The sequence below is a fragment of the Coptis chinensis genome, chromosome 7, assembly GCF_015680905.1.
Source record: "Coptis chinensis isolate HL-2020 chromosome 7, ASM1568090v1, whole genome shotgun sequence".
NCBI classification, from domain to species: domain Eukaryota; kingdom Viridiplantae; phylum Streptophyta; class Magnoliopsida; order Ranunculales; family Ranunculaceae; genus Coptis; species Coptis chinensis.
Window position 1 is genome coordinate 17,128,456 of NC_141462.1, and position 72,089 is coordinate 17,200,544.

The window sequence follows — 72,089 nt, forward strand, 5'->3', positions numbered from 1 at the left end:
TGCTTTGTAAATTGTTTTAGGTGGTAATAGCTGAATGAATACTGCATAATAAATTCAATGCAGGTACCAAGAAAGGAAGCAAGTTAAAGAAGTGTGGTTATATATTGTGATGTTGTTATGAAGTGATGTTGTTATGTAGTGTGGTTTAGACTTTGTTGGTCTAGATTGTGTTGCAATTACGTTTTTAGTTTGTTTCTACAGTTTGTTCTTTCAGTACTGCTGTTATTTTTAATGTCTGTAAATGTTTTGAATCAATGAATCAATGTTGTTTCAGCCTAATCAGCACATATGTACTGTCGTGAAACTGTCGAGAAGTATTATTAAAGTAAATATTTATCATATGCTGGAGATTGTGTATGATAAATTTTCTCACTCTTGATTGTGTTTGTCCTATTAAAATCTTAATAGGAATTGATATGATAGGCTAATACCCATTTTGTTATTGGTTAAAAGTTAAAATTGGCCAGTCAACAGGCAAACCTTTGAGAAATCTGTGAGAAAAGCTAGAAAGTCGATCTAGTATCAATAAGCTGAACTTTTCTTAAATGTTTTGCATGTTCATTCATCTTGACATAGTATATCTTTGATCAAAATGTTTTGAATGAATGCACATGTGCCATGTTACAACTTACAACCAAAGAAGCTTAACAGAGATTCAAAGTTCCCCGTGAATGGGGCTTTGATCCCTTTACATACTTTCTTGATCTTGTTTTTTGTTAAAAATTTACACTTGATCCTATTGTACACTGGTAATTCTTGCAGCTGTGAAACTCATGAAAACTGCAATAATTAAATTCTGGTCCAGGTAAAAACATTACGAGAGAATGGTAATGTGATCAAACAATCTTTGTATATTCTTCCCAATGTCATCCATTTGTGGAAAGCCTGACTTTTGAGTAGATAATTCAACTTTTGTATATTAAATAAACAACACAGATGATGAATCTTAATAATATATCCCTGATTGCTTTTTCCTTTAATAGCGATGCGCTTATGGGGCTTGTTAAAGGAGTACTCCATCATTTGCCTGTTATTTACTAGTCAAGCTACACAAAGTAATCAGTCAAGCTAAGCCACCATTTACCACCAAAAAAATCGGTATACCAAACCACCATTTCATTTCATTGAACTGAAATCAGTCAAGCTAAGCCACCATTACATTACATAATCCTGAACTCTTACATTGAACAACCGAAAACACCATTACAACAACCAAATAACCCATCTTGGAATTTCTAAGTAAACATCCAAGTCAAAAAAACAACAAAAACTACAACTACACACCATTTTTCCGTCTTAACTTTCGTCAACTCCAACTGCAATTGGCCATTAACCCTCTTCAATTCACGACTTTTTCCCTTCAAAGCTTCAACTTTTGCCTCCAAAACTTCCTCTCTGTTGTTTCGTTGCTCTGGAACCCATTCAAAATAACCACATGCTTTCGCCGAGTTGGTATCGTAATGCTTACACCCATAAAACAATTTACCTGGGTTTTTTTGAGTTTTGGAACTTCTTATATATACTGGATCACCACAAAAACAATATTTTTGGGAAGAGACAGATGATGACGACATTTAATTTTGTTGTCAATATCTTTGGTGGAGGAGTGAAGGAGTTATGAATTGAGGAGAAGTGATTTTGAGACTCTCTTCGATGCTGAGAGTCCTATTCAATTTGAGGTGTTTTGATGACTCGCCTTGATTCAGCTCATGTTCAACTACATAATGTGGAAATGAGAATGGGCCAATGTGTTAGTTTGTAAACTTAAAAAGGCCTACATTGAGGCCAATGATATACAAAAAGAAAATACACCTGTCATTTTTTTTTGAATGGGTTTCAAAAAAAAAAAAAAAAAAAACTGGCCGTCGATTTGATTTGTTGAGATGATGACACGTGTCAAAAATTTGGATTTAGTTTTCTCCAAGTCAAGGGTCATTATAGTAATTGCACTAGGTAAGGGGCATTTATGTATTTTCAAATGCACTCAACAGAAAGAACACGGTCAACCAAAGTTGACTTGGATGTGCCGTGATCTTGGGGGGGTAAGCCTCTAGATGAAAGATGAAAGCTAATTGACATAAATATTGGGGGGGTAAAGCTAGAAAACTGAAAAAACAATTATTACAAGTGTATCATTGGTCTCAAAAAATTGAATTCGAAAACCCCAAGCTTAAACGACCCGGCTAGGTCGTTCATTGTGCAAACCCAACGATATGACCACATCGTTTGGACTAAGTCCCAAACGACTTAACCTTAGTCCAAACGATGTGCCCACACCGGTCAAGAGGCCAAAAAACAGACTTTATATTTTTTCAAAGTTCAAATCCCAAACGGTGTGGTCATATCGTTGGGGACTTAGTCCAAACGATGTGCCCACACCGGTCAAGAGGCCAAAAAACAGAATTTTATATTTTTTCTAAGTTCAAATCCCAAACGGTGTGGCCATATAGTTGGGGACTTAGTCCAAATGGTGTGGCCATATCGTTGGAGATTTAGTTCAAACGGTGTGGTTTGGGATTTGAACTTTGAAAAAATATAAAGTTCTGTTTCTTGGCCTCTTGAACGCTGTCGGCATATCGTTGGGGACTTAGTCCAAACGGTGTGGCCATATCATTGGGTTTGCACAATGAACGACCTAACCGGGTCATTTAAGCTTGGGGTTTTCGAATTCAACTTTTTGAGACCAATGACACACTTGTAATACTAGCTTTCGAACCCGTCCTATGAACGGGTGTTGTTATATTAAATTATTCTAAAAAATATTAGCAACTATTCATAGCTATGAGATATGAAAATTATATTAATCACTTGTTTAAATTTTTTGCACCACTCTCTATCAAACGAAAGCACCAAATCTTGGTAAAACCCGTCGATTTATTTTGGTTGTTATGTTTAATAATAGAAGTTTGATTGAAATTTTGTGAGAATGCTCAATGTGGCGAAGATGATATTGAAGCTACTTAAATAGCAAAACATTCTTAATCATAATAAAATAATTATAATAAGTACTACTTAAAATGCAAAACTATACTTGTCGAGATATTATATTCTCCCTATATATAATACAATTATATTTCGAGGTTAGTTCAATGCATTTGTATCAAGTTTCTAATTTTACGTTAATTATTATTTGAGGCTAAGCTAGTTCAATGTATGTAGTTGGATCTAGTTTCTGATTTGCCATTAATTATTCTTTGAGGTTAATTCAATGTAGTTGTATCAAGTTTTTATTTCCCGTTAATTATTATTTGAGGTTAGTTTAGTGCAGTTGCACCAAGTTTACGATTTTTCGTTAGTTATTCATTAAAATTAATTCAGTGCAGCTCCATCTAGTTTTCAATGTTTCGTTAATGACTCTTTGAGATTAGTTAATTGCATTTGCATTAAGGTTCCAATTTTCCATTAATTACTCTTTGAGGTTAGTTTAATACATCTGCATCCAGTTTCTGGTTTCCTGTTAATTACTTTTCGAAGTTAGTTTGCATCTAGTTTCCAATCAATTTCCGGTTATTTATGCTTTGAGGGTAGTTCGATGTAGTTACATCCGGTTTTCGATTTCTAGTTAACTATTATTTAAGGTTATTTTAATGTATTTGCATCCAGTTTCTGATTTTCCGTTAAATATTCATCAAGGATATTGCATCCAATTTCTGATTTCCCGGCCTGTTAGTTAATATATGATTTTAGTTTAATGCAGTTACATATAGTTTTTTATTTTCCGTTAATTATTCTTTGAGGTTAGTTCAATGCAGTTGCATCCAATTTCTGATTTTCCATTAATTATTTTTCGAGGTTAGTTTAATGCATTTGCAGCAAGTTTTCGATTTCCCGTTAATTATTTTTTTTGAGGTTTGTTCAATGCAGTTACATCAAATTTATGATTTCCCGTTAATTATTCATTGAGGTTAGTTCAGTGCATTTGCATCCATTTTTTTATGCTTCTATATTCGTTAATTAGTCTTTAGATTAGTTCATTATATTTGCATACAACTTTCGATTTTTCATTTATAACTCTTTAAGGTTAGTTCAATACATTTGCATCTAGTTTATGATTTATGATTATTTATGTTTTGAGATTTTAATTAGTTCAATGCAATTTCATCCGATTTCTGATTTCCCGTTAACTATTCTTTGAGGTTATTTTAATGTATTTGCATGTAGTTTCTGATTTCCCGGCAATTATTCTATGAGGTTAGTTCAATGCAGTTGCATTTGGTTTTTATTTCTTGTTAATTATATTTTGAGATTAGTTCAATGCATTTACATCCAGTTTCTGATTCATCGTTAATTATTATTTGAGGTTTGTTTGATGCATTTTTGCATACCGTTTCCGATTTACAATTAAATATTTTTCAAGTATTTGCATCAAATTTCTAATTTCCCATTAGTTATTCTCTGACGTTAGTTTAATACAGTTGCATCCAGTTTCCGATTTCTAATTAATTACTTTTTGAGTTTAGTTTATTGCATTTGCATAAAAATTTTAATTTCCCGTTAATTACTCTTTGAGCTCACTTCAATGTATTTGAATCCAGTTTTCGATTTTTTTTTAATTATCCAATGTGGTGTGTAATACCAACTTTCTACTTATCCATATGTAGTGTCTTTGCAAACATGACATAAAAATAAATTATGCTTGATTTACTATATTTGATCATCAAACATTATCCAGTTTCCGATTTTCTGTTAATTATTATTTAAATTATATACCTGACTTAGTATGTGGGATCTTCAAAAATTATCTACGAACGGGTCCTGTCATATTAATTATTATGAAAAATATATTCAACTATATATGCATAACTATTATATACATATATTATATTATTCACTCATCCAAATTTCTTATAACATGAAAACCACACGTACTCTCTATTAAAAAAAAATAACTCGCCATTGATAAAACCCTTCAACTTCATTTGTTGTTTAATAAAATAAATTTGATTGAAGTTTTATGAAATTGTCTAATAAAATAAAGTTCATATTGAAGCTACTTGAATAGCAAGGTGTTCCCAATTATACGAAAAAAGATTAGATAAACACCGTTTTAAATGCAAAACTATACTTATCGAGACATTCCCACAACATATAACACAACTATATTTTGAAGTTAGTTCAATGCATTTGCATCCAATTTATGATTTTTTGTTATTTATTTTTTGAGGTTAGCTCAATGCAGTTGCATCCAGTTTCCGATTTCTTGTTAATTATTCTTTAATGTAGTTTAATGCATTTGCATCCAATTTCCAATTTACTGCTAATTATTCTTCAAACTCAGTTAAATGCATTTGCATCTAGTTTTTGATTTTCCGTTAATCATTTTTTTAGATTAGTTTAATACATTTGCATCCGGCCAGTTTTCGATTTCTCGTTTATTATTCGATGAGGTTGTATTTGCATCTAGTTTCTGATTTCCCGTTAATTATTGTTTGAGGTTAGTTCAATGAATTTGCATCCAATTTCTGATTTTCCGTTAATTATTTCTTGAGGTTAGTTCAATGCATTTGCATCAAATTTATTTTTTGAAATTAGTTTAGTGTAGTTGCATCCAGTTTTCGATTTCCCGTTAATTATTTGTAAAAATTAGTTTCACGCATTTGCATCCTGTTTCCAATTTATAGTTATTTTTTTTAGGTTAGTTCAACACAGTTGCATCCATTTTCGATTTATTGATAATTTAATCTATGAGGATTAGTTAAATGCATTTGCATCCAATTTCCGATTTTCGATAATTATTTGTTGATATTAGTTTGATGTATGTGCATTCAAGTTTTGATTTTCCGTTATTTATTATTTGAGGTTAGTTTAATGCAGTTGTATCAATATTCTAATTGTCTATTAATTAATTTTTAAGATTAGTTTAATGCTTGCATGTGCATCCAATTTTCGATTTCTCGTTAAATATTATTTGAGGTTAGTTCGATGTATTTGCATTTAGTTTTCTGTTTCTCATTAATTGTTCTTTGACATTAGTTTCATGCAATATTATATATATTTGAAAATATTTGTTATTATGGGGGGGTTCCAGTTGCTATTATATATTTTGTGATGTTATTTTTTGTATAATTTAATTTTCCATATGTATTTTGTTTTGGTTTGGTTTGATATATAATTTATTTAAGCCCAACGTCTACTTTAACTAAATCAATAGTTATATAAATTATTTAAGCCAACGTCCATTTTAACTGAATCTCGTTATTCCGCTAAAATTGGAAATTATAAAATTCATAAATTTAATTAGAATATGTCGTAATTATTTGTGGCTGTGGTTTTGAAATCCTTAACTATGACTAAATTTTACACCTCAAATTGATTCAACTTTATTTGTTAGACCCATATATATAGTGCATACAATACAATTTTATTTGTTTTTGGTGTACACTATTACTTATTTTATGATTAGTTTACTTTTTTTTTTCTTTTTTTCCCAGTCACATGTGTGGTTAACAAATGCATAAAGTAAATGTTCAAGCAACTCAATTTATTTTTTTCATTTGTTCTTTCATAGTTTCATTATCATTTTCTAGAAATAAACTTTGTTATGTTAACTTCACCTGAGATTAGTGTGGAAACTATTATTTGTTGCGTAAGGGTTTTAGGAAAATCGTTTTTGGTTGAAAATATTGCTTTTTGCAATTTAGTTAATTTTTTTAGGTTAGTTCAATACAGTTGCATCCAATTTCCGATTTCCCGGTAATTTAATCTCTGAGGGTTAGTTCAATGCATTTGCATCCAGTTTTCAATTTCCCGACAATTATTTGTTGGTGTTAGTTTGATGTATTTGCATCAAAGTTTTGATTTTCCGTTAATTATTTTTTGAGGTTAGTTTAATGCAGTTGTATCAATATTCTGATTGTCCATTAATTAATTTTTAAAATTAGTTTATTAGTTTAATGTTTGCATGTGCATCCAATTTCTGATTTCCTGTTAAATATTATTTGAGGTTAGTTCAATGCATTTGCATCTAGTTTTCTGTTTTTCGGTAATTGTTATTTGACGTTAGTTTCATGCAGTATTATATATATTTGAAAATATTTGTTATTATTGGGGTTTTTTTTCCAATTGCTATTATATATTTTGTGATGTTATTTTTTATATAATTTAATTTTCCACATGTAATTTGTTTTGGTTTGGTTTGGTATATAATTTATTTAAGCCCAACGTCTATTTTAACTAAATTAATAGTTATATCATTTATTTAAGCCAACGTCCGTTTTAACTGAATCTCGTTATTCGCTAAAATTGGAAATTATAAAATTCATAAATTTAATTAGAATATATCGTAATTATTGTGGCATGTGGTTTTTGAAATCCTTAACTATGGCTAAATTTTACACCTCAAATTGATTCAACTTTATTTGTTATGCCCATGTATATATTGCATACAATACAATTTTATTTGTTTTTGGTGTACACTATTACTTATTTTATTATTAGTTTATTTTTTTTCCCTTTTTTTCCAGTTACATGTGTGGTTAACAAATGCATAAAGTAAATGTTCAAACAACTCAATTCATTTTTTTATTTGTTCTTTCATTGTTTCATTATCATTTTCTAGAAAAAAAACTTTGTTATGTTAAACTTCGTCTGAGATTAGTGTGGAAACTATTCTTTTTAGCGTAAGGATTTTAGGAAAATCGTTTTTGGTTGAAAATATTATTTTTTGCAATTTAGTTTTTTTTTTTTCCGTAATTAGCTATATGTTTTAGAAAAAGTTTGATATTCTGTGAAACTCTAGATGAGATTGTTTATTTATTTATATCATATTTTTTTATAATTAGTAATAGAGTTTAGAAAAAATTAGAGTCTCTTTAAAGCCTTGAAAAATAGAGCCAAGATGGTATAGCTATAATATATATCTAAGGATTTGTTTTTTTTTTGACTTTTTGGGACTAATGACACACTTGTAATAATTGGGGTCCGTCAATAACAAATAACAAATACCTATATAAATACAATTTCATTCTTTCTAGGAGCTTGATTGATAACTACTTTCTACACAAATATGAAATCTTATACCCTCTGAATGGAGGAGATTATAGTTGGAGAATATGTGATTCCCATATTAGAGGTACCCACGTTCAGTACTATTGGATGCAAAATCTAACAAAATCTTACAAATAATAGCAAGCCTCATCAGAAATGTATAAGAAAATATTGAATATTTCTTTTCCAGTGAAAGAGGGGGTACAACAAAACAGCAACAGCAAATATAACAACTGCTAAAAGAAAATCATAATTTGTTTTTGCGGGCTATCCTTGAGTACTGTCAATCCAACAACAAAAAACCTTAATCCAACATTCTTCAAGTACAATGGCAGCAGATGACCCAAACCAAACTCTTAGCTTTGAGATGCATTCACCACACCAGCCGGGGGAATTTGAGATGAACTTGGGGCACCAGACGGGGGGTTTTGAGATGAACTTGGGGCACCTGACGGGGGGTTTTCAGATGAACTTGGTGTACCAGACGGGGGGTTTTGAGATGAGCCTGGTGCACCAGCTGGGTAAAGGTGTGTTGTCGGATGGGGTGCTGGTGGACGCATTGCATGCTGGTAAGGGTATGACTGGTAATGTTGGGGAGGTGGAGGCGGCATATATCCATATGGTGGGTAAAACGGTGGATACTGACCTTGGGGTGGTGGCATACCATGGTAAGGGAAAACCTGCGGCTGCTTGTCCGACCCAGACTTGTTCTCGCCTGAGCCACTGGGGGCATTGCCTGTCCCTTCCTGAGATGGAACAAGAGCACCCATTCTTTGAGGATCCATTGATGGATAATAGCCGCGTTCAAGCGGGGGAGGAGGAATGTTGAAATAGTGCATTGGTGGTGGTTGTTCCAGAGTGCCTGGCAGTTGGATATGTTGGCTGTGCTGTTGGGATATCACTGCCCTTGGCAGCATTGCTCCATGGGCCAGGGCCTGCTGTCTTGCTGCCTCGTCATCATGGTTCTCTAACTCTGCCTTCGCAATCTGTGACCTTCCCCATAACAGCTTCAGTCTCAGACCTTTTATGACCAGTTTGTTTGAGAGCTCTTCTGCTGCCTTCTCAGCACCTTCTCTAGTTGTGTAGGTCACAAATGCGCATGCACGTTGGAGCACCATCCTTACAGACTCAATCTCACCATGAGCATAGAAGTGGTCCCTCAAATCCTGCTCTGTAATCCTATCATCAAGCCCACCAACATAAAGGGTCTTAATACTCTCATCGTCAGGGGGCATAAGAGACGGCATCTCCCCTGCCTTGTTCAGAAGCTTCATTGCAACTGGATCATTATTCCTGCACATACCAGGAAAAAGGTCAGAGCCATGCAGCTACAAACTTCACGACTCTAACCTCATCAAGAGCATATATTTCTTTTCTTTCTTTTCTTTTTTTTCTTTTTTTTTTAAGTAAATTAAAGCTGATAAGTAAAATAAATTTCACGACTACAAACTCATTGAGGGCACAGCATAGATTGAAACTTAAGTTGAAGAAAATGTCAAGAGTGTAAAAAAGAAAGTTAAAAAATAATGCAAATGTAACCAAAGATATTTCATATACACAAGAAAATTGATCATGTAGAATAAATACCAATAAAGGGAAAATGTCAGTGAAGTAGAGAATTGCTAAACACATGTAATATACTAATATTCCGAGGACCAGGAAGCAAAGTCTAAATAAGACATGCAATAGATCATAAGAGAGAGAGAGAGAGATCAAATGCATTCAACGTGAATGCTTCTTTACAAAGTTACATTCAGTTAGTTTAATTATTTCTTCCAATAGCTGATCTATAATGTGCATCCTTGTATTCCTTTGTATAGATCATTGAAAATGATTCCTCTGAATAGCACGAAAATGTCTGTATCTGGTCAATCTTATGAATGTAAAGATCTTTATCAATATTGACCATTTGTCATATAAAAATACATGAATCTGTTTGTAATACAGCAGATATAATATAATGCATGGTTACAACTTACAAGTATCAACTGCTTTTCAGTCACTTATCTAGAAAGGATATTTGTAAGAAATTCACAAAACAAAAATATAACTAGACATTTATCGATGCAATAGTAATAAACACATAAACAAACATGACTGAGTACCTTGAAATAAGGTTAATTGGAAGTAAAACAAGTAACCAACAAACACACATACCCATAGTAACGATCCTTTATATTTTGCTGAGATAACTCCCCAGTAATGGGCATTTCATGCCGATAAGGGCATTCAGCACCTCTTGTGCATTCACCTCGAACATAGAAACTGCACACATGTGCTCTATTTCTTTTGTAATACGGTGTTGTCCTTTGAAGTTTCAATATAGTGTCATTTGGGCGCGCTTTACCGAATGAGGATTCGTAGTCAATACCAGCTCTAGCCTGTAAAATAATCATTTGAATTAATAAGCTCCAAGAAAACCTGTGGAGTGAACCATTTACAATGACACTGTCATATTTTTATTAATAACACTAGTCATGATACATATGTAAAACGAATAAGTCAACAGATAATGCCTAGCTCATTTAAGAGAAAAACCAAATTCACCCAACAAGAGCAAACATACTTTGACCAACTAAGCATTGATATTGGCATACCGCTTAAAGGATCTAAGACTAAGGACATGAAGTTGATGAGAGACTAGGTAGAAACTCTTTTTAAGAAAAAATAAATAAATAAATAAAATGCCAGCTTTCAAAGGTAAGGAGTTCAAAATCCAAAACCTAAATTTTGTGATGAGTGACTGTCAACAAAGAACCACAGTAGCTAGCTCTAGTCCCATTTCAGGAACGTCCCATTCATTAGTCAGTTAAGAATCTGATACCAACGAGTAGTAATAAGGACACTCTTTAAGCTAATCTCCTTGTATCCAAACCAGCCAGACTAGACTCCCTAGCAAACACACATGTTATTGTGAGTATAAATCTGCTTCTCATCCTATTATGTATCGCTTCAGCTAATACCCACGTTACCCAGATACACCACGATATGTCTCCAGCATGGCATTGAGATAACATTTCAGACAAGAACGCCAAGCCTACTTTAATGTATCCAGGTAACAGAGACTACAAACAAAATTTCGAAGACTAAAAGTCTAAATGCTATAAGAGAAAGGGTGAAAAGCAGTATCCACATACCCTGCGGTCATGTTCCTCTGCAAAGTATTCCCTGTTGACATCACTCCTCGGAATGGAATCATTGGAATTGATAGCAAGTGCAGTGTCTCGAACTTGTACTGGTAATCCATACTCCAGATCCAAGAGGCAAACTTGGCACACATTTTTAAGTTTACAGCACGTCTGACAAATCTCCGTTTTTTTGTACCTTGCATCGCGACCTGGTCTCCACCTAAACACTGTGAATGGTCGTGTACAGATTTTGCACTCCTTATCAAAATTCGCCTTTGTCTGCATGAGGTAGACATGGAATACAAACAAAGATTAGTAATTTCTAAAAATGAATATGTTAGATAATATCAAACTCTATATAAGCAAAGAAGGGGTGGGAATTTGGATCACATGATTTTCACTACATAAGTTTGATGAATATAGCTATAAGCTTCTCTTGATCCATAGAAAACTTACGTTTCGCTTCCAACAACAACTCAAAATGAAAAGGATAAAACATAAAGATAAGTCCACATCTCTCCCTCACTACATGTCAATATGCAATTTTTTTGTAACTTCTACATATCCTTTGTGACCTCCACCTCTCCCTCACTACCAGACTTTTGTCTCTCTCAAGAATTCCATTCCACAGTTTTATTGTATTAACAATTGATGAACTGTATTGAGAGTTTTCACTCTATGAAAACTCAATATACCAATATAGAACTCAAGGTCAGGTCTCCTTTTCCTACGACACTGTTCTATGTGAAACCAATGAAACCAAGTGCCAACAAACCAGACAGAGGCCAAAAGAGAAATTATGTGATACAAGAAGAAGTTGGATATTTTCGTCAGGTACAGAGCAATTCATCAACGTAATTCTCAAACTAAAAGCTATAGAAAAGTTGATCTGTGAAATCTACAATTCGGAATTATGGAATATGAATAGTTGATGCCAATCTTACTCCTGACTCTTTGGCTTCTAAGTTTGCAATTACCAAACCTACTTCTGCTTTCAGCAAGTTCTAAATGAAGCTAAAAACGATGCTTAATCCCAGCAGCCAGAAGAAAAACCAATATCATGGCTGACACAATAGCTCACAAACACAAATTCCTAAGCCAATTTAAGCTTGAGTCACCAAATTCAATAAAAAACAAAATCCGTCAGTAAAACAAGTTTGCTTTGTGTCCCAAGCCGAAACTAGAACATATGTTGCAAATTTACATCTTCCTAACATGAAAAAAAAACATATACTTCCAAGTTCCAATCATCACTTCACAATTTTTCATTCAAATTAGCTATAGATAACAAACATAAACCCTATAAAAGATTGTGAATAAGAAGATGAAGAAGTAATATCGTTCGAAGATAAGGGTTGTCACAGAGACACAATCCCCAAATAATAGGAAAATCAGAAGGTTCCATTCATCTGGTTCAGTCTACTAATCTTATTTGAGGGCACACAAATTATTAGTTTCCATCTCACTGATTGTTTTGCTAGGCGCACTTTTAACCCTAGAGAAAGCTAAAGTAGGAGAGAGAAAGGGATTACTACAAAATGCCGGAACTTCTATCTCAAAGAGGTCTCACTCGAGAATTATTTCACAACTTCAGCGAATTCTATTGAGAAATTTAACTCTATGAAAACTCAATATACCAATATAGATAAGATCTCTTTTTTTTTTATTTTCATTATTGTTCAATGATAGATTGATAAGACAATGATAGAAAACTGATAGAGACAGAAGAGAGCAAAATAATTCTTAAACTTAAAGCTAGAGAGACGTTGATTAGTGACATCTATAATACGGTATTATGGAAATAGATCATGCCATCATGGTGTATGGTTTAAGAGAGGATTGTGTTCTATGTAACTAACATATTCAGCAATGTAATTATTAAAGTTATAACTCTATATAATCAGATAGGTTTTGCTTTTGCAATAAAAGACAAAATAAGCCGAAGCTCCTGAGAGTAGATAAAAAGCATCCCAGAATCGAATATGAATACATAAACCCTATTAAAGAAAAACAATGATTGTAAATAAGAAGATATTATTACCATCCGAAGGTAAGGGTTGTCGCCGAGACATGATTCGCAAATAATAGGGAAATCAGAACGTTCCCATCCATCGGCTTCTGGATCTCTTAACAATCTATGCGCCATTTTCAGAGCACCACTCAAATTTAGCCCTACTACTTATTAGAGACTTTTGCCTTCAAAAACTAAATCTCGGTTGTTTGAGTTGCTGATATTTCGTTACCGGTTTTCTATATATCAGACATAAAGGTTTCTATTGTACTAGCCCTGTTGCATTTTCCCACTCCCACCAATTGAACCTATGATGCTTTTGATTATTAATATAAGTAGGGCGGTTATGGGAAAAAAAAAAAAAACACTCCCACCAATTGAAAAAAACTTACAAATAAATAAACAAATTATTGTTATTATTATTTTAAGAGTCTGAATTTACCATTATAGCCACGTTTGTCTAATTTTGAAATTCAGTTTTAAAAACGATTTTAAAATAGTGTAATGACCGTTTTGCCCATAGAAAATGACAAAAAAATAAAAAACAATGAACTTACCAAAATACTTCTATGACATACATGACCAAAATCTATTTTCTATACTAGTCACTATGCACGTGGTATCCACTGGAGTTGTTTTTTTTTTTTTTTTTTTTTATTTTTTTATTTTTATTAATTTATACATTTAAAATTATTCTCCCGACACATGGACCCACCGAAGCTCACACATTTATTAAAAAAACTATTTTTAAAATAGCAAAATTACCATTTTACCCCTCCAAAAAACAAACAAATATTCAAAAATGTAAAAATGTTAAATGACAAAACTTATATTTTGAGAAAATCTACTGTGTGCATAACAGAGGTGTGCGGGAGAACCTAAGCCACTCATCAGGCATAGGTATGTGTGTATTGCCCCAAGAAGTACTACAACCAAGGTCCATCAGTACTCTATCACTGCTAATATATTTTTAGTTGTTGTCTTCGAATAATTAAACTCAAGTCAAAACAAAATCAAAGACTTTTGGACATAGTGAATTATTTTTGCGTGATATTTTGCGAAATATGAATAAGATAAGGATATGGTTTTCGTCATTTTCAACAAAATCAATCTCAATAGTGTATTAGTGTATGATGGTCATGAAGGGCATGGATTCCAGTATGGGTGGGATGTGGGTGTGGTGCCACCCTTTTATATCCCAACCTGATCTAAACAACAAAAAATACAAATTTACGAGTCTAAATCCTAAAAAGCTGCCAACTGCCACCCTAGAAAAATGTTTTATTTCCTGCGTAAATTCTCCCTCTTTAGGCAAACTTAACGTAGGCAATAAACAAATACCAACTTGGAATAACATATTCTTTTTTATAAGTCATCTTTGCTACTGCTGACCATATAAGAAGCTTTATTAATAAAAGCTTATGCATTAATAACATCATCAACTTGCCAAGACAAGGAATTAGAAAAGCTTAATGCAGGTTATGAACAAATACATTACATGTGCGAAGAACACGTTCTTTTTCACAAGTCTTGCATTTAGAACGAAAGTCCAACTTAGAAAATACAAAAAATATTAACAAATAAATTGAAGGCATTGATACATGCCACTTCTATACAGGGAGACATAAGATAAAATGCTAATAATTTGGAGGCATATCTCCAGTTTTTTATTGCTCGCCTATAATTTTGAAAAAAAAACAAAGTAAGTGAATGAAAACTCAAAATATTGATAAAAGTATAAACATAACTTGAAAATATAAAAAAAAAAAAAAATTATATTTTTAGCGTTATATTATCAAAGACAACGACTTTTGGAAGTTTTTGGGACCACCCACTATAAAAGACGTTGAATATTGCCAAACATTTGAATAATTGTATTAATTTTATAAAACATCTCTATAGGTGCCGCTAAATTGATTAACGCCAACATCGTCATTAATTGTAAACTTTTTTTATTATTATTATTGTTATTATTTCGTATATACAAAATTTAAATTTCCAATATTTCATGATCTTGTTTGACGTCATATTTAAACAATCCCATGCATTTATTTCAATATATTACTTGAAAAAAATCATAGATTGTTTATTACTTTGTATGGTATAGATTTTAAGCCCTTTATGATCGAATTTAAAGTTTTTATTTGATGTAATGTTTGAACCATTCAATTTTTCCCATAATGTAAATTGTTGGGAATTCGTATATATTTTAAATATTTTGCGATTTTAGGGTTTTGTTTGATGTAATGTTGTAAACAATCAATTGTTTCCCAATTCGACTAGTTCATAGACCTATGAATTATTAATTATTTTGTTTAGATTTTAAATGTTTCATTATTTGTAGGATTTTGTTCGATGTAACGTTGCAACAAATTCGTTTTCTTACCCAAATTTTATTATTTCATAACTCAAGGTGTTTTTTTTAACTATATAGAGTTTGAATATTTTTTTTATTTTAGGGTTATTAGTTTGATGTAATCTTGGAACCAAACAACAATATTTCCCTCTAATTATTTTTTTTTTCTAAGTTTAACAAAAAAATAGTTTTTGTATACGACGACCGAACCACAATCACAATATATTAGGTTACTCCATAGCCGGGCTTATGGAGTTTACAAAATCAAATGTTGACGCAAAGATCAGCTATTGGGTTTACATTCACATAACACATCTTATAGTTAAACTTCACATAATACAATTAATTAGCTAAAGTCTCGTGAAGTATTATTTACTATTGGAAAGTGAATAAATTGTGTTTGTGTGAAGCCACCACAAAACTAGCTCATTTGAAAAAGAAAAAACCATATGTTTTTTTCAAACAAACAAAAATCGGTAAAATATCATTTTCTACAAAACCAAACAAAAGAATGTTCTTAATAGTTACAACATGAATATATGGTTTTTATAGTAGTTACAAGTATGCAAACCGAGCTACGCATAAGTTATTAAGTATTCAAACCGGCCCTTCGAAATCCATAGGTAGCATGGTTTCAATGGATTATAATTGTAATTCAAATAAGTGGAATAAAAACATTGGGAGGCTAATTAAATAACTTCAGTGATAGTGATATAAGAGAGGCTCTTCTGTTATTTGTTTAAGTGGGGAATAATTGTATAATTTCAGTGACTTGAGGGGGATTCTAAATTATTAATAAAGGGGGAGCTGGTTCTAATTTCGAGGGAGGTACTTCTAAATTAAAATTGGAAATTGGGCACTCCAAATTCCGACTACTAAAAAAAAAAAAAAAAAAAAAAGAGTTGAACACCCGCGAAAACAAAACACAATTATTATTATAAAAAAATAGAAACAGGCTAAACTAAACACACGAAAATCTAAAAGATGGATAGAGTGGATGCGGGAACCGATATAGCATTTAAAATTGGATTCAGTGGTTACAGTGGACACCTTAGAATCGAACCACTTCCACCGGTTGAACGTTACGATCCACTAAAATCTCTTCCTGATTTCATCCTTGTAAGTAACTCACTTCATTTTACTTTTTAGGGTTTCTATTTTCAACTGATTATGATTTTTTTATATATCAGCCATCAGCATTTCAACCGGAAACTCCCGAGTCTATTAAAAAACATTGGGAAGAGAAGTATCTATTACCGGAATTGGACAAGGATGAGTTCTCTGTAGAAAAGTCAGGAAGGCAATGGGATTTCGATTGGTTTGACATGGCAAAGGTGCATTTAGAACCAACATTGCCTAGGACTGTCATTGTTCCCGAATATGAATTGCCATTCAAGCGGCCTAAAGATTGGGAACCCAGATCGATGGAGGTATGTAATTCTTCATTTATACTTTTACATACTTTACATGTGCCAAAGTTGTTCGGAAACATGTTTATATTCGTTCTCTTTAGTTCCCCGTATGGAAGTTGATTTTGTTTAATATATGCAGATGGATGTATCAGAATTAATGGAAGGCGCTCATGAGTCGGGATCTACGCCACGCATGCCTGGACCTGCTAAGGATTTTGTGAGAGGCAGCATTGGCAATCGTCCTTTCCGTCCGGGAGGTCTGGATGTATCTCAGTCTGCTCAAAAGGTAGTCCCTGAGGGTGCTCGAAGTGGTCAATGGGTACGCGAAATTCTTGATGGCGGTCCTGCTCAGGGTATTCCTCCCGGTTTTAAGCATGGACTGGATCTGGGAGATCTCATGGTAAAGAAATTTTGATTGGAGAAACACTTTATGAGAAAATTATACAATCTTTCTACACTAATTACTCTTATTGCACATATTTAATTGTAGACTATATTTTCAGGCACATCCATACTCGTGGAAAGTCTATAAAGAACAGAGCGAAGTCAAGAGCTCATCTGACGTTAAGCTGGTTAGTCCATCATGAATTACTGCAGATTTCTGTAATTGTATTGATTTATACTGTATTTTTTATTTTTTATTTTCTTAATAAAAAAGATGACAATGTTCATATGTATTTTTTAAAATCAGAGATCTCCACTAATGAAAGGTTATGTTAGAAAGCTGTCAAAAGAAAGGGGCCCGGGTGTCTATACAACAAAGACGTTTAAAGATAACTTGACGCACTAAAAGTGCTTGGGTATGACCTGGAATACATTCTAGATTGCATATTTGCATAATTGCATCTTATTCAACTAGGCTAGCATCCTTTAGCTCACTCATCCTTTGCCATCCCACCTCCCGCTCCCTTAGCAAGGCATTGAGGAAACTGGTAATTTCAAATATTGTACGCTATTAGGTTACAGTATAGTCCCAGTTTAACACAAAATTGTTGAAGTCTTATCACTTGAAAAGTTGGAACTATATGCTCATTCAAAGAGGAGTTCCTCGATGTTTAGATTGATGTTGTGCATGTGTCCCTCTTCATGTTCGAAGTCTGTGTGCAACTGTTTTAAAAGATTATGTAGGGTTACTTAGTTCATCAGTTTGTTTGATGTAGTCTCTCTCACTCTCTCTTACTCTAAAAACAATTAACCTGTTCATGCCCGAAACACCCACATTCCTTGTTGTATTCATTGTTGTGCGATAGTGGTATGTCTTTATCCTGGTCTCGTTTTTAAGTATTTATTTCATCTGCAGAGTAGGATATCTGTGCAATTTGATGACTTGTTCACAAAAGCTTGGGAAGATGATATCATCGAAGAATCACAACACCGAGATGGTACATTAGAAACTCACTCAGTATGCAATGAGATCAGTATACCTTTACAGCTTGTCTCTTTGGATGTAATAGGAAGTAAACAGTTTGCCCGTACAAAAACTCAATATCGCTATCTTTCTCTTGAAATCCCTACTATAGGAACCATTGGATTACCTGCTGGTGTAGCTTGTTTTACTATTAGATCTAGACTTGAGTTCTCATGGGATGCAATTGGGATTATCATGAACTGTCAGCGCTCAAGGCAGGGTATTGACTTAGTTGTGCCAAATAACGCCGCTGGGACTTAGATTAGCATATGTATATTCTTTTGCATTCCCTAGGTGTTGATGTAACCTTTTACATAATATCAGTATATTGGCTTTTATCGATCAAAATAAAATAAAACATTGTGACCTTTCTTACATGATACAATTTATCAAAATAATAAAATGTTATATGGTGTAAGATATGGTGTGTATCCATTTGGTGTCGTAGAATAGATATATGTTCTCTACTGATATTGTGTTGTTTTTTGTTTGTCAGATGCAGAGTCGGCCAAGGCAGGAATTGAGATGGAAGAAGAGGGTAACATACCCAGAAATGTCTCTGATACTGAACTGAAAAAGGAGGCTGACTTATGCAGTAGTGTCCATGATACCGAATCCTTAGTTTTGGATGAGATACTGTCGACTGATACAGGGAGGTTGATATTAGGGTCAAATGAAATAAGCGTTCCTGGTGGGCCACAGAAGAAAGAGGTATGTGTGGCGTTAGCACTTTATGGCTTAGCTTGATCAATTTTTCCCCTAAAGAAATCATCAAATATATCAGTGCCTTTCTAAAATCCTCATTTGTAATATAGCTGTAACTAAAATCTTACTTCCATATCCCTTTCTGGACATGTCCATGCGCTGAAATGATTTCCTTACAAAGTACATATGCTATGTGCAGGCTTGGGCTATTGCCAGTGGCAGTGAGTCCATTGCAGATCGTTTCTGTGAACTAGTTCCTGATATGGCCCTTGAGTTTCCTTTTGAACTGGATACATTTCAGAAGGAGGTAATGATGGTTCATTTGTTTTGTGGTGTTCACGATTTATTTAGCTATATACATGTTTTTCTCCACTCCGAGGGAATTATGCATTTCTATCCACGTTGAACCTGATGTTTTAGTTATTGTCTGTATCCCAATGAATTACTATAACTTGAATTTTAAGCAATATATTGTATATGGCAAGTAGATGCTGCTTCTATTGACGTCAATATTCTTTTTGACTTTGGATATTGCTAAGTATGTGCTTTGTGATGGCACTCTTATGGAAAGAGATGGAAATGACAATTTGAAACAAATAGAACTAGTGGAAAAGAGATGAATAAAAATTATTACCTGAACCAATTTGCACTATATACAAGCGCAGCTTAGTGCATTTTTTTAAACCTTCGTCTCTTGTTTGTTCCACAAATATATATAACCTCTGATACAAGCATCAAGACATATATTAAATATTTTTCTTGGCCGGCCCCTTGTCAAGTCCATTGCTATGTGTAGGCGGTCATTTGTTTCAATGATTAGTTTGAGATGTTTGGTATATAGTCCCACATGGGGTGTTGGTGTTTAAAGCCTTGTAGTATAGTATAAACATTTTTGGGGCTACTCCACTCAATGCCATTTGGTTTTGAGTTGTATGCTCTGAAGTTTAACATGATAGTAGAGCAGAGTATACTATTGGCCCAAAGGGCCCATTTACTACGTCCACCCAAGTTTGGTCTCCACGTGGTAGGCTCAAGCACATGAGGGTGCGTGTTTAGATGTTTAGTAAGTCCCACTGTATTGGCCCAAAGGGCCCATTGACTACATGCCACCCAAGTATGGTACTCTGTGTATTAGGCTCAAGCACATGAGGGGGCGTGTTGAGATGTTTCGTAAGTCTCACTCCCACATGGGATTTTTAAAGCCTTGAATATAGTATAGCCATTCCTGGGGCCGTTCCACTCCTTGACCATTGGTTTTGAGTCGGATGCTCCAAAGTTTAACAATCAGAATTAATGATGCTTGCTCTTTTCTCCTGATATTGCATATCATAAAGATCTATTTTATAAAAATAAATTTGTATTGCCTAAGTACATCAATGCATCATGTCTAGACCATTCACAATGACATGCAGTTGGTAAGTGCACATTTGTTGTTGGAGTAAGTGTTGTAGAAGAGAGGGAGGGATTTTGGACAACCCATATCAATTTATTTAAAATGTAAAGATATTAAAACTGGAGGAGAGTGGGGGGGGGGGGGGATTAATGAGCCCCACCCCTTAAATGACAAGAAAAACGTGTCTCTAGTATGCTATATGCAAACAAGATACTTCCTCTATTGAAACTTTTAGTGGCCCCGAACATTGAACGCTTATATTACAGGAACTGCCTTGTCCAGTAAGATAAGGCCATGAGCTATAGGAAGATTTCGAGGCATATTAAAATAATTTTCTTGTTTATCAACTAAAGTGCTCTGAGCAATAGAGGCAGTAAGAATGGGCCAATCTCTTTATTTCGACCCATCCCTTGCGTAGGAACCAAGGAGGATCTCCACCACCATTATTTTACAACAACAACTTCAAATCCATTTCATCTTTATTTTACCCCAAAGATTCTTAGCTGTAAAAATAAAAAAAACTGCTTGTTCTTTCACAACTGGAGGGTTTTATACTAGTATGAGTTCAGCTTAATCTACTTAGAACTTTAGTTATTAACATGAGCATATTGTCTGATGACAATCCAATCCTGTTCAGCATAATCCGCTGCACTAGCAAGTTCTGTACAACAAGCATAAATTGTTCATACATCTCACATATGTACCTTGAAATGCAGGCTATCTATTATCTTGAGAAGGGGGAATCTGTTTTTGTAGCTGCCCATACATCTGCTGGAAAGACTGTTGTTGCAGAATATGCATTTGCTTTGGCAACAAAAGTAATTTTTTGGTCTCTCGTTGTCAGTGATTATAATCTTTTGACTTAGATTATCCAAGTTTACTTATGTCCTTTTTATAATCGAATCCAAGAAATGGATTAATTCTGGAGGTATACACATAAAAAGCCATTTAGGTGTAGAGGTATGTCTTTTTTTGTTTGCATCACCTGCATACAGATTTTCATCCTGTACTGCAACTCTTAGTCTCCTGACACCTCACATATAAGAAGCTTTATCTGACCAAACTAATCTACATGCCGGTGTTGTATAGTTTTTTGGTCTTTGTTATGTTATTAATTATTATTATTTAATATAATTTTATTATAATTTATTTGTTTTTACTGCAGCATTGCACGCGAGCTGTATATACTGCTCCCATAAAAACCATCAGCAACCAAAAGTACAGGGATTTTTGTGGGAAGTTTGATGTTGGTCTTCTTACTGGTGATGTTAGTTTAAGGCCTGAGGCATCTTGCCTAATCATGACTACTGAAATATTAAGGTCAATGCTCTACAGAGGTGCTGATATTATACGCGATATTGAATGGGTAAGTGTTTGTTTAATATGGTATAGTGAACCTATTTATTATGTTTTGAAGCTCATTTACTCGACCTTTTAAGACTCCCCACTCAATTTTCTCCCTCCCATCCCTCTCTCTTTTGTCCACTTAATTCATAACATTGCTTTGGTTTCTTTTGATCTGCAAAAATAGGTTATATTTGACGAGGTGCACTATGTCAATGATGTTGAAAGAGGGGTTGTTTGGGAAGAAGTTATTATCATGCTTCCAAGACATGTTAATATTGTTCTCCTTTCAGCTACGGTATGTAGTTCTTACCCCTAAATTGTTTAGAAGATATTCCGCTGTAGAAAACCTTTCTTGATACAAAGCTTATGCTTTAAGGTTCTCTCTTGCTGGTGCTCATTGGGTTCAAGAAGATTCCTCTGCTCTTATTGATGATTTGGCATGCTGATTTTTGGTATGAACCCAAAAGAGAATAGAGGTACTTGAGGACCCTCCATGAGCATTTGCAAAGATGAAGACATCATCTGCAGATAGCAAGTAAGATGACCATCTATATATGCTTGGAAGAGATTAGAGAAATAGAGAAAGGATCAAAGGAGGATTCTTTTAATTATTATGATTATCTTCTTAACAAGTAGGCTCGTGGACCTCCATTGAGTAAATTTGGGGTTGAGAACTTGAGAAAACTATGATTATCGAGCTACCATGTAGAATTGAAACCAAAGACCATTCTTAGCATTTCAAGGATATTCTACCCCCAATTAAAGGAGGTAAATGCTTGATAAATACTGTATGTAGTTCCTACCATTATTTAGGGGGTGCAAATAATGTCATAAGTTTAGAGCCTGACTGGAGCTTGATAGAAGTAGTGCTTTCCCAAACCTTGCTCAGCTTGAAAGTGATCCCTGCCTAGTAGATATTGTACTCCCAACCCTTTGATCTGGGAAGCCTGAGCTGGCATACACGAGGAAACATGGGCTGCTCGAAGTTGATAGTAACCTGACCCTTTTATATCCTTATAGTGCTATCTCCGTACCTTTGAGCTCTGGTTTTGGTTTGAAATCGTCATTCTAACGCAAGAAAAATATAGCTTTCAACAATTTTGTGATATGCGGATGCATTGCTATTGATAATTTCATTAGCTTGTAATCCATTATTCTCATAATTATTATGTAAGGGAATTTGTTGAAAGGGGCCTGACCTGACCTGATAGATCTTCCTTTCACCTTATATTTTCTTTTGGTTTCTTATCCTCCCCCTGCCCACTGCCCCTGCGCTCCACCCACCCACCCACACCTCCTTCCTCTTTATCAAGATAACCGGCATATCAATCCATGTTAGCATTTTTGTAGGTGCCAAATACCGTAGAATTCGCAGATTGGATTGGACGGACAAAGCAGAAGAAAATTCGTGTTACAGGGTGAGTAACAAGTATTTTGTTATAGCAAAAGATAATATATTGTGTTAAAACATCTTGCTATCTCAATATCTTAATAATATAATAAAACAGACTTTTCACACTCTTCTGATTTACTGACTACTTTTTTATTTTTTTGGAATTTCATTGAATTATCTTTTTCTGATCAACTGTTTATAGTTAGATAATCTCCATGTTTTGGTTATATTTCTTACTTTTTGGTATATGTCATTCAGGACCACTAAAAGACCTGTACCTCTGGAACACTGCGTTTTCTATTCTGGGGAGTTGTATACAATATGCGAGAGTGAGAGTTTTCAGCCTCAAGGATTGAAAACTGCTAAAGATGCTTACAAGAAAAAAAATTCAAGTACAACTGGAGGTGGTTCTGGTACACTTCCAGCTTCTGTAGCACCCCATGGTGGGGCTCCTGTGCGGCAGCAGCGTGAAAACTTTAACCGTGGTAAACAGCAGAAGCATTCTGGAACCCAAAATGCTGGACAGTTTTCAGGTACTGCTGGACCTAACCAAAGCACCTGGGGAGCACGGAAATCAGAAGCTTCTTTGTGGATGCAGCTTATAAACAAGCTTTCAAAGAAATCCCTTTTACCTGTATGTTAGATACTTATCTTAATTGATATGCTTTTAGCTTTTCGAAGTTGCTATATATTTATTAGTGCTTCATTTCATCTTTTGCATATGCTACCACAAAACTAAGCTAGCAGATATATTTAGAGGTGCAGCTTTTGTTATTTTGTGTTGAAGCATGCAAAATTAGTTGATTTGAAGCATGCATCATGACCTTAAAGATTATTAGCTTCACTGTGCAATTTGCATTGTTGATGTTCCATCACCTAAGACGATTTGATGCATTTGCTATGTTGAAGTTTATCATGTTAACTTGCTACTTAATACTACCAGGTTAATGTTGTTTTGCTTTGGCTTGTGGTACCAGGTGATTATCTTTTGCTTTTCAAAGAACCGTTGTGATAAATCTGCTGATAATATGACCACTACAGATCTTACAAGTAGCTCAGAGAAAAGTCAAATTCGTGTTTTCTGTGACAAAGCCTTTTCGCGCCTAAAGGGATCGGACAGGAACCTCCCACAGGTTTGTAGTGCTCATTTTATTTTCTTTTCCTTTGGTCTTTTGACTCTTTTCACATCAAATTTAATCATCATTAAGGGTTGGGTACTCAGTATATTAATGCTTTTTGCAGGTTGTCAGAGTCCAAAACCTTCTGCTTAGAGGGATTGGCGTGCACCATGCGGGGTTGCTTCCAATTGTCAAAGAAGTTGTTGAGATGCTTTTTTGTCGTGGCGTGATTAAAGTAAGACTGTTTACCGAGCCAGACTGTTTACCGAGCCTGCCTGAATTTTCCTATTTTCTCTGTATTTCTTATTGTCCTATGCTTAAATCACAAGGTTTGACAAACAAAATGTTTAATTTACTATAAACTATAAGAAGTTTGGTGGCACTATGGCTGAGTGTGGATCTTTTGACTGAAGCATTTCTAGGTGGAAGCCGGTTTGTGTGGGTTCTATTTAGGCATGGAGCTCTGTTGTAGACTTGAATCATAACCTCCCTCAAAATTATGGATACTAGTTATCACCTGCAGGCACATCCTCTTGAAAGCATTGAAAAGAACCTCCATTTTAGGGACTAAGAGATACTTTTAAGAAAGGAATCAAGTTTTGTAGGTTTGCAGTATCTGCAGTAAAACAGTAGAACAAGATTCAAGAAGTTTCATAGTCATCAGACCAATTAGCTAGATGCTAATTATCTTTGCGATAATAGCTTGTACGGGCTCCAAATTTTACAGACATGAAATATAGATATATAGCATCCAACTCCAAACCTATTGGCTATGAGTGTAGAGGCCCAAGAACTTTTATACTATAGTGCAAGGCTTTAAACGTCTCATGTGGACTATACTAACCATTTCAACATGCTCCCTCACGTGTGGCATTACTTGAGCCTAACATGTGGGCAACATGCTTTGGTGACATGGAGTAAACCCTGCTCTGGGACCATCTTAAACTCTACTTTGGGAGCATGCAACTCAAAACCAATTGGCGATGAGTGGAGAGGCCAGAACTCTTATAGTATACTCCAAGGCTGTAATTTGTAAACATCCCATGTGGGACTAAACTAAACATCTCAACGCCGCCTCACTTGTGGCGTTACTTGAGCCTAAAACATGTTCAACAGTATTAAGGCTGCACATGATCCTGTTTTTGTTAAAATGTATTAAATCTACCCCGCTATGTCAAATGCAAAAATATCTCAAATTAAAGTTTGTTAGTTGTGGAGGTTGGTTGTGTTATGCTCCTTTAGGGCAAGATTTATGGCCATTATTATGAAAATTGAAAAACTACTGTTTATGATTGGTGTGTTTATCTGAATGTAATCACAGCCTAAGGATAAACAATCTAAAACGAAGTGGAAGTAATAAAATGTGTTTCCTGTGAATGCAATTTGTGGTGTGAAAAGTTACAATCATCTGTAACTTTCATTTATTGCTGCACGTTTTATTTGTGAGGATCCAAAAAATTGATTTTGTAGTGCCCTTGAAAGAAAATTTGCATAATGTCCTGGATACTGGAACTTTATTTTTTCGACTTGTGTCTTTGATGAGTTGCCCATGGTCCTCACACTCGTTACCACTTCTTAAGGATCTAATTTTATTATATTTATTTGAGTTATAGAAAATATGTGGTAATGATATAAGTTAGACTATTAATAAGGTGTAGCCCTGTTACTTTAGCTTCCATCTGCTCTCTGTGGTTGTGCTTATATTTTCGAACTTTTACAATTAAGAAGGCTTCATAGAATCTGCAACAGTTGAAGTCTTACTTTTTGGGTTGGTATTTGACTTATTGGTTATTTCACTTCTTTGTACTTATGTTTCTTCTATGCAGGTGTTATTTTCAACAGAGACATTTGCTATGGGGGTTAATGCTCCAGCAAGAACGGTAAGCCTTTTTGTTTTTGGATGGCACTGATGGATGTTTTTATTTTCCTCTCTGGAGCATGTATGTAGAAATTTGATGACACCATGTATGCTGAAATGTATGTGTACACCATCTTTACGTAACATATATTCCATCGTTGGCGAACAAATCCAAGCCCACTCTTATCGTCTCTATATATATAAATATATTTGACCTTTTCAAAGTTTTCCTTTATTCACATGCAAGCATATCTGCTTGCGGTGGAAGGCCAGTGTTAAAAGGGCCTGGCCGGGCTAGCCCAGCCCTCAAACCATAAAAGCCCCTCATGACTGAGGGCCGGGTTGAGTAGGGCCATGACATAAATACGCAAGCCCTTAACCCGCCTCTCGGCCCTCAATTTTGAGGGCCAAATGAGGGCCGGGCCTGGTAGAATTATACACTACCAGTTTACTTCATTTTTTTTGGTGGTTTTAATTTTTTTTATTATATTTTTGATTATGTATATCGATTTCAACTAAGGATATAAAACTTATTCTTATACCTTGAGAAAAAGAGATATAAAGATGGTGGAAGAGATGAGAGCCTTACACTTTCAACACTTAACCATGTTGCTATGTTAGAATTGCATACTCACTTTGCCTTTATAGTTTATATGACCTATATACCTCTCTTTCATTTAATTACAAAAAATTTATATGTTATGTTCTAATCTACTCCTTATTGAATACTAATTGTAGTGAAATTTTTGATATAACCTAGATAATTAAGGTAGAAAACATATATGTAATGTAAAATAACAAAAAAACATTATGAGGTCCAAGTGAGGGCTGGTGAGGGCCTAATGAGGGTCGGGCTCATGTTTCAGAACCTAGGCCCTAGGCCGCCTCTGATAGGCATGAGGGCCGGGCCGGCCCTCAAATCTATGAGGGCCAGCTTTTGAGGTTTTTTGCAGGCATTTTTGGGGGCTGGGTCGGGTTGAGGGCCTGAGGGCCGAATTATCACCCCCAGCCACATGCACATAATGGAGTGTAGAATCATAATGGCACACCTTTGGCATGCCTTATGAGACACAAAAAGTAAATACAGGCTTAGGCTATTACTGGCGATGGCAATAACAAACAGTTATAATTGCACATCTCGATATGCAAAGTTCTCTTTATTTATCCCTTCACTCCAGAAAAAAGGAAAGAAGAATAATAGTAAGAGAAGAAAGAACAGAGAAAAAAGATGAAGAATTAATTGGATCACTTTTGACACCTTTAATTCGTTGGCAGGTTGTCTTTGATGCCTTGAGGAAGTTTGATGGTAAGGAGTTCAGGCAACTACTTCCTGGAGAATACACTCAAATGGCTGGTCGTGCTGGCAGACGAGGTTTAGATAAGATTGGCACAGTTGTCATAATGTGCCGTGATGAAATCCCAGAGGAGAGAGATTTGAAACATGTGATTGTTGGAAGTGCAACAAGGCTTGAATCCCAATTTAGATTGACCTATATCATGATCCTGCATCTCCTTCGCGTTGAAGAGCTGAAGGTGGTTCCTTTATCAGGTTTTAGATTCATTTAGTTTTTATCTTCCCTTGGAATCTTCAAATAAAAGTATGCATCTTTCAAAAGTTGTTTATCTGGTTCTGATGATTTAATATTGTTTGTCAAGCAGAAGGTTGTTGATGTGTCTGATGTTACCGAAAGTATAGATCATAGTTATCCTAATTCCTTTCTTGTTTTAGTGATAATTGTTTCGTGTCTTAAATTTATGGTTATGGTTTTCATTTTTTATGTAGTAGCTTCCTAGGGTCCAGGTTCTTGTATCAATCGCTTCAATTATATTCAGTGCTACTGCCCACTGCCATACATAATCCTCTTGTTGCAGTATGTTGCGGAAGCTGTCAGTTTCGGTTGTTTATGGGATAAAATCTCATGCATGGTTTTTTTGCCACTGAAAGGACTTTACCTATAACTGTAATGCCCGTGCTCATGGTCTGTATTAGTTTCCCATCAAGTTATATCAGTAAGTCATAATTTTGATAACTGATAAAAGACGAAGTGTTATAGGTGTGTTTACACTTAGTCCAACAAAAGTTGATCATCGTCAACATCTCTTACGCATTATCTTAGCAATCAAATGGTACTTCCATCTAAAGTATTTTGTTTGTGTACGCATATAGGTTTTGTATGTTAACTATGGGCCATTCGGTGTTCTTGTCCTTACTCGTTGGATATTGATGAGATATGTTTTCACTGTTAGCAACTTTAATGAGTTGATATATGTTGGTTTATACAAATATTGTATAATTCCTTAGAAGTTCACCATACTGAATTTGACGGATATGTTCAGTCTTATCTTGGAATGGAGTTGGCTGCTGGAACAGCAGGGTGGTGCTTTTATCCATCTTCTTTTAGTGCTTCTCTAACCTAGTTAGTCATTGCATGGAAACTGTATAGTAAAAATGAACATTACTTTAAGGTGGCGAATTCAGTAGCCACAATTTATCCAAGCCATGAACAGTGTCATGTTTTAATTCCTTGTATAGTTTAGTGGAACTTGGAGGTTACATTAGTAGTTAACACAGCTCTAAACTCATCCCGTTCTTATATAATTATGGCCTCCAAGCAAATAGATTTATATGCTGTTTCCTACTTTGGTCTCAAAGATTACTTTATGGAGATACATTTTTGAAGCTATATCATACAAAATCAGCTCATTGGGACAATTTTAACCTTGCCAATTGTGGTGTTCAAGCTGAGGAACTTTCTAAGGTTCTAAAATTGTTCAATTTTACGACTCTTCTTTTCTGATCAAGGTTAGGCATATCTAAATGAGCTGTTTTTGTGGAATAATCTTCATGGGTGCGGGAGTCAGGTTGGGAAGTCTGCGTACTCCCACTTGTCAGGCCTGTCCACAGCCAAACCTATGGCCCACTCATGGATCTCTCACCCAAGCCCCGAACTGGAGAGTAGCTTCATTGCTACAAGATGTGGGACTAATCACATTTTGGTCTGCACACCCAACAATCTCGACCTTGGACCGAGATTGGTCCAGCCAAACCCTCTTTTGGTGGAAATTTGTATGAGTGTGTTCATATATGTATCTCTGAAAGAGGATTTATATTGCAGGTGGAGGACATGTTGAAGAGAAGCTTTGCTGAATTCCATGCTCAAAAGAAACTTCCAGAGAAGCAACAACTGCTCTTGCTAAAGCTTGCTCAACCTATGACTGTTATCGAGTGAGTCATCGTATATATCAAGTTCATTCTTATTTCAAGGCATTTCGATCGATCTTATTTCTTTTTTTCTGTTCTCATATTTCCACGGGTATTGAATAGATTTTATTATTGTAAATATTTGTCTTGCATATTTTAACTTATCTGGTGTTTCCGCATTTCCAATGTTTTCATCGCCGTAGCGTATAAGATTAGTTGGGTTTGATTATGTGAGCTTTCTGAAGAGTGGGTCACGTTTACCTTGTCCATTAAATGGAATGCTTAATGCTTGGTTTTCTGTTTAGGTGTATAAAGGGTGAACCTGCGATTGAGGAATACTTTGAGATGCTGACAGAAGCTGATAGACACAGGGAATTTGTATTAGAGAAGATTATCCAGTCTAGTGTGTCCCAACAATTTCTCTCGCCTGGAAGAGTGGTAATCGTCAAATCACAATCGGTGAGTACTCCTATTTTATTTAACTTATACACTTGCGAAGAAATCAAGGTATTATTGGACCTTGGGATTTCTGAATTATACTTGAGAATCATTACAAGTTTCTGTAGTGCTATGACATCCTCCTTTATTGTTATTATTTTTATTTTTATTTTTTGCAACAATGCAAGCGGGTTTTGTATTAATTAGAAAAATATTTTCAAGTGCAGTAGAAGACATGAAGTCTTACTCAGGTGATCCCTTCCCAGCACCTCAAATTCTCCCTTTGGCTAGTCTTAGACTTACATATTGTTGGTGCCTATTCTTATCCTCAAAATCGAGGAGAATAAGAAATGACTCCACTGGGGATTGAACCTAGAATCTCCCTTTAATTTAATACTTTTTTAAGTGAGTTTCATATAAGCTCTACTTGGAGGCCTTGTATTCTTTGTTTTTAATTTTATATTGTATAAATAAACATGGTAAATATTTTAGTTGGCTGTCAGCTATGGCCTACAGTGCCCTCTTGAAGTTTCTCTGATACAGACTTCCATGTAAGCGAAAATGAGGATGCATACATAATCATTACTAGGGTTAGGGGGGGTTATTACAAAACCACTACGTAACATGAAAGTACTCAATTCATCAAGAACGATTGGTTTTTCTCAACAAACGATTTTATGAAATCTATTACTCTTAACTACTCTCCATGCAACTACTCGTAAAAGCTTATTTATAAGATGGGTTTCTAGAGTGAAGAATCCAGTTTAACTAGGAAACAGATTACTTGCCTAACTAAACAACTTGCTGAACAAAGAACTGACCTTCAAATTATCTAATAAATATGCCTATTGAGGAGGTGCCATGATTGATGGCGTTCCGCCTCACATCATGCTTTCTGTACTTTTGAGCGTATTTGTGTATTTTTACACAAAGATTACTGTTAACTTTGTCATGAATTTGTGGAGTAGTTATAGCTGAGCTCATCTTATTGAATAGATGAATAATTTTGTCATTAATGGGGCATGGTGCGAGCTCTTTGTGAGTAATTCCTAATGTGGATTATTTATTTATATATTTATTTTATTTTATTTTTTGGTAAGTGAAATTTGATTAGGATGAAAAAAGAAAAAAATACAAATGTGAGAGAGAGTCTCACACACGGTACAACCAGTTAAACTCTGGAATACCATATACCTCCGCAGGCATACACCCATAACAGAAAAAACGCCCACGGCCCTTTGATGACCAAACTACACTCTCCGGACTAACTACAATCCAAACGTCAGCCAAGAGATCCCGCATTTCTTCCCTATCATTAGCAACTACACCATCGCTAGTGATACATTAAGTTAGTTTACATGATTATCTTCATGCTCCTCCATGATAGACAGATTTTCGTCCAAATTGAGCTCCATATTTTTAAATCCTCAACCATTATACCACCTTGACCATTTATTATTGTTTATTTTTGAAATATGAGTCCTGCTGTATTTAGTTGTGTAGTCAGTACATTTTTAACCTATTACAGGATTCTGTTATTTTTAAATTTTTGTATACTGTCTTTATGACAGGCCGAAGATCACTTGCTTGGTGTTGTCCTGAAGATACCTTCTGCTAGTTTCAAGCAATATATTATTTTGGTGCTGAGACCTGATCTTCCGTCAACTTTCCAAAATTCCTCACCTACTGAGATTCCACAAGAAAAGGGATGTGGAAATGAGCAACAGGGGTATTTTATTACTCCTAAATCGAAACGTGGACTGGACGATGACTACTTTTCTTCTGTCACTTCTCGCAAAGGATCAGGTGCCGTCAATATAAAGTTACCACACCATGGTAGTGCTGCTGGAATGAGTTTTGAGGTTATAGGAATTGAACCGGTGGAGTTCTTAAGCATTTGCAAGTGCAAAATAAAGATTGATCAGGGCCGGCTTCTTGAAGATGGCAGCAACGCAGCCTACTCAAAGACGGTTCAGCAACTATTAAGTCAGAAATCTGGTGGAAATAAGTACCCTCCTGCTCTAGATCCAATATCAGGTATGGTTCCTGGGATCTGAATATTTCTCTTTCTTTTCTTGCAAGGTATTTGGAATGCAAAATGTAACTACTGCACCAGTTGCTTGTATTCCGAAGAAAATAACAAGTATTTGGTTGTCCAGTCTAATTTTCCCTGGGAATCTTACTTGTCAGTACATATGAAGAACAATTTTAATCAGAAAAAATGTAAGGAGGCTTTGGAGTTATTGACAATTCTCAATTAAAATTCTTGAAGGTGGTAAAGGTGGAAAGCGAACCCAAGACCTTGGGCCCCACCGCCCACTGACAAGTAGGTCACTTGATGAGTAGTGTTCAGCGGTCTACTGATCAAGACTTGGTAGGTCGAGCCCAAGGTCTTGGGTTCGATTCCACATTCATTGGGGATAAATCTGCACATCCCTTTTCCAGATTCACTGGGCAAAATGAGAATTTAAGGGTTTAAGAAATAAAGTTCTGAATATAAAAAGTAGAATAAAATAAAGAATATCAATATGTTATAAATCCTCATATTGGTGTTGTCGTGTGGGCTTATGTGTTGCTATTTCGATTCTTATCAACCACACACCTCTATTAATTAAGAAAGGGTTAACTAGTATTACCCCCCCACTAGATGAGCCAATTAGGATTGCCACCCCATCCCCAAAAACATTAAAAAAATTTTTTTGTGTGTATTTAGGGGGGAGACCCTAATTGGCCATCTAGTGTGTGTGTGGGGTTGTAACACTAACTAACCCATTAAGAAATCCTTACTGGCCTTTTAGGATCTGCCAAAGAAAATTGTTGTTTGCCATCTCTCTACGGGTACATGTGATTTTTTCAGGAGAGGGTCTTTCATGCCTTTTCTTTTCTCCGCATGCATCCTTTCCTTCCTTTGATCCGTTTGAATCTGAGATGAAGGCTGTGAAGCACATAAAGAGGTAATAGGGCAACAATGAAGACAATCATTTGAATCTAAGTCCTATTGTTGTTCCTTCTCTAGTTTATCCCCAACTTGATTGACATGGTAAGAGATGACCAAGTCTACGTATTTCTTTTGGTGACAATTTTTGTAGTAGGTTTCTATTAATTAGTGCGTTTATAATGATGCTGCTTCAAATTTTACGATGAGGCGTGCATTCAACTCGAGTGTAGTGAATGGTGCATTCATAACGAGTATGGAAAGAAAAAAACAACAAAAAGAAGAATAAGCAACTGACCTTTTGCATGGTGTGTTCATTTTCAGATTTAAAGCTGAAAGATATACTGCTTGTGGAGGCATATAACAAGTGGAACAGTATACTGCAAAAGATGGCTGAGAATAAGTGTCATGGTTGCCCAAAACTAAAGGAGCACACTTTATTACTAAAAGAGATTAACAAGCACCGGGATGAAGTCAAAGCATTGAGGTTTCAGATGTCGGATGAGGCACTCCAACAGATGCCGGACTTTCAAGGCCGAGTATGCTTTTCATTGAATTTTTCACCCTCATTTTTCTGTATTATGCTAGATAAATGATCTTGTGTACTCACAAAAAACACAGATGCAGTCTATCTTTTTTCCATTAATACTTATACTTTTACTTCTGCAGATTGATGTGTTGAAGGAAATCGGCTGTATAGATTCAGACCTTGTTGTGCAGATCAAGGGTCGGGTAGCATGCGAGATGAATTCTGGGGAAGAGTTGATATCCACAGAGTGCTTGTTTGATAACCAGTTAGAAGACTTGGAGCCTGAAGAAGCTGTGGCACTCATGTCTGCACTTGTATTTCAACAAAAGAACACGTCCGAGCCATCTCTTACTCCTAAGCTGGCACATGCAAAAAAGAGGTTATTTCTAGTTAAAAAGTTTATTTACAGATTTATATCATTTTACGTACCAAATTGATTTAGTTTTTGCTAGTTGTGCACTTGTGCTGATTAAAATTCATCAAAAAGGTTGGTTAGGTCTGGGAAGAAATATATATAACATATTTACCAAAAATCAGCCAAAAAATCATGGTGGAAGTACACTTTTTTGGTAGGGGTGTCAATTCGAGGTGTCAACGTAGCCTGACCAATGTATATACATATTATTTTATTCTGTTTTATTTTTTTAAGCCATTGTGGTTGTGACTTGTGAGTGGTCATTGTGCCAGGCGAGATGGATACTTCTGAGGTTGGCATGTAGTGAGATGTATTTTGGATTTGTTGAAACCCTTTTCCAAAAGGAGTGCTTGTGTCAAGTTATTGGTTATCATTATTATTTTTATTTTTTTTAACGGTGAATTGTGTGTGTGTGTGTGTATATATATTTATTAATTATTATAATTATTTTTTTTGGTGGGGGGGGAGATGGAGCCACTCCATTGAAAATGTGAACGCACACTACAAATTATGGGCTGACTTTTTTGTGGAGATATTTCACCATGAAGACCATCTTCACAAATTATCCTTTCATTTGAATATGTATAATATTGTTAAAATTTGTGTTCAAGTTTTAGTGATTAGTGTAACTGTCAAAATTTTCAATTGTTTTGATATGGCTAGACATATTCGAACAAGAGGATATTTTTGTGAGGATGTTCTTCGAGGCGAGGAGGTTACCTCCATAAAACATCAGCCCTTGATTTGTAGGATAGGCCACTTTTTTTATGGGAGTGTACATGGGGTTTGGTTGTATGGGAGTGGCTCTACCACTCCCCAAGTGGATTTACATTTTGTTACAAATAAGAGAAAGGGGTGATAGGATTAGATGCCATACAATGTATAGAAGTACGAAGAAAATCGAAAACTGACACAGCGTCTGCTACTCCTGGAGTAGTATTATAGTATGTTACTATAATATCCACATTAACTAGGAGAAGAGTTTGTCAGTCATTTTATTAGTAGCGTAGTTTGATTGGTGAATCAAATGATAAATAATGTAATCAATAGGATAGGACGACATGAGCCAATAATACCTTGTGACTCAAGGACTCTAGTGTGCTAGCTGACTGGAAACTAAAGGTTGATAATTGTTGGTATTTTAGAAACAAAACAAGCTTCAACTGTTTGGGTTTATTATTTTGGATACGAGGATGAAGTTTTAGATTCTTTTACCATAACTTGAAATAATCTTGTGAATTGATTTTGATATTATCTTATCCTTATTTCTTCAATAAATTCGTTTGCAATATATTAGGTTGTACGATACAGCGATTGGACTTGGTAAGCTTCAAGAGCACTTCAAAGTACAGATAAATCCTGAGGATTATGCAAATGACAATCTCAAGTTTGGTCTTGTTGAAGTGGTTTATGAATGGGCCAAGGTTTGCTATCCTTACTAAATTTCTGTGTTAGAGAGACCTGTTTCCGACTTTTGATTAGTTCAACTTCTGAATTTTCTTACTTATCAAAAAAAAAAAACTTCTGAATTTTCTTAGTAAGTTACCATCAACATGTTCTATTGCAGGGTACACCATTTGCAGACATTTGTGAGCTTACAGATGTACCTGAAGGTTTAATTGTGAGGACAATTGTTCGATTAGATGAGACTTGCCGTGAATTTAGAAATGCTGCAGCCATTATGGGTAACTCTGCACTTCACAAGAAAATGGAAACTGCATCCAATGCTATAAAACGCGACATTGTCTTTGCAGCTAGTCTATATGTCACCGGAGTTTGATGTCTCAGAATCTGCCCCAAAGAACTGAGATTAGTGTTACAAGTAGAAGTGCCTTTTTAATGAAACCTCACATGAATTTTGGTTAAATGAGTGTGCGGGCCAGTGGGAATGTTGATATACAAGAAAGATTCTCTCTTACACAGGATTTGTGGCACATCGCTGGCCTCAGATGGAAAAGGAGTATTGTACAGAGATTGCTTGAGGGCTTTATGCCCAGATGGAAGAATTGTTTGAATCTGATGGTTGTAGCTTTGCACATTCTTCCAGTCGCATGGAAATTGAATTTTCAGTAGTAAATGTTCAATTTCATGTGTAAGGTTCTTTGAATTTCATTGGTAAAGTGAAGAAATATTGCAATATGGTGAATATACCAAAATTTGATTCTAGTCGTTTCCGATGGAGATCTTCAGAAACTGTTGGTTGAATGTATATAGAACTATAGTAGAACCCCAAGAGTCACTGCTAACTAAAATCAAATGTACTGAAAGTCCATAATTGTGATTCAAGCATCCTAATTTCTATACATTCATTGGTACCTCCATCTGCTATGAAATCCACGGATGGTACAGAACCACCCATTAAGCTTTTGATGTTACAATAGGTCTGTTTTGTAAGATGCAACAATAGGACTGTACATTAATTCTTTGTTCAGTCTTCACGAAGCAGTCTGTATTTTATGTGAAATCCAGTGCTGTTTATTCACCATTGTTGATTAATTGTACACTACAATGAAGACGTCTTACTAGAAGGATGGAGTACTACGTCTTGCCGGGCATATCCATGTTTGTATGGGGATTACTTTGCTTCTAGTATTCCATACCGTCACATGGTAGTAACCAAGTACATAGTTTTCATCAAATTTCAGTCGCTGTTTATCAAGTTTAAAATTTTAAAAATGCATTCACTAACCCTGCTTGATACAAAAAGCAACCAAGCTACCAGTTCGACAAAATTAACCACCTATTACAAGTTTACAACTCAATGTGTACAGTATCCAATGCCATATACTAATATACTTTACGTAAAAAGAAAAAGGAAAAGCAAGTGTTCAGTCCTTTCTGACTGGTTATGAAATTTTGCATATGAAGCATCAATCCTTTTTAGGTGAAACGAGACTGCCCATGTGAACAACAACTTCCAGTTGATGAGGGCGGGAAGGAATTCCTTCAACCCGAATATGTTTACACTTTCCTTTTTCTAAATCATAATGACACTGATCTTCACGTCCATGAAGGAAGACACTACCGTAGTTCATTATTCGTAACATTTTGAAAGACACTCTCCGTAATGGCCCAAGCGTTTCCTTCCTAATAATGTATTGTTTTGTCCATGACTCCGCCACCCCATACTCTTTCATAACCCATATAAAAAATTGGCCATCGATTCTATCATCAACCATGCAGAGATAATCTCCTAGCGTTCCTAGAATCACATCTTTCGCTAACTTTGCGTCACTGGTTTCAATATTTGTATGAGGTTCTTCAAAGAATCTAAGCTTTTCAGTTGCAACATCTATGGCTCCAATGCAGTTTCCACCATACTTAGAGAGACTACTTATTTCCCAATGTAGTGCTCTATTTATGAAAGCCTGAGATAAAAATCAACAGGAGGATTTTTAATCCTTCTCCAACTCCCAGACCCAAGACAGTATATCCGAACTCCGCAATCATAGGATTTATAGCCGTACACCTGATGCCTGATGACCCAAGTACTAATAACCTTGTATGTGTTGCTAGTAGCATCAAAAGCGGGACCAGAAAAGCAAGTATCCATAGCGTCGTAAGAGATTTTCATTTTCTTGCTACGATTTCGAACATTAAAACTGATTTCCCAAGTGGGGAGTGTTTCTGAATTGGAAGTGTTCAAGGAAGAGATCGACACAGAGTTAGCATAGAACTCTGGAAGGAGAGGTTGGATAATTAGCCACATGATGCCATATGCTATGCCAAAGGTAATACTGAAGCTAATAGAAACTATGATAAGACGATGGACAAAAGTGGATCTACGCTTGACTGGAGGCGGGTGGGAGGATGGCGCCGTGTAATGGACAGCTTGCACTGGGGGGCTAGGTCGCACGTAAGTTCGGGTATACTCATATTTGAATTATATTCTTCCCTCATTGGCATGCTGTTACACTATATGCAGTGGGTCATGGGAAGTGATGAGCTTATATTTTGAAGTGTTGCGGAGATAATGAACGTAAAATCCCTGAAGGTATATGTAAGTGTAAATATGAACGTATTGTTTACTTCTGTAATATGGGGTAGATAATGATTCCTATAAATAATGTTATTTTCCTTGTAGAAAAATATTATTACTTGGTAGATGCTGGTTATCCTAATTGCACGAGATTCCTTGCTCTATTTCACGGTGTTAGATACCACTTGAAAGAATGGAGTGAGCATGAGCTAGAAAATGAGGAGTTGTTTAATGTTTGTCATTCATCACTAATAAAGAACACTGTTGAACGGGCCTTTGGAATTCTAAAGAAATGCTGAAAGATATTAGATGATTCTGAGTCTTTTTTCTCTTTTGATACACAAGTAGATGTGGTATTGGCTTGTTGTATCCTACACAACTATATTATTGGAGTTGTTTGATGTGTGTACCGAAATGTTCAAATTGCTGAAGCAGCCAATTCATGAAAGTTATTGCTGTAAATCAACACTCTTAGATCTTGGTGGTTACTTATCTTTTAGTAGAATTTCTGAAACCCGACAAAGTAGGATTTGCAAGGACATCGATACTGAGGAATGGGTCAAATTGCCCAATTTCAAGACACAGTATGTACATATTGGCGAAGAAATATATTATCCTCATAATGTTGTAGGGACTTTGGGCAATCGACACATTGGGAGTTTAGACAATATAGATGTAGTAATCTTCTTTAAAGATTATTGCAATAGGGTTGCTGCTTATGATGTCAATGTTGGGGTTTATACCAATGCCAATCGATTCCCCCACTATACAGATAACTTGTATTTGAACACAATTCAACTCCAGACAAATTCCAAATATCAACTACAACCTATACTAATATGTCCAACTCATTAAACAACTATTAACAACAGATAATAATGTAAAGCAGAATTAAACGCATACCACAACACAAAGATATACCGTGGTTCGGCCAATGATGTCTACTTCCACAAGAGCTCGTCTTTATATAAAGTGGGAAGGAAGATTACAATCTCTCTTTTCAGTCTCTCACTTTACTAGATCACTCTTATCTCTTTATAGGGTTGTATCTCTATAAATGTTATCTCTCAATCTTGATAGCTTTCAAGATTGGGTTTTCTCTCTCTGGTTGCTTGCTTGCATTAGTCCTTTTTGTCTAGGTTTTCCAAAATCTTGATTTTGTTTTTATAAGAAAAAACAAATTTCGCGGTTACTGTAGCAAAACCCACGAAAAATAGTCTTGGCGCTGGTCCGGGTCCAAGGCAAGGCAAAACAATCTGAAGTCGCTTATCGATCTTGGAAGTCTTTCGGCATGGGTGCGATCGGTGGCGCCTTGGTCAAGCCCAATCTGAGCGCGGGTCACGCTCTGACATCTCCACGCAGAATGAACTTCTTCTCTCCTCCTCATGTGAGGGATAAAACTAACAATCTCCCCCTCCCGAACAGTGAGGGGGGCTTCCTCCATGCAATTTCCGAATCAACAGGAGGAACGTGCTGCCATTCTGGCAATAGCACAACAAACATCAAACTTACCTTTCGGTAAGACTTTGGTCATCATATCCGACCCGTTCTTGTCGGTATGGATCTTCTCGATACACAAATGTTTGTCTTCGAGTACTTCTCTAATTCAATGATAACGCACGTGTATGTGCTTGGATCTAGAATGGAAACTCGGATTCTTGCTCAAATGGATGGTGCTCTGACTGTCACATAGAACTACAAACTATTTTTGCTTTAGCCCTAGTTCATCGAAGAACCTCTTTATCCATAGCAACTCTTTGCAACACTCAGTGGCTGCAATATACTCGGCTTCTGCAGTGGAGAGGGCAACACACTTTTGCAACTTTGATTGCCAAGAAATTGCTCCCCCTGCAAAAGTAACCAGATAACCGGAGGTGGACTTTATCGAGTCAACATCACGTGCCATGTCTGCATCAGTGTAGCCTTCAAGTAAGGGCTTACTTCCACCAAAGCACAAACACGATTTGGAAGTGCCCTTGAGATATCTCAATATCCATTTAACACCTTCCCAATGTTCCATACCCGGATTTGACAGAAATCGGCTTACAACACCAACGGCGAAAGCAATATCCGGTATTGTACACACCATTGCGTACATCAAGCTGCCTACTGCGGATGCATTAGGAATCTTTTCCATCTGACTCTGCTCATGCTCACCCTTTGGACACATCTCTTTGGTCATGCAGAACTAGCCACCAAGCGGACAACTGACTGGCTTCGCTTGATCCATGTTGAATCTCTTCAACACCTTCTCAATGTAGCTTTCTTGAGAAAGCCACAACTTCCCACTCTTTCTGTCATGAGTGATCTGTATCCCAAGTATCTGCTTTGCTTGACCTAAATCCTTCATCTCAAAGGACTTACTCAAGTCTTTCTTCAGCTTGGATATCTTGTTGATGTTTGGGCCAACTAACAACATATCATCCACATACAACAATAGCACTATGAAATCCCCATTTGGAAATCTCTGAACAAACACACAATGATCGGAAGCAGACTTCTTGTATCCTTGCTTCGCCATAAAAGAATCAAACTTTATGTACCACTGCCTCGGTGCTTGCTTCAACCCATACAAGCTCTTTATCAGCTTGCATACTAGGTGCTCCTTGCCTTTGACCTCAAACCCTTCTGGCTGGTCCATGTAGGCATCTTCTTCAAGGTCTCCATGAAGAAAAGTTGTCTTAACATCTAGCTGCTCAACCTCTAGGTTCATACTTGCGGTCATACCCAATATCACCTGGATAGAAGTCATCTTCACTATAGGAGATAAAATCTCATCAAAGTCAATCCCTTTCCTTTGACCGAATCCCTTCACAACAAGGCGAGCTTTGTGCCTTGGGTGAGGATTGTTCTCCTCATGCTTGACTTTGTATATCCACTTATTCTTGAGAATTTTTCGTCCTTGCGGTTTCTTAACTAACTCATAAGTGTGATTCTTATGCAAAGAATCCATCTCGTCATGCATGGCCTTCAACCACTTCTCCAAAGTGCCTCTTGATAGTACATCGGTTCTCCACCATCCGATGATAGTAAAGACGTGACGTATGTGGTGGATGCACAGTTGAAGCTAGTCTCTCTCTGTCTGACCTCTTTGCCCCATCTGCTGGTGCCTCAGGAGGATGCACTTCTGCTTGCTTTGGTGGTGGTTCATGCATCTTATCTGTATCTTCTATACCAATAGGTTCTATCCCATCATGAGCAATAAGATTCTCATCATGAGCTTCAGGCTCATGGTTCTCTGCATTCTCAATGTCTTCTTCACGTTCCACAGTAGGAACTTCTGGTTCTGAATCAACAAGATCATTGGTGAAAGCCTATAGCTTCTCACCCTCCTCAAAGTCTGCTATGGTTTGGTCTTCCAGGAACACAACATCTCGACTTCGGATTACCTTCTTGTTAATCGGATCATAGAGTTTGTAACCAAACTTTTCATCTCCATAACCCAGAAAAATGCACTGCTGGCTTTATCATTAAGCTTGGATCTCTCATCCTTCGGAATATGCACAAATGCCCTGCACCCAAATACCCTCAAGTATCCATAATCAACATCTCTGCCTGACCATACTCTCTCTAGATAGTCACTATTCAGAGGCTTCGACGGCGATAGGTTGATCACATGCACGGCTGTACGCATTGCTTCTACCCAATAGCTTCTAGATAGCTTAGAGTGATATAACATGCATCTCATCCTCTCTACAATGGTATGGTTCATTCTCTCTGCTATTCTATAATGTTGCGGTGTCTTGGGAACGGTCTGCTCATGACGAATCCCATGACTCTGGCAATACTCTTCAAATAGCCCAATGTACTTGCCCCTATTATCTGAGCGAATACACTTCAACAACTTCCCAGTCTCTCTTTCCACCATGCTATGAAATTTCTCAAACATGCCAAGTATTTCATCATTGGTCTTCAGACTATAGGCCCATATCTTTCTTGACGTATCATCAATGAATGTCAATAAGTACAAAGCTCCCTGGTGGGACTTTACTCTCATAGGACCACATAAATCAGTGTGCACTAGTTCAAGGACATTGTCCTTTCTGTGAGACGGGAATCTTTGGAAAGACACCCTGTGTCGCTTTCCTACCAAACAGTGAGTACATGTATTTACATGTGTACCTTTGATATCTGGCAAGGCCTTTTGCTTAGCAAGAACTTCTATCCCTTTTATGCCCATGTGACACAGTCTCTTGTGCCACAGTTCGGAGGAAGCTTTTTCTTTACACAAGATTCACTTCTACTTTACACAAACTAGGCGTGTTTTGTAAAGAGAGCAAGTTTTCTTTCCTCCCGCTTTCTACAATGGAACCTCTCGCTCATTTTCCATGCTCCGTTACCAAAACGAGTTTACAAAGCCATCATCATCTAATTTCGGCCGAAATTAAGCTTAACCGTATGTCGTGGGGCGTGTCTTACATCCTTGAAGTGTCAAGGTGTAGCCGACATTGGTTTCTATATAAACATCTCCAATGCCTATAATCTTGAGACGCCATCGTTACCCATCCTCACTTCACCATATTCACCACCGGTGTAGTAGTGAAGAATCTCTATCGCGATTAATGACGTGATAGGATGCTCCTGTATCTATCACCCACTCTGTATCCTGACATGAGGTACTAAGACAGCACACACCACAATTCCCACTAGGTTGTCGACTAGTGCAGTAGTATCTCTGCTTGTGTTTCCATTCCTCTACACCATGTCTTCATGTACACAGTTATTCTTCTCATCCCTCTTCAGTATTTTGCACTTATATCTGAAGTGACCCTTGGTGGCCTGGAACAATAGTAGCATTGCCTCTCTGCCTTAGGAGTTCTAGCTTCACCCCTAGATTTACTTCTATCATCACCTCTAGAACGAGATGGTTTTCTGCTTTTACCTTTCCCCCGTTTCTCTGTGAAAAGGATCTCTGAGTGAGAGGAGCTGCCTTTTGAACTCCTTCTAGTCTCCTCATTCAACAAAGACGTGGTAGCCATCTCCATGGTAACTATTCCATCCTTGGCTGCTCCGTGTAGAGAGACTACTAATGTCTCCCAACTTTCGGGTAGAGAGCCTAATAGAAACAAAGCCTCAACTTCGTCTCCCAAATCAATCTTTATCAAATGCATCTGATTGATGGTATTCTGTAATTCGTTAAGATGCTCAGACATTGAAGAACCTTCTTGGTACTTCGTGTCGGCAAACTTCTTAACGACCAGCACTTTGTTTCCACCCGACTTCCTCTCATAAAGGTCTTCGAGTTTCTTCCACAAACTGAAGGTTGTAATCTCTTGGGACATATGGTGAAAGACACTATCGTCAATCCACTGTCGAATGTATCCAATCGCTTTTTTGTCAAGCTTTTTCCACTCAGCCTCATCAGTCTTTTCTAGTTTTACTCCCCCATTCTCAATGGGTAGTGCCAAGTCCTTGGAGTATAACAAGTCTTCCATCTTGGCTTTCCAGATGGTGTAATTTTTCCTATTCAGACTCATCATGTGAGTGTTCATGGGATTGTCCATCTCTACAAATTATTTAAACTCAAATCTTCTCTCAGGAGTTTTGTCAAACACCTTCCAACCAAAATTTGGATAACACCCTATGCTAATCTAACCAAGGCTCTGATACCACTTGTTGGGGTTTATACCAATGCCAATCGATTCCCCCACTACACAGATAACTTGTATTTGAACACAATTCAACTCCAGACAAATTCCAAATATCAACTACAACCTATACTAACATGCCCAACTCGCTAAACAACTATTAATAACAGATAATAATGTAAAGCAGAATTAAACGCATACCACAACATAAAGATATACCATGGTTCGGCCAATGGTGCCTACTTCCACAAGAGCTCATCTTTATATAAAGTGGGAAGGAAGATTACAATCTCTCCTTTCAGTCTCTCACCTTACTAGATCACTCTTATCTCTTTACATGATTATATCTCTGTAAAAGTTATCTCTCAATCTTGATAGCTTTCAAGATTGGGTTTTCTCTCTCTGGTTGCTTGTTTGCATTGGTCCTTTTTGTCTAGGTTTTCCAAAACCTTGATTTTGTTTTTATAGGAAAAAACAAATTTCGCGGTTACTGTAGCAAAGCCCACGAAAAATAGTTTTTGGCGAATTGGCTTCTGGCAAGAAAGCAATCTGAGCTGGTCGCTTATCATCGATCGAAGTCTTCATGGCATGGGCGCTGGTCGCTACTTTGGTCAAGTCCAATCTGAGCGCGGGTCGCGCTCTGACATCTCCACGTTCTTCTCTCCTCCTCATGTGAGGGATAAAGCCAACAGTTAAGACCATGGAATGGAGGCTTATCCAAGACAACAAGATGGAGAATAAGACGTTCTCTTACCATCTCCATGTCAACAGTCTTTAATGTCTCTGTACGTGAAAATCTGAAATAAGGTTTACTGATCATGCTGGTCTTACTATATGTTCTTTTAGTGAAGTGCCTATTCTGGTAAAACAACTTGTAAGTTGATGCCATTGATATTTTGATATTTCAGCAATCTTAAACACGTTTGTCATTCTTAGATTATTTTCAATTTCCTAATGAACATTAGAGCTTCCATTCTATAGAAAATTGTTTTTCGGAAATGGCAAAGTAGTAATCATCTTTTTTTCTGCTCAAAGTTTAGTTGCTTTTGGTGTTTCCAACTTCGTATCGGCAGAGCAGACATCGTCTCTTCGGCAGTCAGATTATTACATTGTTCTTGGGGAAGACTTTAAATCGTTACAAACTGGAGCAGCCTGATCCTAATTCTTGAATAAGTCAGGCTCGTGTTGGAGGATGATCATGAAGAGCGTGGTAGGTATTTTCTGTTTCCAGGTCAGAGGTGCACCTAAGAGTGGCTGAAAACTCTGTTTTCTATTTCATGAGTTGGAAAAACTTCTCAAATTCTCAACGCTGTATTATTTCAGAAAATATGAAAGCAACAAAAGTTAAAACGAAGTATAGGACTTTGGTGAAAAAAAACTCAGTCACATAAATTACATGCCGAGTTGTTTAAATAAGTAAAAGACACATAGGAAGACCACCGAAATAAGAAAACAATCAGTAAATATTTGTTTCAGAATTTTCAGTCCAAAAAAGGCTGTTGACATGAACATGGTCATCGTAGAAACTCCAATTCTCCTTCGTGTCCACTGCCTGGTGTTGACATCCCAAGTGACTAGTGCAGTTTTACCAATGATTAGGTCTTCCTTATCTAAACAACCTACAAAAGTATTATAATTATCGCCATTATGCGGCTGAAGTATGTAGAAACTGAATAAGTTAAGCCATTTCTGTGTCTTGATGTCCGCTAAAATCCATATCTCCACGAGATGATTTAAAAATCCTGAAATGGATAAGTAACCGCCTGACTTCCCGAGTTTTCCATGGATCGGAATAGCTTTTAAAAAGTGAAATTTCGTGGTGCATATGTTCGAGGAAACTATTTGTTTGTCCTTCAGTTCGGAGATCCAATAAAAGATACCGTTAGAAAAAATCGGCATTCTGTCCCCATGCATCCAAAGTGGTACTTGTATTTGTTTCGGCTCCCATCTAATGTTTTATCAAACAATTTTACTACTACGTACTCGTTGGAAGAGTAATTAAATGCTACTTCACGCCAAAGTTGTCTTTCTTTAAATGGACACGTAGTGCATCATTTTGTTACAGGATTTATAACATGATATGGATAAGGAATACCTCTTCATAACAAGAGCAATCCATCGCAGGAAGACCTTATTCTTACATCTTTCTTAAATGTGCAAAGCATTCGTACCTCGACATCTTTTGGCCTTTTGAACTCCATGAACTTCATGGTGTAAATTTCTTTGTCAATGACCACATGCCATGAAGATTATACCACATTGTGAGTGTGGAAAGCTAACGAGCGTTAACTAAATAAGGATCGGACATGAGAGCAAACCACGTTTACATTGGTATACGAAATTTTGAAGACAATCCCAATTGGTTTGTTGTAAAGATATCTAGCATGATATCATTGTATAGAACAGGCAGCGTGACAATCATCTTTACTCTTTTTTATCGAAGCTCTTGATATGTTTGAAGTTGAAGAGATAGTGAGATTAATGGGTGCTATAACACTCGATCTGTAACATTCTTCTCTTATTCTTATAAAATATACCTTTCATGTGTGCAAAAAAAGGGTGCCTTAACAATCTTAGTTCTTTTCTGAGTTTTGAAGCTTCTTTCACCCTCTTTCCTAATTCTCTTTATACAAGTCCAAAGAACCCCTCCTTGAGCAGTCTGCAGGACGTTTTGGAGGGGTATTGGGAACGACTGATGAATTTCGATGAGAGCTATGCGTCGTGTTGTCACCCTCATTATTCTGTTTCTCCTTTTTTTCTAGATCTTCTTGTAAGAACTTGCATTATCCACCAGGTGACCGGCCCACTCCTTTCCAATGCCTACTAAACTTAGGCATTTTACCAGTTTCCACCTTCTGTCAGAATGCTATGCCATGCTCCTTTGACTCCATCCAAAATTTTGTCAGGTATATATAGGCTGAGATACATCAACCATAACACTGGCACAGAAACCCAAGTCTCTAGAAGCCGTTGTTGATCAACATACACAGAGGTCTCCCTAATTCCTTCCCATTGCCTTAAGATTTCTCACCACCCAATTTTCAAGACCCAGCCCAGCGAACCTAATCCAAATAAGAACTGGTTAAAGTTTAATGCACAAATTAAGGCTATAGACTCACCACTTGCACCTTTATCAAGTCCACATAGAGCAGCGCCATTGTTGCCCTGCACAACAACCTCCACTGTCCAGCAATCTGCCATATGTATTCTGCACTACAGTACAATATCACGCGATGTAGCCTCCCAAATGCAAGTCCTCATAGTTGGGGTCACGAACTGTATATTGGCAGAGATTTTTGAACTTAGAACTGTGTTTGGTTATCCAGGCACCTAAACTGTCACATGTGCTAAGGAATCACCTTCTAGACTGGGGACTTCTATTAATTCGACATACTGCTTTTTCGATGGTGCATTCAATAGAGCATTTGCAAATTCTACATCTTCATACCTACTTTCATAGTTTCATTCACATTTGTCAAAGATTAAATGCTATCCCTCCTGTTCCAGTATCGTTACTGTCTCTCTTCGGTTCCTTCTCTGGTTTGGGTGCAGCAAAACTTTATGTTTAGAAGGTTGTGTTGGCTATTGACAATCTTTAGGCTGCATTTTACAAAATCGAGAAATTGCATGAAGTACCCTGGCCACATACGAGGAAAAACAGAGGGTGCAATATGATTATACCAACAGCTTTTTTTGAATCAGTTCTTACTGAGAACCTTAGCTTACTCGTACAAAAAGAACACTCTAGCTTCTTTCAGTCCTCTGTGTAATGCCCCAGGAAAAAAACCAAGAGGTGTTTTTCGATGTTCTAATCTTAATCACATAGATACACAACTCAAGTTGTTAACCAAAATCTTAATAAAAAGAGTGTTGGTATACGGCTCAGATTTGGATAAACCACACGATTAAGGTTTTGGTTTCCTATTCTAAATAGGATTCTAATTTGATACCCACGACCTCTATAAATACGAGACCGGTTTGTGGGATTTGTCATGTTCAATTTGTGAGAGAGAGTTTGTGAATTCTTCGGGATTCGTCTGTGAGTGATTGTACTCTATTTGTTTATCTCTTGATTAGTAAAATTTTCCTCTTTTGCTTGATAGATTAGGCTAACGCCAACCACGTAAATCTCGTCTCCATTTCTATTGGTTATTCGCTTTGCATTAGTAAGTATTTTAATAGATTTGTTTTTGTCAATTTCTATCACCACATTCAATCTTTTTTGTCCAATTATCACGCTTCCGCATTCGTTTACGTAACAAATTGGTATCGGAGCCAAGGTTCTACCTAGGGCTTCTTTTGTTGGTTTATTGATTGTTTTATGGTATATGAAAGTTTGAGAAAGTATGGCGACGGATCCTCCATCGGGTACTACTTCTACGACGTCTAAGGAGAAATCACTTCCTACGACTTTGAATATTAACCATGTAAGGATTGATATAACACCCCGGCTTTTTCTTTTGTTTTCTTAGTATAATAATAATAATAATAATAATAAATAATAATAATGAAAATAGATAAAATGGATAGATAATAACTATCAGTTAAGGATAAAAGTCCCGTAAGTAATAGATAAGTGTTGTCCTTGTTTTTAGGGGGTTTTTTCTCCGTAGAGTTTTTTGGGAAAACACAAATGAAAGTTTTATCTGAGAAAAGCGGAATTTTCTTGAAAGAAGAAAAATGAAGGTTTTTCTTGTTTCAATGATAATCGAGAGGCTTCTGGTGAGTAGATTTTATCTTTCACAAATTTTTATTTTATCGAAAGGTTTCTCTCGAAAACAAAAATTTTATTGTTTATATAATTATATATAGATACTGTGTAAGGATTAGAAATTTTGAATGCTTAAACTACTGTGGAGAAGTTGTATTCAGTTCTGTGCCGTCTCATTGTTCTTATTCTCTATCAAATTGTATGCGTGCTGTTAAACAAAAGTGTTGATAACAATTCCAACTATTGGTTTAAGCTAATAGTTATATACTGCCGGAAAAAATGTTTGTGCAAAATAAATTGAGTTTCGCAGGTTATTATGTTGTAGTTGATTGGGTTGGTTGAATTGGTTGTCGTTGATGTTAGGTTGATGTCGACGTGAACTAGCTAGGTAAGTATATCTATCGTAGATTGATCGCGATTTGTTGGTGTATTTGAGATGTGGGTCGGCCGGGCTTGGAGGGAGCATTAATGGCGTCGCCTGTTTGGATTGTTGCTTGAACTCTTGTGTTGTTAAGTTGTAATTCTTGGTCTAGTGTTGGTTGTAGTGGAAGGGTTAAATACTAGATTGGGTGGGGCTGTTGAAGCTCCAGAGAAACCATTAATGGCGTCGATTCGAATTTTTACAGTATAAGGAAATTATGATTTGTTGGTATAGGTAGGTGGGGATGAAAACCGCTGGGTTCATTTTGGTTATAGGTGGCCGGTGGTGGCTGTTGTGGTGGTGGTGGCGCTGGTGGAGCGAGGAAGAAGATGACAGCGAAATTCATTTTTGATGTTGGGCTTGGGCCAATTTGTTATGTGGGCTTGAATGTTTTCTTTTTCTATTTCAATTTGGATTTTTGTTTTAGACTTTGGGCCTTTGACTTTGGGCTTTTGGGTTAGAGGAGTTTGGGACTGGTTGACTGCTGTTGACTCTTGGCAGGTTGACTTTGACTTTGACTAGAGTTGACTTTTGACCAGGGTTGACTTTGACCAGTTGACCCAATTTGACCTTTTAACTCGGATTATGATTCGGTCTATTAGGATAGGTCTAGGGCTATTAGCATGCTTGGCTTTAGGCTAAGACCTTTCTATATATACGTGTGTACGTGTATTAACTACTATGTGATTTTTGCAGTATTTTTATGATATGCAACGTTATGACACTTAGACATCCATATAATTAATAACGCGTAAACTAATAATACATGAATCAAGATACCCTTTCGTTCTCTGAAATAATATATGCAATAAAGTTCAATAATGCGTAAACAAATTTACCACCTCTTTTAGAACTCTCCACGCCTCAAGTTTTGGAATTAAGTACATTTTATGACTGATGATGTCATATGTTAGGTGGGCATTTATTGAATGTGCCATAAATGGCCCGTTAGCGTTATATATTGGGTATTCATTGACTGTGCCATGAATGACCCGGGTATTCATTGAATGTGCCATGAATGACCATACTCTTTGGACTGCCCTAGAGAGGAACTAAGGTATTCGCCTTACGGGTTAGTTGTATTCCTTGAATGTGGCGGGAATGACCTAAGGTACATAAGTACTAAATGGTGAGTGTATAAGAAAAGAAATTGATTAATTGATAAGAGAAATTGATTTGATTATACGAGTGTTTGAGTTATTTTTGAATACCTATAAGATATCTACATATGTTATATAGAAGTTCTAACTTTCTTTTGCAGGAGGGTAGGACTTAATAACATTTTGTGCAGGGACGCGGTCCTACCCTATTATACAGCAGTGGATATCGGTAAGTTTTAATTCAAGTATTTAGATATTAAAACGAGTTACTAGAATGAGTTAAGACAATGGAAGTTTTGCTTGGGAAGAAATTATGCCGGTTGAGATGACGGAACTACCTGTCTTCCAAGCTGAGAATTATTAGGTTATGATAGATTTAAAGTGTTAGTTGGATAATTAAAGTATGATAATGGTTATATGTGGTTAGTCTACTCATACCAGCAAATTCCATTTTGTTGACCCATGTTTGCTTTGTTTTGGTAACATGGGTGTGTTCTTGGGAACATAGGTGGAAGGTAGTGGAATCGCGGCGTGTGATTTGGATTCTTGCCTGGAGCAGTCCGGGAGGTTATTTTATTAGGTCTGATCTTTTGGAAGTATGTAATAACGTAGTTTTCTTTTCATATGACATGAAAATACGATGTTGAAGACCTGTTATTCTTAGAGTGGTTTGATGTTTTATTGGGACGGAAGATAGACTTTTTTATAAAGTAATAAAGAGAATTTTGGAAATTATTTTTGTTGTTAAGATTCTTTTATGATGTGGGTTTTCGGTTTTTGCATGTGTAGTATCCACCCCGTCATAGCCTGGGTTTTTAGACAATTGAATATAGTGATGTTTGAGATATTTATATTTCAAATATTTATTTTTTTAATTGTTTAGAAATTCGGGCTGTGACAATTGATGTGGAGAAATTCGATGGATCTAACAATTTTAGTATGTGGCGTTGTGAAGTTATATATGCACTATGCCAACAAGACTTGGATGATGTGTTAGACGAAAAACCATCGAATATAGAGGAGAGTGTTTGGGTTAAGAAAAATAGGCGAGCTTGTGGTATCATAAGATCGTGTTTGGTTAGGGATGTGAAGTACCTTGTTCTCAATGAGACTTCGGCCAAGGAAATCAAGAGAATCCTTAAAGAGAAGTACTTAGATAAGACAATAGAAGGCCGTGTCTTTATAAAATCAAAGTTGTATGATATGAGAAAGAAAGAAGGTATTTCATTGTCCCAGCATATGAACGAGTTTAACAAGTTACTTACCGACTTGTTGAACATTGAAGAAGAAACGAAGGATGAAGACAAAGCTTTTCATTTGTTGAGATCTTTTCCCAAGGAGGAGTATGGGTATATAAAAACCACTATTATGTTTGGGAAGAAAGCTTTGAACTATTCTTAGGTGCAGTCTGCGTTGACAAGTTGGGATATGATGAACAACAATGAAAAGGAGTCAAGAGAGTCGACGAGCACTGCTTTTGTGGTAAGAGGGAGGTCTAATGACCGCCCAAACTCTGGTGGTGGAAGAAGTAAATCTCGTTCCAAGTCGAGAGGGCGAAATCTAGCTCGTGATAAGTGTGCTTTTTGTCATGAGGTTGGACATTGGAAGAAGGACTGCAAGAAGTTGAAACACAAGCAGAAAGATCTTGGCGTAAATCCTAATGTCAACATTGCTCAAGGAGGTAATGATTATGATAGTTCAAATTTCTCTTTTCCTGTTAAATCGAGTATTTGTTTCATTGATTCCAGTCATTGGATTTTGGATACGGGTGCTACCTATCATGTTTGTCTCGTAAGGGAGTGGTTTACAATTTTCAAGGAACTTGAAAGTGGTGATGTGTTGATGGGGAATGATCAACCCTGTCGTATTATGGGGATGGTAATATTCGTCTCAAGATGTATGATGAAACGGTTAAGGAAATAAAGGATGTTCGATATGTTCCTGCTTTGAAGAAGAATCTTATCTCTGTTGATACTTTAGAAGCTAAGGGCTACAAGGTAGTCATTGACAGTGGTGTTCTAAAGATAGTTTCTGGAGCAATGGTTATCATGAAAGGCATACGTCAGAATAACTTGTACTATTTGAAGGGTGGTACAGTTAGTGGAGAAGTAGATGTTACTGAGCATTCAGAGGCAGTTGCTAAGGAGGCCACCAGATTATAGCATATGCGTCTTGCACATGCTGGTGAGAAGTCCATGCAAACATTAATAAAGCAAGGACTGTTGAAAGGTGCTAAGACCTGTAAGTTGGATTTTTGTGAGCATTGTGTTTTGGGCAAGCAGACAAGGGTAAAGTTTGGCACCGCTATCCACTGTACGCGTGGAACCCTTGATTATGTTCATTCGGATGTTTGGGGTCCTTCTAGGAATGCATCTCTTGGAGGGAACAAACATTATTATGTGACCTTTGTTGATGATTACTTTAGGCGTTTGTGGGTATATACCATGAGAAACAAGAATGAAGTCCTAGATATCTTTGTGAAGTGGAAGAAGTTGATTGAAACTCAGACTGGTAGAAAGATCAAAAGACTCCGAACTAATAATGGTGGTGAATATACAAGTGATCCATTCTTGCAAGTATGTCAGAATGAGGGAGTAGAGAGGCACTTCACAGTGAAAGATATGCCGCAACAGAATGGGGTAGCTGAGCGCATGAACCGTACTATAATGGAGAAAGTACGGTGTATGTTGTCCAATGCTGGATTGGGCAAAACGTTTTAGGCTAAGGCTGTGAGTTATGCATGCTACCTTATTAACAAGTTGCCTTCAGCTGCAATTAGAGGTAAAACTCCTATGGAGGTTTGAGTGCAGTAAACCCTTTCGGGGATTATGATTCCCTTCGTGTGTTTGGGTGTCCTGCTTACTTTCATGTCAAAGATGGTAAGTTGGATCCTAGAGCAAAGAAATCTATCTTTGTGGGTCTGAAAAATGGAGTTAAAGGTTATAAGCTATGGGATCCGAAAGATAAGAAATTTGTTTTGAGCAGAGATGTGACATTTGATGAGGCTTCTATGTTGAAGTCTACTGACTCTCAGCAGGTGGAGAGTATGGCCAAAGAGGTATTGCAGCAAGTGGAGATTGATGTGTCTTCACCTAGTCCAGATGGTTCTATATCTAGTAGATTGACAACCATGGGTAGTCAGTCAGTTGATGTTCCAGTTGAAGATACAGAAATAGTGATTACAGGTGATGGAACAAATGATGATGCAGATGATATGGCTCCATTAGAGGAGCAGATGAATGTTGGCCCTTTGGCTCCAGTTCATAAGCCTATTGCAACTGGTAAATCTAAGAGAAATGTTCCCCTATTGTATTGGCTAAATGATTACGTTACCTATGCATTTCCTGTTATTGAAAGTCTTGATAAAGATGTTTTTTCCTCATATTATGGAGCAATCCAATGCTCCAAGTCAGAAAGGTGGAAGACAGCTATGGATGAGGAGATGCAATCTCTTCATAAGAATGATACCTGGGTGCTTGTAAAGTTACTTAAGGGTAAGAAGGCGATTGGTGGGAAATGGGTGTTTGCATTGAAAGAAGGATCTCTAAGTAATGAGTTACGTTACAAAGCAAGATGGGTAGCTAAAGGCTATGCTCATAGGGAGGGGATTGACTATGATGAGGTGTTTTCTCCGGTTGTGAAGCACTCCTCCATACACATCCTTTTGGCCTTGGTAGCTCAGTATGATTTGGAGCTAGCCCAGCTAGATGTAAAAACTACTTTTTTACATGGTGATTTAGAAGAGGAGATCTATATGACTCAGCCAAGTGGGTTTAAAGTTGCAAGAAAAGAGGATTTGGTGTGTAAACTGAAAAAAACGCTATATGGTTTGAAACAGTCTCCCAGGCAATGGTATAAGCGGTTTGATCGGTTTATGCTAGGGCTCAAGTACATAAGAAGTCACTACGATCATTGTGTCTATTTTCACAAACTACATGATGGTTCTTTCATCTACTTGCTCTTGTATGTTGATGATATGCTTATAGCCTCAAGAAGCAAGACTGAGATTGATAAGTTTAAATAACTTTTGTCCTTAGAATTTGAGATGAAGGACTTGGGTGAAGCTAAGAAGATTCTTGGCATGGTGATTCAAAGAGATAGAGCAAAAGGCAGAGTTTGTTTGTCTCAAAAGACATATTTGAAGAAGGTACTACAGAAGTTTGGTATTGATGGGAATACTAAGTCTGTGAGTACACCTTTTGTCCCTCATTTTAAACTTAGTGCTACTATGTCTCCGAGTTCTAATGAGGAGCGTGAGTACATGACTCATGTTCCATATGCAAGTGTTGTTGGTAGTTTGATGTATGCGATGGTGTGTACTAGGCCAGACATTTCACAAGCTGTTAGTGTTGTTAGTAAATATATGCATAACCCTAGGAAGAAACAACGGCAATTTGCGGAAATGGATTCTATGGTACATTCTTGGTACTGTAGATGTTGGTTTGATGTTTGAGAGGGATACTAGTAAGCTTTGTGTAGGTTATATGGACTCTGACTATGCAGGTGATTTGGATAAGCGCCGGTCCACTACTGGGTATGTATTTACTTTAGCTGGTGCTCCGGTAAGTTGGAGGTCTATTTTGCAGTCTATAGTTGCATTGTCTACGACAAAGGCAGAATATATGGCGGTGACTGAGGCTATTTGGTTACAGGGTTTGTTAGATGACTTGGGTATTATGCAGGATCAGCTCGAGATTCATTGTGATAGCATGAGTGCTATATATTTGGCCAAGAACCAAGTTCATCATGCCCATACGAAGCACATTGATGTGCGTTTTCACTTTGTCAGAGAAATTTTAGAGGAGGGTGATATCTTACTCACTAAGATAGACACTAAGGAGAACCCAGCTGATATGTTAACCAAAATAGTTTCTGGAATCAAGTTTCAACATTGTTTGAATTTGATTCATATCCTTCATTTGAGATGATTTGGCTCTTAAGGGCATTGGTGAACTACGGTCGGCTTGATCCTTTAACAAAGGGCACGTGGCGATCACTATATGTGGTACAGTTGTGTTTGGTCCTTCGGGACATTTGTTATTTGTTTGGTCCTTCGGACATTTGTGCATTGAAGAGGGGGTTTGCTATTCGGTTGATTGGCTCAGATTTGGATAAATCTTCACCGAGGTGGAGAATTGTTGGTATATGACTCAGATTTGGATAAACCACACGGTTAAGGTTTTGGTTTCCTATTCTAAATAGGATTCTAATTTGATACCCACGACCTCTATAAATACGAGACCGGTTTGTGGGATTTGTCATGTTCAATTTGTGAGAGAGAGTTTGTGAATTCTTCGGGATTCGTTTGTGAGTGATTGTACTCTATTTGTTTATCTCTTGATTAGTAAAATTCTCCTATTTTGCTTTGTGGATTAGGCTAACGCCAAACCACGTAAATCTCGTCTCCACTTCTATTGATTATTCGATTTGCATTGGTAAATATTTTAATAGATTTGTTTTTGTCGATTTCTATCACCACATTCAATCTTCTTTGTCCAATTTTCACGCTTCCGCATTCGTTTACGTAACAAAGAGCATGTAATTAAAACATCGTCGTCAGTAGATATTTACTTCAAAGTGCCAATCAAACAAGGCCGTTGACATGAACGTGTTAACAGAAGAAACTCAGCTCATATTTTCCTTCGCATCTTGTGTAAGCCTCCACTGCTTGGTCTTGCCCTCATAATTTTGACCGTTCTAGTGTACCAGTATTCTTTAAAATGCAAACCTCGTATAGAGGATTGGAAACTATTTGTGCGCCCATAGTCCCATACCAACGATCCAATACAAGTCCACGTAAGTTAAGTAAATTACGGAAGCCTGTATCGGGTTTGGTACTTGTATCTGTTTTGAGTAGCCATCTAAGGTTTGGAAATTCAGCTCTTCTTTACTTGATTGATCCTACTACGTAATGTTTGGAAGAAGTGATTCTATCATAGTTTACGCCATGGACTTGTATGTTTAAATGGATATGGAAATGTAATGCTTCGTTTTGCCAATGGATTTTTTACCAAGAGGAAGATCGACATTACACGATGACCTAATTCTTAAAACTTGATTGAATTTATGCAGCGTTCTTACCTCCCTAACTTCCGGTCTTTTGAACGAATTTCATTATGGAAGTATCTTCGTAACTGGTAAATTCCATGAAAATTATAACACATTCCAGTTGTGAGAAGCTGGCAGTGATGAAATCAGGATTGGAAATCAGAGAAAACCATTTTACATTGGTATTTAAAATTTCGAAGACAATTTACTGGGATTCTTGTAAAAATATCCTAACACTTCTAGTTCGTTTTTGAGTTGAAGCTTCTCGAACCATCATTAATTCTCCACGCTGGAGGCTTCACAGTAATAATGGGATTAAAACGGTTGGTATTCCCTTTGCCACAGTGCCACTACTACTCCCGCTTAAATCAGACATGTTTTTTCTCATACGGAAGTAAAAGAAGGTTTGAGGGATAAAGAATGAAGCTATTAAAAAAAGAGTCCTCTATCAAGAGTCAAGACGTTTCTAGTTTTATTATCATATTATTCCTTACACTATTCCATAAATATAGGCTCTAATTTCGGTGGAGTTGGGAAACTAGGGACTCTATTCACGTTTCAAAGTATGGTCAATATGGCGTAAATTTTATAAAACCAGTCGGCCAATTAAATTAGAAGCTCGCGAAGGTGTTTAACAATTCCTTAAACTCAAAATTTTGACCCCACACTTATTACCGAGTGCACTTGGTAATCCATTCCGGGATTACCAACAAGCCAAGTGTCACTAAAAATACAGAAGATGTAAATGCAACTTAACACAAAATAGGAGCACATTCTACTGCAATTTAACACAATGATGTAACTCCCTAGTATCACTACAGAAATAACCCCAAAGCGGAAACTAAAAATACAAAGTACCTATAAAAATTTACAAAGTATCCATTCTCTTGGGAATTAGCCAGAAGCCCTGAACAGCGACTTCTCATCATGAAGAAGGTCGAGCAACTAACCACCATACGAATTTCTACACTATATGATAGCTGGATGTTTAGGAGGAAAATTTCTCAACCGAACTGTGTATTTGTAATCTCTCTATTTTATGATTTTAGAACCACCTCCTTTAATTATTCTAATCAGCTCCCTCATTTTTAAACAATTTATCAAAAACTCTCTCACTTTATTGAAATTAGAATTAGTTTCATATTATTTAAAATAATTTAAAAAATCGCATTTACATCACTCAAATTATATTCAACCCCTCCTAATGTTTTTATATTATTTTTTAGATTATAACTAGAATTCAAAAAATCATACTATCGAGAAAAGATGTTAGAAATGACAGGGTTTAAAGATTTGAAAAAAACACCGATCGTAGCGGTTAAAGATACTCGTGTAAATCACAAAAACAGGAAAAAAACTTATCATAACCGGATCTTTAGGAGGAAAATTTCTCAACCGAACGGTGTATTTGTAATCTCTCTATTTTATGATTTTAGAACCACTTCCTTTAATTATTCTAATCAGCTCCCTCCTTTTTAAACAATTTATCAAAAACTCTCTCACTTTATTGAAATTACAATTAGTTTCATATTATTTAAAATAATTTAGGAAATCTCTCAACCGAACTGTGTATTTGTAATCTCTCTATTTTATGATTTTAGAACCACCTCCTTTAATTATTCTAATCAGCTCCCTCCTTTTTAAACAATTTATCAAAAATTCTCTCACTTTATTGAAATTAGAATTAGTTTCATATTATTTAAAATAATTTAAAAAATCTCATTTACGTCACTCAAATTATATTCAACCCCTCCTAATGTTTTTATATTTTTTTTTAGATTATAACTAGAATTCAAAAAATCATACTATCAGAGAGATGTTAGAGCGACAGGTTTAAAGATTTGAAAAAACACTGATGCGTAGCACGGTTCGCATACTCGTGTAAATCACAAAAACAGGAAAAAAACTTCTCATAGCCGGATCTTTAGGAGGAAAATTTCTCAACCGAACGGTGTATTTGTAATCTCTCTATTTTATGATTTTAGAACCACCTCCTTTAATTATTCTAATCAACTCCCTCCTTTTTAAACAATTTATCAAAAACTCTCTCACTTTATTGAAATTAGAATTAGTTTCATATTATTTAAAATAATTTAGAAAATCTCTCAACTGAACTGAGTATTTGTAATCTTTCTATTTTATGATTTTAGAACCACCTCTTTTAATTATTCTAATCAGCTCCCTCCTTTTTAAACAATTTATCAAAAACTCTCTCACTTTATTGAAATTAGAATTAGTTTCATATTATTTAAAATAATTTAAAAAATATCATTTACGTCACTCAAATTATATTCAACCCCTCCTAATGTTTTTATATTATTTTTTAGATTATAACTTGAATTCAAAAAAGCATACTAGCCAGATCTTTAGGAGGAAAATTTCTCAACCGAATTGTGTATTTGTAATCTCTCTATTTTATGATTTTAGAACCACCTCCTTTAATTATTCTAATCAGCTCCCTCTTTTTTAAACAATTTATCAAAAACTCTCTCACTTTATTGAAATTAGAATTATTTTCATATTATTTAAAATAATTTAGAAAATTTCTCAACCGAACTGTGTATTTGTAATCTCTCTATTTTATGATTTAGAACCACCTCCTTTAATTATTCTAATCAGCTCCCTCCTTTTTAAACAATTTATCAAAAACTCTCTCACTTTATTAAAATTATAATTAGTTTCATATTATTTAAAATAATTTAAAAAATCTCATTTACGTCACTCAAATTATATTCAACCCCTCCTAATATTTTTATATTATTTTTTAGATTATAACTAGAATTCAAAAAATCATACTATCGGAAAGATGTTAGAGCGACAGGTTTAAAGATTTGAAAAAACACCGATGCGTAGCACGGTTCGCATACTCGTGTACACTTATAGTGCAACGCAATGCGTTATTCTATCACCCGTGACTGTGTATGTTTCGAGAAAGATATTCTGAGCTTTAAGTGTGAAATCATTCCCATTTTCAGGCATATTCTCTCGAACAACTTGAAATGTGAATTGATACAAACAGCAGGTACCGGTATCTACCTCCTCTTTCTCAGTCCACAAAACACCTACCCTCCCATCTCCACAACTATACACAAACCTAGTAGATGAGGCAGGTTATTTTCGTTGTAGGTTCAATCTCTCTACTTTTTTCCAAATCTTGGAACCAGTATCAAAGGCAAACACTAACCCAAACACATAAGTGTAAATAATCGAATTGAGAACTGGCGCTCCATGAATCAAACAAGGGAATAGTCCGCTATATAAATTTTTTCAAGAAGCGTCCTTAGTGTTATAACATACTAGGGGTGGGCAATGGGCCGGGTCGGGTTAGCCCGGCCCTAAACATTTAAAGCCCTTCAGATATTAGGGCCGGGTCGGCCCGGCCCTAAAGTCGACATAGGGCGGATGCCGGTCACAAGTCTAAATCTAAATCTCGAAGCCCGACCCTACCCCCCTCCTCCTTGGGGCTTTAGGGTCGGGCTTTAGGCCAGGGGCCTATATATTTTTTTTTTTTTACTACATGGTTTTAAAACTCATTTATATTACAAAATGTACAATAATCTACAAACTCAAAGTCCAACCAATCTAGTAATAATCTCGTATAAGTCCAAAAATTTAAAATGCACATCCACAATCTAATGAATGAAGTACATGAGAGTTGAATTTGTTCTTCCTTGTACTCAAACCTCACTAAAATTACATTTAACATTGAAATACATAGATAGACAAATAATTATATTATCATTTTAAAGGAAGAAGTAATAGATATAAAGAAGAAACATAATAGTTTTGATTAAAGGGTCATGGAAGTTGTTAAACTATTTGTAATATCATAAATTATTTCTATAATAGATTCAAACAAATATAATATTACCTTTCTTCTAATTTAAAAGTGATTCAAGCTTTGTATATGGAAATGAAAATATTGGCTTTTGAACAAGTGATGGAGAAAGGTTTGAGATTACGGATGTCATTTTTCCGACAAAGGGTGTTTTTGGTTTCTATGTTACAAATGTCCGCTCAGTATTTTGCTTTAATGGTGTGGAAGGAAACCTTTAGTTTTAGACTTGGCTTGGATGTGAATAAAAATATAATTTATAAGAAATAAGTGAGAAAAGAAATTGAGAATAATAAGTTATGGACTTTGACTTGATGATCAAAGGAATAAAGTCTTATTTTTTATTAGGCTAGTGCTCATTGTTCTTCATGGCTGCTAAGTTGACAAGTTTTTATTATATAAAACAAGTTATTGGAAGTACCCTTGGGTGTAAGTGATAAATTACAAAGGACAATGTTATTTTAATTGAAAATATTTAACAAAGAGTTGGACAATTATGGTATGTGTATTTATAGTGAAAGTATGAAACAGGGCCGGTTAGGGCTTAGTTAGGGCTTGGTTAGGATCGGGCCTATGTTTTAGAATCTTAGCCCTAGCCCTGCCCTAGAAGGCATTAGGGCCGGGCCGGCCCGGCCCTAAACTCTGTGAGGGCTTTAGTTGTGAGGGCTTTATAGGGCTTAGGGTCGGGTCGGTCAGGGCCGGGTTAGGGTCGTTAGGGCCAAATTCCCACCCCTATAACATACCAATTGAGTCCCTTCTTTGACATAAAATTTACCCTCGCCATCTGTTGCTATACCAGTAATGTATGCTTCCGGCCTAATCTGTGGTACCAAATCCCACAGGTACCTTATGGTCTGTGTTTGCAGGTTGTATATGCAAGGACGTGGCTTCGGGTTGCCTTTTACGTATGAACGGAACTCGAATATTTCATTGCCGAATCCAATGATGAGTGGTTTACACCCTTCTTGAAGCATATCCGTCGAGTACTTTTTCCAAATTGCGTCTTCTTGTTTAGGATCATAACCCCATATGTTATTTTTCTGTTGATCTTCAGACGGATCATTCGACAAGAACGCATAAATCTTGTTTCTTGATGTCGCTAAACCGAAGCCCCATTCTTTAAAACACACATCGTAATGCCCTTCCAGTACTTGTTGTTATTCATGCCTAACTGATGATGATGAAGATGGATCAGCAGAAGCAGATTTTGACAAATCTTTAACCTCATTTACTACACGGGGTTTGAGTTGGTACCAAACAAAGGGTTTATCTTCCCCGATCGACAACCACACATACACATCTTTCATGGCCTGCGTTGCCATTTCTTGGTGCTCTGTTCCTTTACCCTTCTTGTTTTCTTGCGCCATAATCTTGTTTTCAAGTTAACTGAAGAACGAATTTTTTTTTATGTATATGCTCTCTTCTGGAACGTTCTACCCAGATTTATAGGAAGGTCTCGTAATAATGACATGCAATTGGGGTGAGCACGGATTTGTTACTAGTTACACACTAACGGGCCCACATTCCTGGACCCGTCTGCACATGCCACTTACGTCTTACGACCCGGATCTGTCTCAAGTATTTGGGGGGCGGGTAAGGGCCAAAATATTGACAGGTATAGAAGTATTAGCCTAATCTGGGCCTAAACACGGGTGATCGTGGATTAGGGGTGATAATTTGGCCCTCAGGCCCTCAACCCCGGCTTAACCCGGCTCTAAAAAATGCGTGTCAAAATCTTCAAAAGTTGGCCCTCACAGATTTGAGGGGCGAGCTGGTCCGGCCCTCATGCTTGTTAGGGGCGGGCTAGGGTTTAGGTTCTGGAGCATGGGCCCGACTCTCATTTGGCCCTTCCAAGCCCTCACTTGGCCCTCAGTACTTATAAGATATATTTTATTTTTTTACATTATATATGTAGGGTACCATAATTATCCCTATTTAAACTAAATATTTTCACTATAAATGATGTTTAATAATGGTAGTTTACCGCATATTATATGCATTGTCACTAAGTACAGGTTTAAAATGGTATACTTGAAAAAAAAACTTAGTTCGTGTTTTAAACGGAACGTATCGGGAAAAAAACGGAAAAAAAAAATGTAAAAAAATGTAGGGCATAAAAAACGGGTTTAAAACGTATAATACGTAAAAGAAACAGTAAAAACCGATGATAAAGAATATAATAGATAAGGAGTTTGATTTTTTATAAGAATGAAAAAAAAATAGGCACATAAAATAAAAATAATAATAATACAAATAAAAGAAAATTCAAATACATGAAAATATCAAATTATAATTACTCATCCAAATACTAGAAGTTTTAGGTTCAGTACCAAAACACGACTCTAAATAAGATATAGAACTGTCTCAATAAGTCAATCGTTAGCCTACTCTTCAAAAAGGTAAACTCCAAAACCCTTTTTTATTCTCGCGTTTTCTTTTAGATTTTTTAAAAAAAAAAAAAAAAAAGTTTTAAACAGGAGATTTTCAAAATCTCGGGTTTTAAACGGTTTTTAAGTTTAAAACGTTTAAAACGCATTTTTTTTGAAAAACCCGGGTTTTAAACTGGAACCAGACGCCTTGCCAATATCTCGGGTTTAAACGCATTTTTTTTTTCTAAAAAACGCCGAATTTGGTGACAATGATCATATGGGGTATTTTGTAATTTGAGTAAAAGAGGTCAAATATAAAAAGAAAAGTGAACTATGATTATTTTGTGTAAACCCTAAATAGGGGTGATAATTTATGTATTATACTATATATTTGTGTAAACCAAAAAAAAAACCACGTTTTCTTGTTATTTTATATTATATTTATGTATTATACTATAATTATCTAAATTGTATAAAAAAAATCATTAAATTAGTTTTCAATAGAGGATAAATTATAACATAACATAAAATATGCGCTTTTGTACGTAATTGATTTAATGATAGGTATATAAATCATACATAAAAGTAAATCCAACCTAACAACATAGTTAAGTATGAAAAATGTAGATGTTTTAAGAATATCATCTCTTCCACCATTTCTATCTATTTTTTTATTTTTTTTCTAAAGACATAAGAATTAGTTTTGTATACTTAGTTAAAATTGATATTCATAATCAAAGTATGATAAAAATAAATAAAAAATCACAAAAAAAAAAGTAAACTAATAAAATATAATTAGATAGGGCCCGACCCGGCCCTCATAAATGAGGGTTGAGGGGTGGGTTAAAGGCTTGAGTTTTCATGTTTGGCCCTACTCAACCCGGGCCCTCAATACAAAATAGGGGCGGGCTGACCCGACCCTCAATCATGAGGGCTTTTATGGTTTGAGGGGCGGGCTAGCCCGGCCCGGCCCTTTTATCACCCCTATTTTGGACACACCATAAAAATACTCTCCTACCCCATAACTAACTAAAGTTTTTGTCATACCCCAATAATCGCTTCGATCCAATAATATCCCGACCTCCAAATTAATTTTCAATAGGGACAACAACAACAACAAAAAAATGACCTTTTTTTCGGCAATCTTCTTATTCCCCCGCTCTATTTTCTACAGGGCAAAAAGAAGCCCATGAAAAAAAAAACACACACACACACACACTTTGTTAATATTGCAAACTAACTCATATTTTCGTTTGGTATTTGTACTTGTTCATTGTAGTATACCAAAGTATAATAGTCTTCTGAGTTATCCCATTCGTTAAAATTAATTTGATTTTTTTTATTTTTTACTTCATCATCATTAGGTTGATATTCATCTTCATTACTTTAGTATGGTTGATTCAAATCAAAAGTGAGTGCTTACATGTTTATTGGTGAGAGAAATGTTGTTAAAGAAGAGGTTATTAAGAGAATAAATCAAGAGCACTTTTTTCTTTTGATAGAAGAAGAACACGTTCTTTTTCAGTTACAAGTGAAAAATGTATATATCTAGAGTTTAGTATGGGGTCATTAATAGTCTTATGATGTATATTCTAATAAATGACTTGTTTTGTCTTGGGTATGCCTAATAAAAGAAAGATAATTAAAGAACCTAAATGTGTCTAAAATAATTTTATTTATTCATTTTAAGGTTGGGGTATGGGAGTGTTTTTATGAGTGTGTTTAAGATCACCTTTAAACATTGGTTGTTGTTTTTTGGGTTAACGAGTATTAACACCCCCCCAGATGGGAAGTTAGGCCCTCCCCCCAAATACAAAAAAAAAACACGTACAGAACCCAATTTGATTTTTTTTTTATGTGTATTGGGGGGGGGGGATGGGATCCTAATTGGCTTATCTTGGCTCATCTAGGGGTGGTGGTGGTAATACTCGTTAACCCTTGTTTTTTTCCCTAAAGAAACATCATACGTAAATATAACAACTTATTACACATTATAATTTGTTTACAAAAGTTCCTTGCATCAAAATGAATCTAATGTCTTACTAATAATTTTAGGGAAACTTCTTTCCTTTCCATATGTTAGGTCCAAGACAAACTTTGCCATTGGGGCCTATAGGATAAAAAAAAAAAAAATCTTCATTCATTTTGCAAAATTTATGTGAAAAATGTGGTTTAGTGGAGTCAAACTAGGAAAATGGGTATTTGAGACACCAGATACCAACTAGGCTAAGTTGTTTAACATGTAAAAAGTGAGCAAAACGAATAATAGTGTAGTTGTGTTCTCTATAGGAAGGGGGCCTAATTTTAGGTCAAAATGTGGGGGCCCCAGCCAGCCGCTGCCTATGCTCAAGGTTGCCCCTGAGCGGATATATAGTGTCTTCAGAAAGGAGTCAAGACACAACGACATGACATGTTGCAACATCGATGTTGTACTGATAAAAATAAGAGCGAAAATTCTATTTTCTCTCTCAAAACACTTATTTTCTTTCAAAGGGCTTTTAGGTTTTGGTCTACTAATAATAGCATAATTAGGCTTTTGTCCAAAAATGATCGTTTATTAGGTTTTTGTCCTCCTGACCGTGAGTTTACCGGGTTGACTAACCATGGGCGTTAATCAATCTCCTATGGTTTTCATATTACCACAATACCCCTCCACGTGCCTCTTATACATGAGTCATGACTCATGAGTACACATAAATTTTGGTCCTTCTGAAAATATCATCGTTTAGGTTTTTGTCCTTCTATAGTAAAAGTTACACCTACCCTCTAGCATGTACCCTCTCTGAATATTTTCTTATCGATCTCCTAGTAATTAGCTAGTTTTTGGTAAAGATTTGAATGCTGCGTTTGCTGGTTTTTTTTTTTTTTTCCAATTCCCAGTTAAATATGTTGTGGATCTTCCAAATCTTGACTTGAATTTTAGGAATTCCCAAACAAATCGGTATGTTGTGGATCTTCCAAATCTTGACCGGAATTTTAGGAATTCCTAAACAAATCGGTCCGCGTGAAAATTATATGAGATGAGTGGGCATCTTATCACCGTAAGATCTCTTCTAAACTTTGAGATACGAAGTCGCCTCGCCATGATTATTTGTTGTGATGCACCTACTCTGAGCAGTCATTATGAACGAGTATGCGAACCGTGCTACGCATCGGTGTTTTTTCAAATCTTTAAACCTGTCGCTCTAACATCTCTCTGATAGTATGATTTTTTGAATTCTAGTTATAATCTAAAAAATAATATAAAAATATTAGGAGGGGTTGAATATAATTTGAGTGACGTAAATGATATTTTTTAAATTATTTTAAATAATATGAAACTAATTGTAATTTCAATAAAGTGAGAGAGTTTTTGATAAATTGTTTAAAAATGAGGGAGCTGATTAGAATAATTAAAGGAGGTGGTTCTAAAATCATAAAATAGAGAGATTACAAATACACAGTTCGGTTGAGAGATTTTCTAAATTATTTTAAATAATATGAAACTAATTCTAATTTCAATAAAGTGAGAGAGTTTTTGATAAATTGTTTAAAAAGGAGGGTGCTGATTAGAATAATTAAAGGAGGTGGTTCTAAAATCATAAAATAGAGAGATTACAAATAAACAGTTCGGTTGAGAAATTTTCCTCTTAAAGATCCGACTAGTATGATTTTTTGAATTCTAGTTATAATCTAAAAAATAATATAAAAACATTAGGAGGGGTTAAATATAATTTGAGTGACGTAAATGAGATTTTTTAAATTATTTTAAATAATATTAAACTAATTCTAATTTCAATAAAGTGAGAGAGTTTTTTATAAATTGTTTAAAAAGGAGGGAGCTGATTAGAATAATTAAAGGAGGTGGTTCTAAAATCATAAAATAAAGATATTACAAATACACAGTTCGGTTGAGAGATTTTCTAAATTATTTTAAATAATATGAAACTAATTGTAATTTCAATAAAGTGAGAGAGTTTTTGATAAATTGTTTAAAAATGAGGGAGCTGATTAGAATAATTAAATGAGGTGGTTCTAAAATCATAAAATAGAGAGATTACAAATACACAGTTCGGTTAAGAAATTTTCCTCCTAAAGATCCGGCTATGAGAAGTTTTTTTCTTGTTTTTGTGATTTACACGAGTATGTGAACCGTGCTACGCATCTGTGTTTTTTCAAATCTTTAAACCTGTCGCTCTAACATCTCTCTGATAGTATGATTTTTTTGAATTCTAGTTATAATCTAAAAAATAATATAAAAACATTAGGAGGGGTTGAATATAATTTGAGTGACGTAAATAAGATTTTCTAAATTATTTTAAATAATATGAAACTAATTCTAATTTCAATAAAGTGAGAGAGTTTTTGATAAATTGTTTAAAAAGGAGAGAGCTTATTAGAATAATTAAAGGAGGTGGTTCTAAAATCATAAAATAGAGAGATTACAAATACACAGTTCGGTTGAGAAATTTTTCTCCTAAAGATACGGCTATCATATCAAAGACCATTAATACTGAGTAGTTGAGAATGCTCCCAGTGAAACACGTCAGCCCCTCTTTTTTCTCTCAGAATGACACATCAGATTTTATCTAAAAAAATGAATTATACGCCTTTTTTTTTGGATTTCAATTGTTCGTAGCCCAAAATACATAAAAACCTAAAATAGATAAATAGATAAAAATCTCTTTCTTAAATCTTATCTCATCTCCACTCTTAAATCTTATCTCCATTCTTAAACAAAACGAAACCTCTCCTCTTCCAGAATTAAACAAAGAAATTGTCCTAGAATGAATTGGTTTGTTCTCCAATGATATATAATACTAATCCGTTGCCAGTTGCTTTGATCTATGTAATACTTTTTTAAACTTTTCGATTTAATCTCTTTATCTCACATTTAATATCGTGTTTACAGGTATAGAATTGATTCTTACTTGAAATAGTAAAGGCGGAACAAAAATTTCCCAAATTTTTAATACCCTGAGATCTTTTTTTGAAATTTATGATGAGATAAAAAAAAAAAGTAAATAAAACAGGTGGTGATTCTGCTTAATTTTGACGGATGTTGAGAATGCATTGTCAAAGTTTATGAAGATAGAGAAGTTGCGGTGAAGGAAACCGATACCGACTATCGGTTAAACAAACTCTGCGATTACACACCAACTCCATTAGCTATTTTAGAGTTCGATCACGAGAACATCATATTTCCTGAACAATTTTTTAAGAGTCCGTTTATTTCACAAAAGTACCTATTTAGGAAGCGCTCTTTAGGTGTTGTGCGATTCGACACAACTAGGAATCGATTTTTGGCTGCGGTGATGAATTTCAAATTAAGCGGCGTAATAGCAAGCACGAAGCGGATGGAGGATTACTGTTAGTACAAACCACCCACTCCTTATCAATGTTGTTGATGTGACTTTAACATCTTACTTTACTACTTGCAGGCGAGTCCTAAGTTGAGATTTAACAGAGAGGGTTCGTTATTGGCAATCACAACCAACGATAATGGAATAAAGATCTTAGGCAACTTGGATGGCCAACGCTTGATAAGGATGTTGGAGAGTAGGACTTTTGAAGGATCACGTGGGCCCCTCGAGCCAATCAGCATGAAGGTGATTGTGATTGTTCTAATTATTTTATTTTTGATTATTTTTATTTTTGATTGAACAAAGATATACATGGAGAATATAAGAATATTGTATCTTTGAAAACAACAAATCTACCATTTCGTATGGGATGACTCACTCCTTTATTTTATTTTCAGCCTCAGTTGTAAATGCACTTTGGTTACGTAGCAAATCTCTCTACTCTGCATTAAAATGTGAAACGTTAAATGAGAATAACACCGATGGGCATGTCGACAAATTTTATTTGAAGGGGCATTGGCCCGTGAAACACATTTGTCGGGGAAAAGCTTTGAAGACATTGGATTCCTGGATAAGTACTTCCAAAGTAAGTAAATTCTACTACTCATGCAATTAACTCTTTCATATAAGAATGGCTGCTACACTAATTTCATCCTATTGTTTCATATAAGAATGGCTGCATTATTTATGAGAAACAAACATTTGATATTATGATATCTTCTCATTCCATGCTATACAGATTTATACGTCTATGCACCGATCAAGTGTCTTGCACCTGCTTCTGGTGTCTCAAGTACTCGCCAATTCGGGAGAAAACCGAGGTAAATAGTCTGCTAACTTTGAAAATATTTACTTTTGGTAATACGAGTAGGTAAGAGGGGGTAAAAAGGAGTATTACTTGGTTGGCCTTCTAGTAAAGGTGAATGATTTGGTTATCTATAAGATTGTTATTCGTGTACATTTATAAGGAGCGCAGATTGGATGGTAGTGTTATTATTAGCTAGAAAATGTGTTAGGATGAGAATGTTGGAATGTTAAGAATTGCCAGGCTTGGTGTTACTTGACCTTAAGGTGCATTTGGTTAAACTGAATCTAGAACCTACTTTTTCCATTAGAGTTTCTACCAATAATACAACTGCTTCTTATGTATATCTCAACATTACTTGCTTTGTTTGTTTGTTGACATTAAGAACATGTGACACTTGGAAATCTAAATCCTGAATCTTTCGAAATTCAAATATGCAATCAAGATCGAAAGAGAAAATCGGTCTTGAGATCCTCCCTAGGAAGTGCGAGGAGTTCTTCGCCCGAGAGAAAATGGTCTTTGTAAAGCTCGATCCCTACTGATATTTCTGCAAATGTTAGTGTTGAAAGAAACAAAAAGCGAAAGATGAGAAAAAGGACAAATAAAGCAAAGTGGATGATGAGTTTTCGAGAACAAGAAGGCGTCTAAGATACTTGCTCAGATCGAATGGGCTATGAGCATAACTATATTGATGCTTTATTCGGTGAAGGCTAGAAAAGACAAAGGTTTGCATATTATAATCTCAGCCATGCATCATACTAAAGATCTTTATCAGTTTTGGGTAGAAATTTTCATGTCCTTTGTGCTTTGATTTTTCTTCTTTGAGATTATATATCTAAAATACAGGATCCTTGATTTGTCGGAACTATTCCACTTGCTTGCACATACTCTTATTTTGTTTAGAACTAGAAATGTTTCATTGGATGTCATTTGGAGCCCCCCTTATTATTGCTAGACTATTGAATCTCCTAGAATTCTATTTATTTATTCAAATTATTATAAATTTGGGTAAGAAGGAAAGTGTAGGTCACGATTACATTAGACTAAATCAAATAAATCCACATATATTATATGTATGTAATTACTTTTGGATGATGGTTAGAGGACCAAAACTAACTTAGATTTCTTTTTGAGTTTCCCTTAGTCATGCTTAGTCTGAAGCGAGCAATGACAATCCAAGCGAAAACCTGTCACTTATGCACCCTATCTTGATGTCTATATGAGTGATGTTTAGAGATGGATTAGATTGGGATACACGTGCTGATGATTCAAATTGATTTAGATCTGAATTATTCAATTTAATATGATGTATCAATAGAATAAAAGTAAAACAAAATGCATTCATTCATGCTAGCTCAGAGTATAACAAGGTTAGTTTTCAGCATGTCGATCTATAGGAAATGTTTGGGTCCGCAAAAGACTTGAAGTTACTACAAGATATAGTAGTACAGTAAAAGTTTGCGTTTAATCCAAATGAAAAAGATAACACATAATGTGTCTAATAGAAAATCAAAGTGCCAGCCTGATGTACACAGGAGACGTTAAAAAATTCTCAACAAGTGCAGTCAGCTTCAACCACTTGAGGTGCCAATATTATGGTTCTTTATGCTCACCATGCTTTTTCTCCAACATTAGATCAGGTTATGTTATGCTTTCTATTTATGCACTACGAAAAAAAGGTTGTTTAAAATTTAACTCTATCAACTAATTAGTTTATCAAATTTAAACCATTGAAAAGATCATAGTTCTTGCTTTTCATATGATCTGTATGTGCTTTTGTTGACAATTGACAAACTATGCAGTATCGATAACAACATCTATACACATACATAGAAGGCTAGACAGTTCATGGCCGGCTATAGGAGTTGAAACCACAAATATCATCAGGAGTAGAAACAATTCTCACTCAATGTCACCTCTTAACATTGTAGAAGCACATTCATTCCTCTCCCAAGGTGTTAAAGAAAGATTCAGAGGGACAGAGGTATGACCAGTTTTTTCTTTATTTGTTTCGCCCCGCTCGGCTCAAAGAAATAGGGACACCAAAATAATGGTAGCAATAGTAATATTTCACCCTTTGATCATTATGGAATAAGGATTTACAGGGAATAGGTGGTGGGTTACAAGGTTGGGTTCCCTATAGAATTCTGAAAACGAATGGAGCAAAGACTAACGATAAAGCCGCCAATGCTACAGTGAGCAGGACTCAAGTCTTCACAAGATAGCGCTATGTTGCAGGCCATGGGTTGTTACTAAGACATGGAGACAACATACAAGATTCTCTACCGTTTTTGTATTGATTGTATGTGGTGTTTGTTTTGTAATTTGAATGTATTGCCCTTTAACTATGAGTTGTATCTTACATAAAATTTAATAATTTTAATACTTACATTTTAGCAAGTTAAAAACTCTTACCTGAGTTGTTTTTGTGTATGCCTCCTAATATAATAAGTTTTGTTCCGACTATTAGTTCACTTAACTTCTGCGATTACACACCAACTCCATTAGCTATTTTAGAGTTCGATCTTGAGAACATCATATTTCTGAACAATGAAGGTCCTAAACGCAGCAGCTGCCCTGTTAGTCAGTGGGCATGTCGACAGCTTAGCTGAAGGAGTTGTATAGTATTTTGATTGTAATCTCTTAAAAAAAATAGAAAAACATAAACCCTTCAAACAAAGTATGTAGTAAATTATTAGCTATCAATATACATATATTATTTATTCAAGTGGACTTTAAGCTTTTAAGTCATTACCTATCTATGTAGCAAGTCCGGCCATAGGCCGGATCAAATGGCTAGTACTCCTAAAGATCCGGCTATCATATAGTGTAGAGAAGTGGTCAAAAGTGGCTTACCTCTCTGAATATTTTCTCATGGATCTCCTAATAAGCGTATAAGACTAGGATCAGGATTTCTAAAACCATTCAAATACTTATTCAACAAAACTCTATAAATCTCTACATTCTACAGCCTACCCTCCTCATCTTCAAAATCTTAGAAAAACATGCCTGATTCAAAAATCCCACAAAGTAGATATAGTAGTGAATATAGATGCTCCACTGAAAATACCTCAATGCTTCCCAATACAACAAGTTGTAATCCCATCCCTCCTGCGACGCGTCCAGCAAAGAATGAGAAAGATCAGAGGATGGAAGAAGCAGAGAGTTTCAAGGAACTTACCATCTCATCAAGTTCAAAAGTTTCAATGGATCTTATAGACTGTGATGATGTAAGGAACAACCATAAGAAGATGAAAAGAAGAATAACGTCATCATGCCTTTTAAAGTTGTCTCAGATCCCGATTTCATCTACGCCAATTTTTCTCGGTCAGAATGTGGCCTAATCTTCGTGGACTAAATCAATTACAGGAAAGAATACACTATGAATTTTCTAGAGTTCAAAGGACCTGAAGCTACTGAGGTGCGAGAGTTATACAGGTTCACGAAACATTTAAAAATCAGGTCGTCTTGTAATGGTTTGCTATTGGTAGAAGTAGATTATGAAGACCCGTATTATATTATAAATCCTATAACAAAGCAATGCATTGCCTTTCCTCCATTGGATAGGCTTTATCGTGAGCTAGTATTTATTCCTTCTTCTAAGGAGTACATAATAGTAGAGCAGATGATTGAAACATTTGAACAAGGTACTGGTGTACTTAAATTACAAACATTAGGTGGCCGCTTGAGGAGCATCCCAATCGGAATGGAAACAATGCACAACGGATACGGAGACCGAGTTTCAATCATGGACATCTTATATTGGATCTCCATTCGTAACGACATAGTTGTTATAACTAGTATCAAAAAAACAGTAATAAGAAAGCAAGTAAAACTTATCACTGAGGATTGTGCTCGGCGATTTGCACCCCGCGACGTGCACTAAGGTTTTCTGGAGCTCCCAAACCAAGGAGGCCTTGTGTGCGCACGAGCACCTCCTTATATCTCTCTACATTATCCCTCCATAAGGACACAACCAATATAAACTTAAGAGTCTTAAGTTTAGTAACCAATGTGGGACTAAAGCCCCCCACATTAGAGTGTAGTAGATACAAAAGGTCATGGGTTCAAACCCATGAGGACACAAATTCCTTCACATTTCCAACAATAGTTTTGTTTGATGTGTGTACCGAAACGTTCAGATTGCTGAAGCAGCCAATTCACGAAAGTTATTGCTGTAAATCAACACTCGTAGATCTCGGCGGTTACTTATCTGTAGTAGAATTTCTGAAACCCGACAAAGTAGATTATCTGTTT

At 35.9% G+C, this 72,089-nt stretch overlaps 2 protein-coding genes and 1 long non-coding RNA gene across 3 annotated transcripts; 2 read left to right on the forward strand and 1 right to left on the reverse strand.

Annotated features, from left to right (window-relative positions):
* Positions 1–8,121: 8,121 nt before the first annotated feature.
* On the reverse strand, positions 8,122–13,340 carry LOC147486328 (zinc finger CCCH domain-containing protein 40-like). Its single transcript, XM_086570783.1, has 4 exons — positions 13,156–13,340; positions 11,124–11,393; positions 10,144–10,367; positions 8,122–9,279 (listed from the first exon to the last, which is right to left on the reverse strand). The coding sequence occupies exons 1-4, from the start codon at positions 13,258–13,260 to the stop codon at positions 8,343–8,345; spliced, it is 1,536 nt and encodes a 511-aa protein (XP_086426909.1). The 5' UTR covers positions 13,261–13,340; the 3' UTR covers positions 8,122–8,342.
* A 2,962-nt stretch (positions 13,341–16,302) lies between these two features.
* On the forward strand, positions 16,303–35,827 carry LOC147486329 (RNA helicase, ATP-dependent, SK12/DOB1 protein). The gene is made up of 23 exons (XM_086570853.1): positions 16,303–16,600; positions 16,672–16,911; positions 17,033–17,293; positions 17,397–17,465; positions 18,194–18,275; positions 18,798–19,012; positions 19,206–19,313; positions 21,116–21,217; positions 21,565–21,765; positions 21,931–22,041; positions 23,097–23,164; positions 23,398–23,773; positions 24,117–24,272; positions 24,382–24,492; positions 26,084–26,137; positions 27,391–27,648; positions 29,232–29,341; positions 29,623–29,776; positions 31,327–31,792; positions 33,015–33,229; positions 33,360–33,598; positions 34,932–35,058; positions 35,202–35,827. Exons 1-23 carry the CDS (start codon positions 16,466–16,468, stop codon positions 35,412–35,414), a joined length of 4,071 nt encoding a protein of 1,356 aa, XP_086426979.1. The 5' UTR covers positions 16,303–16,465; the 3' UTR covers positions 35,415–35,827.
* A 33,706-nt stretch (positions 35,828–69,533) lies between these two features.
* LOC147486330 (uncharacterized) lies at positions 69,534–70,251 on the forward strand. Its single transcript, XR_015202234.1, has 2 exons — positions 69,534–69,816; positions 69,938–70,251. It is a non-coding gene; the product is annotated as an uncharacterized LOC147486330 (long non-coding RNA).
* The last annotated feature ends 1,838 nt before the right edge of the window (positions 70,252–72,089 follow it).

Coding starts and splice junctions, on each gene's coding strand:
- LOC147486328 (XM_086570783.1), bottom strand. CDS start 13,260: ATGGCGCATAGATTGTTAAGAGATCCAGAAGCCGATGGATGGGAACGT. Junction 11,394..13,155: donor ACAACCCTTACCTTCGGATG/GTAATAATATCT, acceptor TACCTCATGCAG/ACAAAGGCGAATTTTGATAA. Junction 10,368..11,123: donor CAGAGGAACATGACCGCAGG/GTATGTGGATAC, acceptor ATTATTTTACAG/GCTAGAGCTGGTATTGACTA.
- LOC147486329 (XM_086570853.1), top strand. CDS start 16,466: ATGGATAGAGTGGATGCGGGAACCGATATAGCATTTAAAATTGGATTC. Junction 18,276..18,797: donor AGAATCACAACACCGAGATG/GTACATTAGAAA, acceptor TTTGTTTGTCAG/ATGCAGAGTCGGCCAAGGCA. Junction 23,165..23,397: donor AAGAAAATTCGTGTTACAGG/GTGAGTAACAAG, acceptor TATGTCATTCAG/GACCACTAAAAGACCTGTAC.